The sequence below is a fragment of the Bidens hawaiensis genome, unplaced genomic scaffold (genome assembly GCF_021521415.1).
Source record: "Bidens hawaiensis isolate Kalapana, Puna unplaced genomic scaffold, B.hawaiensis_p1.1 tig00023229_1, whole genome shotgun sequence".
NCBI classification, from domain to species: domain Eukaryota; kingdom Viridiplantae; phylum Streptophyta; class Magnoliopsida; order Asterales; family Asteraceae; genus Bidens; species Bidens hawaiensis.
This window is the reverse complement of record NW_027493645.1, coordinates 742-62,881: the sequence shown is the minus strand read 5'-3', so window position 1 is coordinate 62,881 and position 62,140 is coordinate 742. Positions and strand designations below refer to the sequence as shown.

At 43.0% G+C, this 62,140-nt stretch overlaps 4 protein-coding genes across 4 annotated transcripts; 2 read left to right on the top strand and 2 right to left on the bottom strand.

Moving 5' to 3' along the window:
* Positions 1 to 25,292: 25,292 nt before the first annotated feature.
* On the top strand, positions 25,293 to 30,920 carry LOC143567172 (putative ADP-ribosylation factor GTPase-activating protein AGD14). The gene is made up of 12 exons (XM_077053647.1): positions 25,293 to 25,576; positions 26,661 to 26,722; positions 26,852 to 26,939; positions 27,012 to 27,073; positions 27,157 to 27,253; positions 28,558 to 29,445; positions 29,531 to 29,653; positions 29,741 to 29,815; positions 29,927 to 30,013; positions 30,347 to 30,443; positions 30,513 to 30,558; positions 30,648 to 30,920. The coding sequence occupies exons 1-12, from the start codon at positions 25,478 to 25,480 to the stop codon at positions 30,700 to 30,702; spliced, it is 1,779 nt and encodes a 592-aa protein (XP_076909762.1). The 5' UTR covers positions 25,293 to 25,477; the 3' UTR covers positions 30,703 to 30,920.
* A 2,705-nt stretch (positions 30,921 to 33,625) lies between these two features.
* On the bottom strand, positions 33,626 to 36,199 carry LOC143567165 (RHOMBOID-like protein 2). Its single transcript, XM_077053643.1, has 6 exons — positions 35,776 to 36,199; positions 34,914 to 35,077; positions 34,535 to 34,698; positions 34,191 to 34,444; positions 33,995 to 34,121; positions 33,626 to 33,918 (listed from the first exon to the last, which is right to left on the bottom strand). The coding sequence occupies exons 1-6, from the start codon at positions 36,129 to 36,131 to the stop codon at positions 33,796 to 33,798; spliced, it is 1,188 nt and encodes a 395-aa protein (XP_076909758.1). The 5' UTR covers positions 36,132 to 36,199; the 3' UTR covers positions 33,626 to 33,795.
* A 2,277-nt stretch (positions 36,200 to 38,476) lies between these two features.
* On the bottom strand, positions 38,477 to 40,144 carry LOC143567164 (beta-glucuronosyltransferase GlcAT14A-like). Its single transcript, XM_077053642.1, has 4 exons — positions 39,658 to 40,144; positions 39,477 to 39,552; positions 39,282 to 39,397; positions 38,477 to 39,205 (listed from the first exon to the last, which is right to left on the bottom strand). The coding sequence occupies exons 1-4, from the start codon at positions 40,112 to 40,114 to the stop codon at positions 38,691 to 38,693; spliced, it is 1,164 nt and encodes a 387-aa protein (XP_076909757.1). The 5' UTR covers positions 40,115 to 40,144; the 3' UTR covers positions 38,477 to 38,690.
* Positions 40,145 to 42,576: 2,432 nt separating this feature from the next.
* On the top strand, positions 42,577 to 43,381 carry LOC143567175 (uncharacterized). The gene is made up of 2 exons (XM_077053651.1): positions 42,577 to 42,888; positions 42,998 to 43,381. The coding sequence occupies exons 1-2, from the start codon at positions 42,577 to 42,579 to the stop codon at positions 43,379 to 43,381; spliced, it is 696 nt and encodes a 231-aa protein (XP_076909766.1).
* The last annotated feature ends 18,759 nt before the right edge of the window (positions 43,382 to 62,140 follow it).

Here is a 62,140-nt window from a genome sequence, read left to right as displayed (position 1 = left end):
CAACCAATCTACCAAAACCCCCGACCCAGATCGTGCTTCAACTGCGGTGATCCCAGTCATTTCCGGAACGCATGCCCGAGGCTACAAGTTCAGATTACGCAAGCGAATCCGGTGAACCAGATTTCGAACCAAGTGATGCGTGGACGAGCTTTTAACATAACCGCGCACCAAGCGCAAGCGAATAATGACGTAGTTAATGGTACATTTTTGCTTAACGGATTTTATGCTTCTGTACTTTTTGATACTGGCGCCGATCGAAGTTTTATTTCTCGCACGTTTGAGCAGAAGCTTGCGCGACCGCGCAACGATTTAAAAGAAAATTTTTCAGTTGAATTGGCTAATGGTGAAACTGTTTTAATTAACTCCGTGATTAAGGATTGCACGCTTAACCTTAACGAAAACGATTTTCTGATCGACCTCATCCCCATGCCTCTTGGAAGCTTTGATGTTATTATTGGTATGGACTGGCTCTCGAAGAATCGCGCCGAAGTTATTTGCGCCAAGAAGTTGATTCGCATTCCTCGAGAAAATGGTGATCTTCATATCTACGGCGAGAAACCCTCCAGTGGTCTTAAGCTTATGACTTGCGCCGAAGCCCGAAGGCTCATGCGGAAAAGGTGTATTGCATTCTTAGCCCATGTGGTTAAACCTGCTGAAGAAAAGAAGCTTCGCGATATCCCTGTTGTGCGTGATTTCCCTGAAGTTTTTCCTGATGATCTTCCTGGTATCCCTCCCGCTCGTGAAGTCGAGTTCCGTATTGATCTTGTCCCTGGTGCTTCCCCCGTAGCTAAATCTCCTTACCGTCTTGCGCCCGCTGAGATGCAAGAATTGGCAAGCCAACTTCAAGAGTTGACCGCTAAGGGATTCATTCGCCCTAGCTCTTCGCCCTGGGGTGCTCCGGTGTTGTTCGTTAAAAAGAAAGATGGTACGTTTCGCATGTGTATCGATTACCGCGAGTTGAACAAACTCACCATTAAGAACCGGTATCCCTTACCGCGTATTGACGACCTCTTTGATCAACTCCAAGGTGCCTCTTGTTTCTCCAAGATTGATCTCCGCTCTGGCTATCACCAGTTGCGCATCCGCGATGAGGATGTTCCGAAGACTGCTTTTCGAACTCGTTATGGCCATTTTGAATTCTTGGTCATGTCCTTCGGTTTAACCAACGCACCCGCCGTTTTCATGGATCTAATGAATCGGGTGTGTAGGCCTTTCTTGGATAAATTCGTGATTGTGTTTATCGATGACGTTCTGATTTATTCTAAGACCAAGGCCGAGCATGAGCAACATCTTCGGTTGGTTTTGCAAAAGCTTAGAGCCGAGCAGCTCTTTGCCAAGCTCTCCAAGTGTGAATTCTGGTCGGATGAAGTACAGTTTCTTGGTCATGTTGTAAACAAGATGGGTATTCATGTCGACCCATCCAAGATTGAAGCAATCAAGAACTGGATTACGCCATCCACTCCTACCGAAATCCGTTCCTTCTTGGGCTTAGCTGGTTACTACCGGCGATTTATTTCGAACTTCTCAAAGATCGCATTGCCTTTAACAGCTCTAACGCACAAAGGTAAACCGTATATTTGGGGCTCGAAGCAAGAAGAAGCCTTTCTAACGCTCAAGCGTTTGTTGTGTGAAGCTCCTGTCCTTGCGTTACCTGAGGGTAATGATGATTTTGTCGTGTATTGCGATGCCTCCAACCAAGGTCTCGGTTGTGTACTTATGCAACGAGGCAAGGTTATCGCTTACGCGTCAAGGCAACTTAAAATTCATGAAAAGAATTATACAACTCACGACCTCGAACTAGGCGCAGTTGTTATTGCCTTGAAGATCTGGAGACACTACCTTTATGGCACTAAGTGTATCCTCCACACTGACCATAAAAGCCTTCAGCACATCTTTGATCAAAAGGAACTCAACATGATGCAACGCCGATGGAACGAACTCATCAGCGATTATGATTGTGAGATCCGGTATCATCCTGGTAAGGCTAATGTGGTAGCCGATGCGCTCAGCCGCAAACCCTGCCAGCTTAACTGTATCTTGCCGCGCACGCAGCTTCACTTTGCGCCGATTCAGAGCAATCTTGAATCACGCATTCGCGACGCGCAGCGCGCATCCATCAGTAATGATAACCTTCGCGCCGAGTTAGCGTGTGGCGCGGAAGCGCACTTTGTCCCTAATCTGAGTGGAATTCTCTTCTATCTCAATCGCATCTGGATTCCCTTTGATGAGAATCTTCGCGCTGATATCCTGAGTGAAGCGCATAAATCTCGGTATTCTATTCATCCCGGCGCTGATAAAATGTACAAAGATTTGCGCATCACTTATTGGTGGCCCGGTATGAAAAAGGATATTGCTGTGTTCGTAGCTAAATGCCTGACTTGTTCTAAGGTAAAAGCTGAACACCAACGCCCATCTGGTTTGCTCGAACAACCAGAAATTCCTACGTGGAAATGGGAAGGTATAGCGATGGACTTTATTACCAAGTTACCTTTGACAGCAAGCAAACATGATAGCATTTGGGTAATAGTGGATCGTTTGACTAAGTCTGCTCACTTTCTGCCCATTCGTGAAAACTACCGTGTTGAGCAACTCGCGCAGCTTTATGTCAAGGAAATTGTCTGCCGCCATGGTACTCCTTTAAGCATCATATCCGATCGCGATGGCCGTTTTATATCTCGCTTTTGGGAATCTCTCCAATCTGCGCTAGGAACTCGCTTGGACATGAGTACGGCATATCATCCTCAGACTGACGGTCAGTCTGAGCGAACTATTCAAACTCTTGAGGATATGCTCCGATCTAGTGTTCTTGATTTTGGAGGTAATTGGGATTCGCACCTGCCTTTGATCGAGTTCTCTTATAATAACAGCTATCATTCCAGTATTGGTATGGCCCCATTTGAAGCACTTTACGGTCGTAAGTGCCGCTCCCCGATTTGTTGGAGCGAAGTGGGTGAAGCTCAAATCACAGGACCCGAACTTGTTCAAGAGACAACCGATAAAATCGCCAAGATCCGTGATCATCTGCTGACTGCCAGAAGCCGACAGAAGAGTTACGCAGATCGCAGGCGAAAGCCTCTCGAATTTCAAGTTGGTGATCTTGTTCTCCTCAAAGTGTCGCCTTGGAAAGGTGTTGTCCGCTTTGGGAAGAAAGGTAAGCTTGCTCCTCGTTATGTTGGTCCATTCAAGATTCTCGCGCGTGTGGGAAAAGTTGCCTACAGACTTGACCTGCCGCCCGCGCTCAGTAAGGTGCATCCAACGTTTCATGTATCCAATCTCAAGAAGTGTTTAGCTGACGAGAACCTTCACATTCAACTTGATGAAGTTCAAGTTGATGAATCTATGCATTTCGTTGAGAAGCCTGTTGAGATTATGGATCGCGAGGTTAAGCAAACCAAGCGCAGTCGCATCCCTATCGTGAAAGTTCGCTGGGAGTCCAAGCGCGGAGCCGAGTTTACATGGGAAAGGGAAGATCAAATGAAGATCAAGTACCCGCACCTGTTCTCTGTGCAACCTACTTCGAGATAAATTTCGGGACGAAATTTCTTAAAGTAGGGGAGACTGTGACATCTGCCCCGATCCGACCCGACCCAGGTACCCGTTTCTCCGATCCGATCTCTTTCTTTTATGATTTAATATTTATTTATACTTATACTTTACTTTTAATAATAATAATATATTTTCCTCCCTTTTTCTTCTCTCTTTTCCTTCCCGCCGTCCCGTCCCTCTTCTTCTCTCTTTCCGCCTTCTTTTCCCTCTTGTTGCCATCCCGCCTCTTTCTCTCTCTTGTCGTTGTTCCGCCCTTAGGCCTTGAACCCCTAACTGTCCTTTGTTCCTTCCCGCCTAAGGTTGTCTGCGCAGCTCCACGCGCCAGACTCCTTACAAGGAAGCCTGCGCGAAGACCAGTGGTTCCTGCGATACGCGAGGCGAACTGTTCTCGCAGCGCGCTAAGAATTGTAGTTCTTCTCGCAGCGCGCTAAGAACGGAAGTTCTTCCCGCGACGCGCTAAGAATTGTAGTTCTTCTCGCAGCGCGCTAAGAATGGTAGTTCTTCCCGCGACGCGCTAAGGATTTTAGTTCTTCCCGCGGCGCGCTGTGGACTGTTCTCTGTCTGCCTTCGCCCTCGCGCGTGCGCTCGATGCCTTCTCGCGCTAAACCCTTTAAGTCTTCTGTTTAATCTAGCCGTTTACTTTTGTGATGTCTTATCTCCTGTGTTGTTGACCTGACCTATCTTGTGTCTGAAAAGCCACTTGTGGCACAGCATGCGCACCAACCCCATTGGTTGACAGAAAAAGTGACTGACATTATCTTTTGGAGATCTGCTTTTTCCATGCTTGACCTGTACCTTTATCTGACCCTCCCATGCCTGTTTACTGTTACCTGTCAGCTTTTCCTTTGCCTCCTGCAGCTGCCATATCTTTTGATATCTTTTGCTTTTGGAATCTTTTGCTTTTTGAAGATCTTTTCCCCCTTTTCTAGGGATTGTGTTCCCTAGGGTTTCCCTATAAATAATAATGCTATTTTCTTAACACTACACACACAAATACTTATTATCTTTCTCTTCCTTTGCTCTCTGCCGTTGATCCTCTACCGTCTCCTCTCTCTGCCTTCGTCCTCTCTCCTGTTCTGCCCTGCTTTTCCGGTAATATATACTATATATAATAATTTACTTATTAATTATGCTAACTTATAATCAAGACTTAAATCAAATCATTAAAACAACAATCTTATTTATAGGTTAACTTATGCTTGTTTAAAGTTGGTTCTTGCTTTATCTTACACCGCATCGTTTATCAAGTGAGTAATCTCGTACCTAATCCCTTTTTATTTTTAATGTTTTGGGGTGTTCATGTGTTCATACAAACTTAGAGTCTTAAACTTATTTATGAACTTTAGTCGCGCAGTATCCCATGTGTTGAGGACGTAGACTTGGCTGTTTATTTGTATGTGTGGATCATTAACCGTCTTGTCGGTCTATTCCGCAGTTCTCATGGTACCATTAGATGAACACGGGAGAACTATCGTTTATGATTTTCTCTTTTGTTTACACTTGCACAGTCTTTCTTGTTTGTGAGCTCAATTGTGAGCACTGGCAGTCTATGAGTATGAATCTTAGAGTTGGTCCCGATCGGGTTACACCCTTGTTGAAAACCAGACATACACATGTTGCGCGCAGATTTATTGTTATCTATGTATTGTATTAAACTTGATTTCTCACCAACACGCAAGTGTTTGACGTTTTATTTTAACACATGTTCAGGTTTGCTGTAGCTACATTTGGAGCTTGTGGACACGTAGGACGTTTTTACTTTTGGACCTAGATTAAAATGTATCAAGACAAGTTGTTGTTCGAATATTTTGCCTTATAATATATTGATTTATGTTATCTCGTGTTTACGTTGCGCGTGCGTGAATGAATATATTTATTAAATATTGACACCCAATAGTGTCACGAGTAATGAAACAATATGTGGCGCCCCGATGTATAATCCGCCTTTGGTCGGGGTGTTACAGTATGTTCCTTTAAATCACCGAATTCCTTAAAATGTAGATTATAAAGGTGATTGAAATGTAAAACAAGATCTAACAAATTTGTAAACAACTTAAACATCAACAGAACTAATTATATGTTAGAAATAAACATATCCAAACTTTATAATACTCACGTCATATGAGAAAAAGGATCCGGCCTCGAACTTCATTATTCCACGACGATTGCCACCATATATTGAAGGATCACCCGTCTCATGATTCCACGGTGAAAAAAAAAAAGAATTGTCTATGCAAGGAAAGTTAGAAATGTTGATAAGTTTATACTTGATTCTCGGCGGCGATTGGCTCCACGATTGCGTTGCCTAAAGTGTCTTCCCATGGCTGAAGACGAGATGAAATTTGGTACTTTTGACAATAGTATTTAATACTCATATAATCATGAAATGATTACACGTGTCATATGTTTTGGAGGCCTGCTTTAACAAGATATATTTATTTTAGTCTGCTCTATGGACTTATAAATAATATTCACTTTTAATGACCCAAAGACTCAAACAACACATTACATCTATGTCAAACATAATAAATAATCTACTTACTTATTTGTCTTGATAGTGGATCCATGTTGAAGAAACACTAAGTGACCCGGGGCAGATTATAGATAATCTGGGGGTTAAGTAATGTTTCCCACGAGGACGAGGTTCAGCAGAGAAGATTGTTCTTCAGATGACCTGCAAAACAGACACCGTAAGCTCGTCACTGAGAAGGGGGGGTTCCTCCTTGTGACCACCCTCCGGCGTGAGAATCAGACTAGATTGCTCTGAATATAAGTGTATATTAAGAGATTGCTAGATAAGATGAGATATCAGATGATGTCCTTACCATTCCAAGGTGTTGGAGTATTTATAGCCGAAGGTAGGTTTCCTAGAAGGTACAGCCGGCTGAATAGTATTCCTGTTCCACCAACAATGGACTACGCACAGGCCATGCTGGTTGGTGGATAGGCTACGGCCGACAGTAACAAGGTCGGCTGTACACTGTTCCTTTACTGTCGGCTACGCACTGTTCCACCAACTGTAGGCTGCGCACGTCCCATCGTAAGGGTTGGTGAGTAGGCAGCGGCTAATAGTGACAAACAGTACTAGAGGGTGCTCCTCCTCGTACTGTTGTCGGTGAGCTGTCACCCTGTGATTGGTTCACGGGCTGTTCTGGTCAAATCGTCTGTTCTGCCCATACCTTAGTGGGTATAGTACAAAAGATCTTCCGGAAGCATACGGACTGGCTCATTTAGGCGGGAGAATTCCCGCCTTGCTCATTCCTTCATGTGACTACTGAAGTAGCTAGTGCCTTGTGCGTGTAGCCTTGCTGTTAGTGCGGGTAGCCTTCCCTGATGGCTTGTATCCGCAACTGCGGGAACAGGCGGGGTACTTCACCATTGGGAGGCTTTCCCTGCGGGTACAGCTGGCGTACTGCGCGTAAGGTTCTTTGAGCATGGTGGGTCCTGCGGGAGCAGTTGGTCGTTGCGCAGACGTCCCTGTTCAAGGTGAGTCTTGCGGGTCCAACTGGGCTCTGCTGGGACCTACCTCTTCAAGTCCCCCCAGTCCAATGTTCTTCTCATGAATTATTAATAAGTGAGGTGAACTTTTGGACTTAGCAAGGGGTTTTGAAAAGGGTTTAGTTTTTAGGTTTTCCGTGGTGATTCTTCCCGCGGTTTTCCTGATGTCACGCAGAAATTCCCGACTTTTCTGCTTGATCTTTGGGTATGAAGCGGGTAGGTTTGTAACCTCATCGCAAGTCAGGAGCGTTGAGTCCCACTTGTGTGGATTCTCCATGGGGTTTTGGTAGTTTTCAACATACTGATCAACTATGCTAAAACCACCAATTCCATCTTGGAGTTTCAAACAATATAGTTCTCGACGTTCCCGTTACGCGGGGATGTTATTCCCGTTTCCGCAGGCATGGCCCAGAAGATCCTTCTTGGTTTGAATTCCCTGCAGAGTGCTAAGTATGTGAAGGGTTTTGCCTTGACACTGTACCCGCACTCGTCTTATGGTTACTTTACTTCCAAGGTATTCCTGGCGTCAATTCCCTGCGGGTGCTAAGTATGTGAAGGGTTTTACCTTGACACTGTACCCGCACCCGTCTTATGGTTACTTGGTTGCCAAGGTATTCCTGGCGTCAATTCCCTGCGGGTGCTAAGTATGTGAAGGGTTTTGCCTTGACACTGTACCCGCACCCGTCTTATGGTTACTTGGTTGCCAAGGTATTCCTGGCGTCAATTCCCTGCGGGTGCTAAGTATGTGAAGGGTTTTGCCTTGACACTGTACCCGCACCCGTCTTATGGTTACTTGGTTGCCAAGGTATTCCTGGCGTCAATTCCCTGCGGGTGCTAAGTATGTGAAGGGTTTTGCCTTGACACTATACCCGCACCCGTCTTATGGTTACTTGGTTGCCAAGGTAAGGGGTATTTTCCCGCTTACTTTTGAATCTTTTTGAATTTTGAAATTCGAAGAGTTGGTGAAAGGATAAGAACAGTCCAAACCTCTGAAACGTCGTGCGAAGGTTTCTTCTGACTGTGTCAGGACGTGCAGGAAGTTATGGTAACGTGACAGTACCTGGTCATTCCAGTCGCTCTTTCAGGCGCGTGGGCCCGTTTTTTCGGGCGCGTGGCCGCGAAATTAATGGTATGCGTCCTTTCAACAGCTGTTGCCAGCTTGCTTTTGCCACGTGTCATAGTTTCATTGCACCTTCGATTTCTCTCTCCTCCGCATTAAATTCATCGCATTAATTGCGATTAGTATATAAAGGGGGAGAGGATTCTTTGTAATTCACACTTTCACTTTTCTCTTCATCTTCAGAACGATTTCCGGTGAATACTCAACTTTTCAGTCGAGCCTTTTCTCGAAATCGTTTTCTTTCATCTGCAAGATGTCGTCTCGTGATCTCGAGTCTACAGCCGACGACAAGAGTACTGCTGGCGAGTGCCAGTGTGCTTTGCCTGTCGATCTGTACCAGTACGTCGTCAGGAAGTTCATGCTCGAGTCTCTCGAGCCTGAGTTTCCTGAACCCTATCAGACAGTGTACGATGCCCCCAGAGGCAAGATCGGGGTATATGTTGCATTCTTTGTTTATGGGAATCTTAGGTTCCCATTGACAAAGTTTGTTTACCGTGTCCTGGAGAGGCACGGTGTGCACCTGACCGAGGTGCACCCGATGGCGATTGCCAAGATTCGGCACTTCGAGTGGGTGTGCCGGATTCTGGGCATTGAGCCCTATGTTGACCGCCTGATGACCTTCTACACTTGGAGGTGCATCCAGGGGTGGTATACATTGATAACCCGGATTAAGGGTTTGAAGATCTGCGCAACCGAGCGCAGTCTCCGCTCGTGGAAGCGGGAGTTCTTCTACATATCCGCTCGCGCCATCCCTCTTGCCATGAAATTCAAGAACGGGCAAGCACTTCCCAGCCTTCACGCCTCCAACTACGAGGAGGCGGAATGGTTTTCGAAGATATCCCGAGTCCAATCTCCGGTTTACCGGTTTGCGGAGTCCGGGATGGTGATGCTGGGGATGAGCCGGGTGTGGAAGGAGGCGGATGCGCGAAAGATTCCGATCGTCCTCGAATACGGTTCGAACTCTGTTCCTTACGGTATGCTTTGTTTCTTTTTGTTGATTCTGAATTTCTTCTAACTTTTTTCCTGTTTATTTCAGAGGGGAATGACTTGCAGTCGCTCCTGAACCCGCGGGAGGCTGACGGTCCCGCTCGGATGGGTACTCGCGCTCTAGACGAGAACGAGTTGCCCATCCTAGAACAAACGGCGGATCGGTTCGTGGAGGTCTACCCGCTAGGCCATGAGATCCTGAGCGCCAGGCGGCCAGGTAAGGCGCTATTCAACCCTCGACCCCTCAATGTTGAAACCTCTGCTGGAATTCCTCTAATCGTATGTTCTGATGAGGAATCCGCAGATGGTCCTCCGTTGGTGCGGAAGAAGAAGGCTGCCGGCGGGAAGGGGAAGGAGAAGGTGGCCTCCACTGCCGATCCTGTGCCTCGGTCTGATTCAGAGACCGAGAGCGAAGAGGTGGCAGGGAATCCCGGTGGTGATAAGACCACCGCTCCGGAGGCTGCGACTGTCACCTCCGGAGAGCCCAAGAAGACGACGGTGAGCGGCGCAAAGAGGCCGGCTCCATCGGGTTCGTCCCCGCCTCTCCGTACCTTTAGGCTCAAGAAAACCCGTAAGTACAAACTTCCTTTATCTTTTTCATAGCTTAATATCATTAACACTTATCTTCTTTACGCAGGCGTGGATGTTGACGCATTCCAGGGTGGAGCGCAGAGGAGTACCTCTCCGCCAATGACGGTAGGCTTGGTCAGCCTACCTGAGGCGACGACCCAGGCGCCTACGCCTGCTTCCGCTGGTTCAGTTGCTCACTCCTTTGAGCCGACTGTTCCAGCTGTGATGACGTCACCGCCGGCTGTGAGTGCTATTTTTACAGCATCTTTCACCGAGCCGGCGGTTACTATTGCTGCGGATTCCGCAGCGGCGACCGCGGCGGCCGCTACCATGCCTCCTCCGTCATCGGCAACGACGGCCGATCCTTCAGGTATGCATGGGGCGTATCGCCAAACTCTGCCACCTTCCCATCTGCCTGACCTCTTGGATGGATTTCCCTTGGGTTCAGGTGATGGGTTCGGCGGCTATCGGCCTGTTATTGACCCTACAGGTGCGTAGGGTTCTTTTGGCCTATTTTATATTTTTCAATCATCTTTTTCTAACTGCTCTTTGTTTTTTGCAGTGTCGGATTCCAATGAAGTGTATGTTCCACGATGGAACATTCGCCGAGGAACAACCCTTCGCACACCTGTGGAGTGCGTGGAGTGGGCTCGTCACGCTGCTCCCAGTGGTGCGTTGGGGGAAGCCATGGCTAGCTACCAGGAGGGTAGGCTAAGCAATGAGCTTCGGGTTCTCCTGGCCCGGATGCAGCCGCGCGTCGAGCTGCTTTGTCGTGAAAACGACAAGTTAAAAGCAGCTCGCCTTCAGGAAGTAGCTCAGGCGCGGGCTGTCCGGGAGAAGAATAGGAGGCTTTCCGCCATGGCGGCGGAGAAGGAGAAGGCGTTCAAGGCCCTTGAAGTTGAGGTTCAGGCCCGTCTCGAGGCTCGCTCCAAGGCTGTCCAAGCTGTTAATGAACAGCTTCGGCTGGCTAAGGAGACTGCTAGGAATGCGACTGAAAGGGCCACCAAGGCTGAAGCTGTTGCTGAGCCTCTACGCCTGGAGAATGAAGAGCTTAAAGCCAAATTAGAGGCTCTCCAGCAGGCTCATGATGCCTTGGCGATGGAGGACGCTAAGAAGCTTCAAGAAATCCTGGACCAGAGGGGGGTGCTTGACCATACTGAGCGTAAGCTAAAGGGCGTCGAAGAGGCTGCGGCTAAAGATGTGTTGCTTGCCAACCTCAACAAGAGTGAAGCCGAACGCGCCCGTAACGAAGCTCAAGCTGCCCTCCAAGAAGCTCTGGTTGCCAAGGAATGGCTTCTTCGAGAAGCGTTGTCTCAGGTATGTTTAGCTTCATGTCTTCACGCTTTTCTTTGTAAATAGAAAAGGTTCTGATACTTGTATTTTTTCTTTGTAGGTTGTGCATCGGGTCTTCTCAGAGACGTGTTATGACGATGCTATGAGCGCAGCCCTCAACGCTTCTCATGAGGATGGGGAAAAGGCCGGCTTCCTGCTTGGTCTAGGGTTCGTTGAGAAAGGCATCCCGCCTTCCAACTTCCCTTTGTATGATGTGGATACTGAAGCTATTTACGACCAAGCAGTGAACCAGTATGCCGCCTTCCCGCATCCGGTGGTGGAGAAGGTGAACGAAGTCGCTGCTGCTGATGATGGGCTAGCTATTCTTAAAGCCTTCCTTGAACCACCACGCTCTACTGATGGAGCGGGTCCAAGTGGAAGTGGTCCTGAAGCTTGATTCTGAAGATCCCTTTCCACCATTAGCGTAGATTTTTGCTTTTGTATAGCTATCTTTGTAATATTTGAATTTGATGAAATAAAGATTGTGTTTGTTCTTTGCCTTGTTTATTTTACGCATGTTTTGATCTAACTTAGTAATTTCTTTAGTACTTAGATAAGTTAACTTTTTAACGTGGCAAATTATAAGTTTGTTTCGCTTCCTCTTTCATGATTGTGCGGGTATGACCCTCACACTTAGTAGGATGGCTTAACTTTACTTATATCCGACCTGCGTGGAAGTTTTCCTCATCTTTTCCTTTGAAATTTTCTAAGTGTTCAGAATAAGTTAACCTTTGAACGTGGTAGATGATAGGTTGAAGTTTTGCTTCCTTGTTCGTGATTGTGCGGGTAAGACCGTCACTTGCACTTATAAGGATGGCTAAACTTTACTTACATCTGACCTGCGTGTAAGGTTTTCCTTAAAACTTGAGATTTCTAGCGTTGTGTTTATGCGGGTTTTGCCGCCTTCCACACGTAACGACTTACTTCTTCCCCCATTTATGCGGTGAATACCGGCACATTAGTGTGGGAAGTTCATAAGTATAAAGGTAAGGCTATCAACACATTGTGAGGAGAATCATTTCCATTAGAAGTGGCTCTAGGCCTTTTCTTTACAAGTTTGGAATTGATCTACATATAACATTTGCGTAATTGAGCTCCATTCCATGTTCTTGGGATGGGAGTGCCATCGAGCCTTTCGAGCCGGTATGCGCCCTTTCCCAGGACTTCTTTGATGATGTATGGCCCTTCCCAGACCGGGGCCAACTTTCCTGGGCGTTCTTGGTTCGAAGCCTCGTTGTTACGCAGTATGTAGTCTCCTACTTTGAAGTTGCAGAGTTTTACCCGCGTGTTGTAGTACTTTTGCATTTGTCGCTTGTAGTTCTCTTCACGCACTGCGGCTAAGTCTCTGCGTTCCTCGGTTAGCATAAGGTCCAACCGTCTTTCCGCATCATTGTCTTCTGGCTGAATCAAGACCCTTGGTGAGGGTAAACCAATTTCGACCGGGACCATGGCTTCAGTGCCATAAGTGAGGCTGAACGGGGTTTCTCCCGTACTGGCCTTTTTCAGCGTTCTGTTTGCCCAAAGGACGTGCAGAAGCTCGTCCACCCAGCCGGATCTGTGTTCCAAGAGTCTTTTCTTTATGCCTTCGACGATGCTCTTATTTGCTCTTTCCACCTCACCATTACCTTGCGGGTGTGCCACTGAGGTAAAGGTGTGGGTGATTTGAAGTTCTTTCAGCCACTGTTGTAGCTTCTTGTCAGCAAAGTTGGTGCCGTTATCGCTCACCAAATTATGTGGAAGTCCAAAACGACAAATAATAAATTCCCAAATAAACTTTTTGATATGTTTCGCGGTTGTTTGGGCTAAGGGTTTTGCTTCTATCCACTTGGTGAAGTAGTCGATGGCTACCACTAGGAACTGAACATTTCCTGCTGCTGTAGGAAATGGGCCTGTCACATCGATGACCCACTTCTGAAATGGCCATGAAGAGGTGACTGGAACAAGTTCATTCTTTGGGCGGTGCGTGTTGGGTGCGTAAAGCTGGCAAGACCTGCATTTTCTGATGTATGCCAGCGCATCCGTATGCATCCCCGGCCAAAAGTATCCCGCGTTGTTTAGCTTAGCTACAACAGCGCGGGGACCTGCGTGTACTCCACAGATGCCTTCGTGTACTTCCCTTAGGAGGTAGTCAGCATCTTGGTTGTCCACGCATCTTAAGAGTGGGCCAAGAAAGTTACGTATGTAAAGGATGTCATCGATGAGTTGATAATTCAGTGCTTTACAGCGTAGTTTTCTTGCCTGTGTTTTTGACTCTGGTAGTGTACCTGCCGCAAGGTATTTTATTATTGGTGTCATCCACGTTTCCGTGCCGGTTTGGATGACACAAATTTCCTTGTGCGGGACCGAAGGTGTCTCGAGGAGTTCAATGCGGATATCCTTTCATAAGTGGGTGAAGGCTAATGATGCAAGCTTGCTTAACGCATCCGCAGATTTGTTTTCACTTCGCTTGACGTGTATGACTTTGCAGTCGTTGAAATCGCGCATAAGGGATTTTGGTTGTGCGAGGTACAGGGCCATTGTGTCGTTCACGGCCGTGTACGTCCCGTTGATTTGATTGGCTACTAACATGGAATCCACGTGGGCTTCCAAGTTTTTCACTCCCATCTTACGCGCAATTCTCAGCCCAGCCAAGAATGCCTCATACTCGGCTTCGTTATTCGTACTTGGAAAATCCAGTCGAATAGCGTAAGTGTATTCTTGGCCTGCTGGGTTGGTTAGTTTCAGCCCTGCGCCTGAACCCTCGTTACTGGCTGCTCCATCAGTGTAGAGTCGCCAGACATCATTGATGTCTTGTGCTGGAGAGGGTTGAGCCTCTTCCTAGCACTCTTTTTCCCGCGATGCAGGCACTTCTGCAATAAAGTCGGCCAGAACCTGGCCTTTTATGGCTGGTCTTGGCTTATACTTTATCGCGTATTCCCCCAACTCAATTGCCCATTTGGCTAGGCGTCCCGATAGCTCGGGTTTGCCTAGAACGTTTGCAAGTTTGAAGTTGGAGAGAATGGTGATTGGGTGACCCTGGAAATATCGTCTTAACCTGCGTGAAGCGTGAATAAGTGCTAAGACTAATTTTTCGAGGGTAGAGTACCGGGTTTCTACGTCTGTTAGGATACGGCTGACATAATAGATTGGCATCTGGATGCCTTTTCGCTCTACTAGCAGGACTGCCCCGGTTGCTCTATCTGTTGCGGAAAGGTATAGGATTAACTCCTCTCCCGCTTTTGGTGCTGTGAGCGTTGGGAGTTCGATCAAGCGTGACCGAATCTCCTGAAAAGCTGCTTCCGCTTCTGGTGTCCAGCGGAAGTGCGTTTTCTTTAAACAGTTTCTCAACGTTGACACGAAGGGAAACGACTTATCCGCGTGGTTTGCCAAAAAGCGATTAAGTGCCACTAGTCTTCCATTCAGTGTCTGAGCCTGTTTGATGATAGTAGGTGATTCCATTTTGATAATGGCTTCGACCTTCTCAGGGTTCGCTCTGAAGCCATCTTTAGTGACGATGACCCTCAAGAACTTCCCTTCTTCCATTCCAAAGGCACACTTGCTCGGGTTGAGCTTCATTTTATCTTCCTGAGCGTGTTGAAAGTCTCTTCGATGTCTTTCAACATCGCTTCTGGGTCAGGGCTTTTGATGACCAAGTCATCCATGTAGACTTCCAAGTTCCTCCCAATTTGGGCATGAAACTGGTTGTCCATCAGGCGTTGGTATGTGGACCCGGCATTCTTAAGTCCGAATGGCATCATTTGGTAACAAAATGTGCCATCGGGCGTCCGAAAAGCGGTTTTGTCCTGATCATCAACGGCCATGTGGATTTGATGGTACCCCTTATACGCGTCCAGGAAGCATTTAAGGCGGAACGGTGCCAACGAGTCCACCTTAAGATCAATTTCGGGTAACGGATAACAATCTTTGGGGCATGCTTTGTTCAAGTCTTTGAAATCTATGCACATGCGCCATTGTTTGTTATTCTTCGGTACCATAACGGGATTTGCAACCCAAGTTTGATATCTACTAACGCGTACGATGCCTGCGTCAAGGAGTTCCTTGACTTGGGTTCTACACGCGTTAGTTTGTTCTGGCCCCATTACTCTGCGCTTTTGTACGATCGGCGTAACAGCCGGATCGCATTTGAGCTTATGCTCTGCCTTACTTCGGGGTACACCAGTCATGTCAGCTGGTGTCCACGCGAAGATGTCAGCGTTTTTTTTGTAATAAGCGCTTGAGTAAGGTGCGTGTGGGATCAACAATTGTTGGGCCAATGGAGACGGCCTGGTCAGGGTACTTGCCGTTGAAGGCCCATCTTTCTGGTTCGGTGATGGTTGGTTTAGCCATCTTTGGTTTGGGTTTAGATGAGACAGATGCGATGCATACCTGGGGAATGCCGGTGATCATCGCTACACCCTCAGCTGTTGGCCATCCCATCATGCCGTGGACTGAGGATACCACGGCGTTGAATCTTGCCATCCCGTCTCTCCCGAAGAGAATGTCGTATGTGTGGTGTGGCTTCCTCATCACGACAAAGTCCACATCTTCTGTGCGGGAGTGTTTCCCATCCGTAAGAGTGACGGGGAAAGATAGGATACCCAGGGGGTGTTTGTGCTGCCATCAAACCCTTCCATCGAGGCGCAGATCGTTTCCAGGCGTTCCTTGTCTTCGTCATCTAGCTTGTCGAAGAACTGCCTGTACATCACCGTTGACGAGGCGCCGTTGTCAGCAAGAGTGCGAGAAGTGATGTAGTGCCCCAGCTGGCTTTTGATGACGATAGGGCCTTCTTTGCTGGGTCCTCCTGGCACTCGCGGGAAGCGCATCTCAGCTTCCTTCCACGCACATGGTTCTGTCGTTCGCCTTTTTCTTCCTCTGATCTTACCATGAACCATGTTGATGCTGATGTCAACGGGCTTTCGTCCGTTGCCTCGGTACCAGTTGTCGTTCCTTCCTCCCTTCTTGATTGATGCCACCAGGTGTGCCAGTCTTCCATCCTTGACGAATGCTTCAACAATATCCTTCAAGGATGTACACTCTTCCGTACTATGACCTTTTGTCCCGTGGAAGTCACAGGATTTACTCTGATCCGCATTAGGTCGCTGCCGGATCATTGGAGCTTTTGGCCATGGTAGCTTTTCAGTGGCAAATATCTCCGTGACGCTTTTGGTGAGTGGCGTCCACCGGTGCTTTTGGCTTGAAGGGTGTGTGATTTCTTCCGCCAACAAGAGGGTGAGAGCTGGATGAGGTGTCAAAGTTTACCCTTGACTGCCAGATACCTAGCTTCCTCTTTTTGTTCTGCCGGGCGATCCGAACATTGTTCTCTCTTGTCCTCTGCGTGTAGAGGTGTGTACTCTGGGGAAGATCCCTTCCCAGTTGCTTCTCCGTCTCGGCAAAGCGCTTTGCCGCCGTCATGATGGCATCCCATGTTGATGGCATGCCATCCTTACCCGTCAATGTGCGGATAAGCTCTGGGTATTCGGCGCCTTGGATGAAAGCGGCGCGAACAAGATCTTCACTTATGTTGCCGAGACTTAGCTTTTTGGAGTTGAAGCGGGTGATGAAGTCTAGTAAAGATTCATCCTCCTCTCTAACGCAGTTGAGGATCGTCCACTGTTCTTCAGTATATTTCCTCTGCTGGCTGAAGTGCTGGCTGAACTTGTTCTGAAAGTCCGCCCAATCATAAATGTGGTGGACCGGTAAACGATCGAACCATGCCCTGGCCGCTCCAACCAGAGTCATCTGGAACATATAACACCACGTGGGTTCCGTCCAGTTACTGACGGTTGCCCCCGCAATGAATCTGTTCAAGTGGTCGTCTGGGTCGGATAGACCATCATAAGTGCCGATATTGGACATTTGTTTGGCACTTCTCGGGGCGATTGCTTCCGCAATGTCCCTTGCGAATTTAGACTTTCCTGCATTTGCAGCAGTTGGTCTAAAGGTTTTGGAGAAGTCACGCGGGTTTCTCTCCGCATTTGTTGGTTTGAAGGCTTCCCCAAAATTCCTTGGCTGGAAGTCCGTTTCCTTACGCTTCCCTTTTGCCTTATGGCGAGGGTTTGCGTCGGTATCGGATTCTTCCCGCTCATCGTCTGAGTACTCGCACTCACTGTTCATATTGAGATGTTGGCGAGTACTGCCAAATTCGTCAGCCTGTTGAATTGAACGCAAGCGTTCATCCAACTCAGCCTGGAACTCTTTCTGACGTGCTTCGGCCCACGCCTTAACTTGATCTAGTGTTTGGCGAGGGACCCTCGTTCGTTTCTCCAACTGGGCATCAGTGAACCCCAGTGGAATATTTACTGCACTTGCCCCGGCTTGGGTAGCCGGGGTAGTGTTCGTAAGATTTGTATAACCGCCGGTGTTCCCAGTTACTGGGGTTGTGGTCACCGGGGTTTCTTGGTCACTTACTGGCTTTGGGACCGGAGTAACGTTAACCATTTCTTCAGAAACTTTGAAAAAACTAAGAATTAGTTCTAGCTTTTATGCACGGATGGCGCCAATGAAGAAACACTAAGTGACCCGGGGCAGATTATAGATAATCTGGGGGTTAAGTAATGTTTCCCACGAGGACGAGGTTCAGCAGAGAAGATTGTTCTTCAGATGACCTGCAAAACAGACACCGTAAGCTCGTCACTGAGAAGGGGGGGGGTTCCTCCTTGTGACCACCCTCCGGCGTGAGAATCAGACTAGATTGCTCTGAATATAAGTGTATATTAAGAGATTGCTAGATAAGATGAGATATCAGATGATGTCCTTACCATTCCAAGGTGTTGGAGTATTTATAGCCGAAGGTAGGTTTCCTAGAAGGTACAGCCGGCTGAATAGTATTCCTGTTCCACCAACAGTGGACTACGCACAGGCCATGCTGGTTGGTGGATAGGCTACGGCCGACAGTAACAAGGTCGGCTGTACATTGTTCCTTTACTGTCGGCTACGCACTGTTCCACCAACTGTAGGCTGCGCACGTCCCATCGTAAGGGTTGGTGAGTAGGCAGCGGCTAATAGTGACAAACAGTACTAGAGGGTGCTCCTCCTCGTACTGGTGTGGGTGAGCTGTCACCCTGTGATTGGTTCACGGGCTGTTCTGGTCAAATCGTCTGTTCTGCCCATACCTTAGTGGGTATAGTACAAAAGATCTTCCAGAAGCATACGGACTGGCTCATTTCCCGCCTTGCTCATTCCTTCATGTGACTACTGAAGTAGCTAGTGCCTTGTGCGTGTAGCCTTGCTGTTAGTGCGGGTAGCCTTCCCTGATGGCTTGTATCCGCAACTGCGGGAACAGGCGGGGTACTTCACCATTGGGAGGCTTTCCCTGCGGGTACAGCTGGCGTACTGCGCGTAAGGTTCTTTGAGCATGGTGGGTCCTGCGGGAGCAGTTGGTCGTTGCGCAGACGTCCCTGTTCAAAGTGAGTCTTGCGGGTCCAACTGGGCTCTGCTGGGACCTACCTCTTCACATGTACATTATAATTTTATGACACCTTTATGTTTAATAAATAATCTACTTAAGTAGTTAATCATATAATTGATAAAAAATTATATATATATATATATATATATATATATGTATATTTTCTTTTAAATATAACATATAAGAAGGTAACGGTTTATCCCATTAAATAACTATATTACGTCATTTGTAGGCTAGTTGTTGTGAAGGAGCTTTAAACCTCAAGTTAAAACGTCGCGTCACGTTAAAGCCCAACCCCTTTAACATCGTGTTGCGATTTAAACTCTCGTTACCACATGTGGGTCCTCACAACTCTAAAGCAAAGGGACTTGGAACCAATGTTTCTACATGTGATTGCATATGAATCGCGTTGGTGTGTACCAAAACGCCCATCGGGTATTCTTATTTGAGCGTAGCAAGTAGATTTATGGACTTTAATTGGATTTGACAAGAAGTTGAAACCTTTCAATAATCTTGTATATCTTTTAAGTATGATTTTGGACCTTCTACCCATTGGGTGATCTAGCCTATGCATTGCCATTTTGTTTATCATTAAATCTATTTTAGTTTATGAATCTAACTTAAGCTATTTCGTTTCAATGGTTCTCGATTGATGTAAAACACATGCTTATATTTCTTTGGTTTTTTTCTTTCGGTTACTATACCGAGTGTCGATAACGTAATGAACGTAGCAAATCGATACCGACGGTTACTATACCGAGTGTCGATAACGTAATGAACGTAGCAAATCGATACCGACCGAATGAATTCCCGACACATCGCGCGTGGGAGTTTGACTAGTTATACGAGTTAGTACTTTTACTTCATTATACATAAACACTTTGTATGGCATCTAGATAGTCAAAGATAATGCATTGGTGGGTATAAATTTTCAATGTGAACATCCAATACATTTTTAACTTTATCATTTGTTACTGATTGAAGAACTGCAGTTTTCCTTAGTCTCTTGCTCGCCAGCCACTTCATTTTTCACTGCGGTAATCTGTAACATAAAATAAATAAATAGATAAAATGCAATGTAATGATATAACCATCATAAGAAAGTGTTCTTTATTTTCGCTTTCTACTTTTCATTATAAATTTTACCAAGATTTTACAGTTATATCTCGTGTCCTAGCCAAATCAGCGAAAACTTTAGTTCATGATATTATTTTAATGAAATCTCGCCTAATCAGCGGCGGGCGAGGCCGGCGATGGCGAATGGTGGTGGTCGTAGTGGTGAGCAGTGGGCAGTGATTGTGGTGGTGGGACTTGGGAGGGTGTCGACGGTGGTGGGAGGGTGGTGGAGGTGATGTAGGGTGAAAGAGAAAACGAAATGAAAAAAACGGGGTGCGGATGAAATGAATTTGAGATGTTTTAGAGAGAATTGAATGTATGAGTTTATAGATGTTTCATTATATTAACCAACCAAATATTATTGCTTTTTTCATTCTAACGTAATGGTCTCTGTCAGGCTATGTGCAGTGGAGGGGCTACAAAATAGAGCGTTTTGTGCCATGTAGTGTCCAGTCAACAAAAGATGGGTTTTTATTTAGGGTGTAATGGTGTTGTAGCCCCTATATATGTGTGTGTGTGTGCACGCGCGCGTATGTGTATGTAAGACACATTGAATATAATAATAATAATAATAATAATAATAATAATAATAAAACAAAAGAAAGAAAGGGTGAGAAGATATTGTCGCCACCCCCACAATTCGCCCAAAATTCACCCAGGGAAGCAGTGTTGTAGCCCCCTTGTCGCCCCAAAACCCTCAAATTTGTAGCCTACTACGGATGGCCTTACACTCCGCTTCTTATTTATATATAAATACCAAACACTACCTTATGTAATATGTATATGTGTAGTAGCATGCCTTTTTATTGTTTATAATTATTTATAAAGCCCCTTGTACTCATGTTAGATTGTCATTACCTGGTCAACTTTCAGTTCTGAATTTAAATGGAGTTTGCTTCATTGAAAAATTTATCTTTTGGGGATTTTTGTAAAAACTAAACCCTAGATAATAAATTTTCTATAATTTTGGTAACAATATAACAATTTTCATTTGATTCGTGTTCTTGCTAAAGAAAGCACCGTTAAAATCTTTCTTTTAAATCACCAAATTTTTTAAAATGCAAATTATAAAGGTGATTGAACTGTAATACAAGATCTAACCAAATTTGTAAACAACTTAAACATCAACGAAACTAATTCTATGTTAGAAATAAACATATCCAAATTTTATAATACTCACGTCATATGAGAAAAAGGATTCGCTTTCGAACTTCATCATTCCACAACGACCGCCACCGTATATTAAATGATCACCGGTCTTATGATTCCACGGTGAGAAAAAAGAATTGTCATACGCAAGGAATGTTAGAAATGTTGATACGTTTATACTTGCTTCTCGGCGGCGATTGACTCCACGATTGCGTTGCCTGAAGTGTCTTCCCATGGCTGAAGACGAGATGAAATTTGGTACTTTTTACAATAGTATTTAATACTCGTGTAATCATGAAATGATTACACGTGTCATATGTTTTGGATGCCTGCTTTAACAAGACATATCTATTTTAGTCTGCTCTATGGGCTTATAGATAATACTTACTTTTAATGGCCCAAAGCCCCAAACAACACATTACATCTATGTCAAACATAAGGTTTACACAGGGCCGTCTTTGAGGCATGGCAGGGTAGTCGACGGCCACAGGTCCGACACTCCGCTAGGCCCGAAATTTTAATTTTTTTTAAAAAATTATATGTATTTCTATCAAAAACATGTGTATAATCAATGTTTCAACACAATTACATAACCACTAGCTTGGTCTAACTGTAAAGGGGCATGACATCTAACTAAAAGGTTGTATGTTCTAGTCTTATTTGAGACAATTTTAAGCTTATTTTTATACAAAAGTTTTTTACACAACTTAAATCATATTTAAATAAACTCATTTATAATTAAATTATTTAAACCCAACAAAATGTTTCTTTTACTTAAGGCCCAAAAAAAAGTTCGCCTTTGGCCCAAAATTTTTTCGTCTTTTCGGAGCCGGCCCTGGGTTTACAACTTACTTATTTGTCTTGATAGTGGATCCATGTACATTATAAATTTATAACACCTTTATGTTTAAAAGATATAATCTACTTAAGTAGTCAATCATAAAATCGTTAAAAAAAGTTCTATATATATTTTTCTTTTAACTGTAACATATAAGAAGGTAACAGTTTATCCCATTAAATAACTATATTACGTCATTTTTAGGCTAATTGTTGTAAATGAGCTTTCAACCTAGGGTTAAAGCGTCACGTCACGTTAAAGCCCAACCCTGTAACATCGTGTTGTGATTTAAAGGCCCGTGATCACATTTGGGCCCCACCATGCGTTGAAGTCCCTTCTTTGTCACACGTTAATGTGTCAAAGCCCCTCCCTTGCCCCGACACGGTATGCCGAGCGTTTAAGCCACACCACATAAACTTTTGAAGCCCCTTTTGCAACCCACAACAACAAGCCTTACAGTTGTATACAACTTAAAATTCTTTGGTTTTTTTTCTTTTGATTGCTATACCGAGTATCGATAACGTAACCCACGAAGCAAATCGATGCTGAGCGAATGAATTCCCGATGCATCGCACTTGGGAGTTCGACTAGTTATACGAATTAGTACTTTTGCTTAATTATAAATAAACACTTTGTATGGCATCTATATAGTCAAAGATAATGCATTGGTGGTATAAATTTTCAATTTGAACATCCAATACATTTTTAACTTTATCATTTGTTACTGATTGAAGAACTGCAGTTTTCCTTCTTCTCTCGCTCGTCAGCCCTTTCTTTTTTCACTGCCCTAATCTGTAACATAACATAAATAAATAAAATACAATGTAATGATATAAGTATATAACCATCATAAGAAAGTGTTCTTTATTTTCTTTTTTCTACTTTTCATTATAAGTTTAACCAAGGTTTTACGGTTAACGAGACAAGACAGCGAAAAAACACCATAAAATCACACCACTTCTTTAGTTAATGATATTATTTTAATGAAATCTCGCCTAGTCAGCGGCGGCTGAGGTCGGCAGTGGCGGATGGTGGTGGCCGTAGTGGTGAGCGGTGGTCAGTGATTGTGGTGGTGGGACTTGGGAGGGTGTCGACGGTGGTGGTAGGGTGGTGGAAGTGACGTAGAGTGAAAGAGAAAACGAAATGAAAAAAAAAACGGGTGCGGATGAAATGAATTTGAGATATTTTAGAGAATTGAATGGATGAGTTTATAGATGTTTCATTATAAGTTATTAACCAACCAAACATTATTATTAGGGATGGCAGTCAAACCTGGACCCGACGGGAGTACCCGAAACCTGATATAATTGGGACGGGTATTACCCGTTCCATTAGAGTTTGGGATTAGTTTTGAAATTTTTTGCGGGTTTGGGATTTATAAAATGCCCAGTTACCCGGCCCGATTACCTGATAACATTGACCCATTTACCCGATTATATACCCGACATAATTTTTTGTATATATTTGTTATATATATAAATACATATGTTTAATATAGTAATATTAAAAGTAGTATTTTTGATTTTTTGTTAACAGGTGCGGTGGTGTTGTTCAACTAATTGACTTAAAGATACAAGATATAGTAACATTTGGCAGAATTGTATATATTTTGTTTAAATTAAATGTATCATAAAACTAGAACAATTACTATATCGTTTTAGTTGATTTGGATTATTTTACGGTGATCATTTTTTGTAATTGATTAGTTATATATATTGTCAAAACCCGACTGGTTTTATGTCGGGTGTGCCCGGCGGGTATTTTTAATTAACTAACGGGTACGCCCGAAACCCGCTGGTATGCCCGATACCCGATGGGTAATTACCCAATAAAAACCCGATGGGTTTGGAGCGGGTCTGGGACGGGTTTTATAATCAGGTTCGGGTCGGGGAATACCTAGACCCGTCCCAGACCCGACCCAGACCCAACCCATTGCCATCCCTAATTATTATTTTTTTCATTCTATTTTAATGGTCTATTTCACTCCGCTTCTTATTTATACATACCAAACACTATTTTATGTAATACGTATGTGGCATGCCTTTTTGTTGTTTATAATTATTTATGAAGCCCCTTTTAGTCTTTTTATCCCACTCATGTTAGAATGTCAATACATGGTCAAAACGTGGTCAACTTTCAGTTTTGACTTTAGATGGAGTTTGCTTCATTGAAAAATTTATCGTTTGGGGATTTTTGTAAAACTATATCCTAGATAAGAAATTATCTATAATTTTGGTAACAATATAAGAATTTTCATTTGATTCGTGTTCTTGCTAAAGAAAGCACCGTTAAAATCTTTTGTATATTCTTTTAAATAACCAAATTCTTTAAAATGCAGATTATAAAGGTGATTGAACTGTAAAACAAGATCTAACCAAATTTGTAAACAACTTAAACATCAATGGAACTAATTCTATGTTAGAAATAAACATATCCAAATTTTATAATACTCACGTCATATGAGAAAAAGGATCCGATTTCGAACTTCATCATTCCACAACGACCGCCACCGTATACTAAAGGATCACCGGTCTTATGATTCCACGGTGAGAAAAAAGAATTGTCATAAGCAAGGAATGTAAGAAATGTTGATACGTTTATACTTGCTTCTCGGTAGCGATTGACTCCACGATTGTGTTGCCTGAACTGTCTTCCCATGGCTGAAGACGTGATGAAACTTGGTACTTTTTACAATAGTATTTAATACTCGTGTAAATGTGTAATCATGAAATGATTACACGTGTCATATGTTTTGGAGGCCTGCTTTAACAAGACATATTTATTTTAGTATGCTCTATGGGCTTATAGATAATATTTACTTTTAATGGCCCAAAGCCTGAAACGACACATTACATCTATGTCAACCATAAGGTTAACAACTTACTTATTTGTCTTGATAGTGGATCCATGCACATTATAAATTTATAACACCTTTATGTTTAATAGATAATCTACTTAAGTAGTCAATCATAAAATCGTTAAAAAAATTCTATATATATTTTTCTTGTAACTGTAACATATAAGAAGGTAGCAATCTATCCCATTAAATAACTATATTACGTCATTTATAGGCTAATTGTTGTAAATGAGCTTTCAACCTCAGGTTAAAGCGTCACGTCACGCTAAAGCCCAACCCCTGTAACATCGTGTTGTGATTTAAATTCCCGTTACCACATTTGGGTCCCACCATGCGTTGAAGTCCCTTCTTTGTCACCCGTTAATGTGTCGAAGCCCCTCCCTTGCCCCAACACGATATGCCCAGCGTTCAAGCCACATCACATAAACTTTTGAAGCCCCTTTTGCAACCCACAAGAACGAGCCTTACCGTTGTATACAACTTAAAATGCTTTAGAATCAAACGAAACAACCAATATTTACAATATTAGGGTATAAATAAATAGTTTTAAACTTTTTGTAGATATTCATCCTTTTTGAATGTTATTATATCATCTTCAGTTTAACCCTTTATAATTTGTTACTTGGTAGTCTAATATGGTTACAAATGTTTGATGAAAAGTTGAGGGAGTAAAATGGTGTAACTGGATAATAATGGGGGGGGGGGGGGATAAAGTGGAAACTTAGAGTGGACAGACACTCAGACAGGGAGCATATGAGTTGTATAACGGCCCAAATTTGAATGGGTGGATAATAATAATAATAATAATAATAATAATAATAATAATAATAATAATAATAATAATAATAATAATAATAATAATAATAATAATAATAATAATAATAATAATAATAATAATAATTGACTGGCCTCAAAAGCCAAATTTGAAGCACTTAAATTAATCTAATCTTCTTGTCGTTGAGGTTGAGGTGTCGAATTGGCTGGCTGTAAAACCAACTTAGGGCTAATTGAATCGGTGTTTGAAAACCCTAGATTCAGCTCGCTCGTTCAATCTGAAATTAATCAATTGAATTGAAGATGCGCAGTAGCAGGAAGGTAGAGGAGCGAAATGAAAAGATAATTAGGGGATTGATGAAGCTTCCTCCCAATCGAAGATGCATCAATTGCAACAGCCTCGTATGTATTTATTTCTATCACTTATTCAACTTTATATTATTACTTAATTGTACCTGTTTCCTGTTTGTACTTGTTAGTTTACACTCACCTTCATATGTATCTATCACTGAATCTATATATGTATCTGTAGAATTCATACCATATGCACATCCATAGCATTATTATTCATCAATTTGAAATTACTGTATTTTAAGGGTCTAGACGATCCGTGAGCTCGTGTAGCCTCTACCTCTGCTCGTGAGTAGTTTTTCGAGTTCTATTTCTAAACCTTGAGGTCAGCTCCTGAGTAGTTTTTCAAGTTCTGCCTCGGCTCGACTCGTTTATTAGCCATTAATTATTTTACTAATATCTTTACCTGTTTTTTGTATATATTTTAACTGTAATTTTTTATATAGAACGTAATACATATTATTTACATTTTATCATACTTTTTGTATATAATAATAATTATTATAAATATATATATATATATATATATATATATATATATATATTTAATATGTTAAATAAAACATTAGATAAATAATAGGTTCGCTTAGGCTCGCAAGCTGGCTCAAGCACGATGAGTGAAGCTTGGGCTCGTTTATTAAACAAACTTATTTATTTTTAAGCTCAAGCTCATTTAACTCGGATCGATTCAAGTTTTTAATGAGCCGATCTCAAGTGGCTCACAAGCGGCTCAGTCCGTTTATACCCTACTGTATTTCGAGACTCAAATGTACAGATCTATCATAGAAATATTGCATACAGATCATCATGTTGGGAGGAAACAAAGAATATAAAACTTGGATTTCAATATTTAATTCTATGTAAAATTGACAATGATTCTTACTATTCTCTTGATGTTTACTGATTGGCATTTTTTAATTTGGATTTTTCAATGTTGTTATGATATGGATGGCATGGAGCACAATTTGTTTATATATTCCATCTGTTATAATCAACTGTAACCTTCATTCAGTTTTTTATGTATACTTTTAAGAGTTAACAGTGATAATTCTTGATTAGTTTAACTTGGTTAAACAGTTTCTTTTGATACTCACTGTTCTTTGACTGTATTTTGTTTCGAATATTTGATTCCCAGGGACCCCAATACGTGTGCACGAATTTTTGGACGTTCGTTTGCATGACATGTAGCGGGATACAGTGAGTTTCTCTAATCACTTAAAGTTCTTTATTCTAAGTTATTTTGCACATGAATGTTGGGTAAAAAATGGATGTATAATTTTGTCACTGTATAACATCATAACTAAGTTGTATAAATGCAATTTGCAGCCGTGAGTTTACTCACCGTGTTAAGTCCGTATCAATGTCTAAGTTTACTTCCCAAGAAGTTGAAGCCCTTCAAGAAGGTGGTAATCAGGTACCCCTACCTCCTAGTATCTTTTGCGGTTACAAATTTGTTTATTATCTCTTAATATATTTACTTCTCCAGCGTGCAAGAGAAATATTTTTTAGAGATTGGGACCCACGGGAACAGAGACTTCCAGATAACAGGTGATACACTTTTAAAGTTTGCATTTATTTTTTGAATTGTAAGTATTACATATGGATATTCTTATGCATGTTATCTATTACAGCAATGTGGACAAAGTTCGGGATTTCATAAAGAGAGTATACGTGGATAAGAAATTTTTTGCTTCAAAAACGTCTGGAAAACCTCCTAGAGATATACTGGTAGTGTACCTGCTTATTAATTTATATATAAATTTTCAAAGGGATAATATGTGCATAGGCCACCTAACTCCCAAGTAGTCAAAAGTTATCACTAAAGCCCCACCCAAATAGTAAAACAACTTTAGAGGCTACTTTTTCGTTTAGGTTGAACTTCATATATACCCTAGAAACTTCTGAAATATCATATAGGTACCCAATCTAAAATGAAAATATCATATCTACCCCTAGAAACTAATTAAAATATCATAGTTATCCTTTTCGTTAAAAACAGGCTAGGATATTACCGTTATATTTCTTAAAACCTTTCATATTTATCCATTTTAATCATAAAAGTTCATATGTATTAACTTAAAAGTTTCATAAAATCAGGGTAGAATGGTCATGTATTTCAGTTCAGCCTTTTATTTATGCTGATATTTGCAGAGAAAGAACTTGCTGGAATTTTGTAAAATGTCGAAATGCTCCTAAGTAAATTTTTTAGCACTTTTAGAGTTGTAAAATTACAAAGACGGCCATTAATCTATTAAATGCAGGGCCACTTTTGTCATTTTAACAACTTTAAACATCTTGACCGTAAAACTAATGTCATTAAATTTAAATTTTAGCACTTTTAGAGTTGTAAAATAACCAAAATACCCATGAATCTTCTAAATTCAGTGGCACTTTTGTCATTTTAACAATCTAAGCTTGACACACCTTTAAAAACAATGGAATCGTCATAAACGAAACCATATTGATACTTGGAGTGCTTTGAACATGTTTTAATAGTTAGTAACCTTAATGAAAAGCTTCAAAAACTTAGGGGGTGCTTGGTATTGCTCTTAGAAAGTGCTTATTAGCTTATTGGCTTTTTAAGTTGTTTGGTTATCTAAGAAGTGCTTTCATTTTTGCTTTTTGGTATGGGTTAAAAAGCTGTTTTTGAGAAGCCAAATATCTTGGCCTTTTGTTTTGCTTTTGGCTTTTAGAATATCAAATTACAAAATATACCCACCTTTCACTTTGCATTCATTATTCACCAACCTGCTTTTTGTCCTTCTTTGTCATTTTACCTAAATAGGTTAAGCCAAACACTTTTTAAAAACCAGCTTATTGGCTTGTTGACTTTTCGCACCACAAAAGCTAATCCAAAAACTTTTTTTGAAAAAGCTAGAAGTTAATAAGCACTAAAAAACACTTTTGGAGTTAAATAAGCAATCCCAAACACACTATTAATAAGTCTACGCATATATTATCCATTTTTTAAAATATGTATTTATTTGCAATTTGGTAAACTAACTTATTAAATTTGGCAATCATTATAACAGAATCATAGAAACCATGAGGATGAAACAAGACGGGCTAGTTCATATCATTCTTACTCTCAAAGTCCACCATATGATTATCAATATGAAGAACGCCGGTACGGGAAACAAGCACCTGCACTCACTAAAAAACCTGGATCCGACAGAGGCATGTTGCGGTTTCTTAGTACAAGTCGATTAAGTGATCATGTGCAGGAAGACACGTTTGCGAATGAGGTGGTTAATGCTAGGGCTTCAGATTATTCAGTGACTAATGGAGGTGATTTACTGAGATCCAATTCACAGTCACCTCCCCCTTTGTCACACTCATCAGGATCCGGAAAATTTGATGGCTTGGACCTTTTCAGTGCTCCAAATCCACCTCAATCCGCCACATCAGTGCCTGAAAAGTTTGGTGGTCTGGATCTTTTTAGTGCACCAGATGCACCTCAATCCGCCACATCAGCACCCGAAAAGTTTGGTGGTCTGGATCTTTTTAGTGCACCAGATGTGCCTCAATCTGCCACATCTGCGGTTTCTACTCAACCTGGAAAGTTTGATGGTTTGGATCTTTTTAGTGCACCAAATCCACCTCAGCCTGCCACATCAGCACCTTCTGAACCTGGAAAGTTTGATGGTTTGGACCTATTTGAGTTATCGGATGCATCTTCAGCTTCTGCAGCACCAACTTTGAGTGTGGATCAGGAGTTCAAAGCTTTTGGGCCTAATTTTGATTTATTTACCGTTATGCCACAGAAGCAGTCATTTGAAAGTTTAAGTGATAAATCAACGGATGTGATTACTCAGAAGAATGATGGGTGGGCATCCTTTGACATGCCTTGGCATGCACAGCCTAGTCAGCAAGATATTAGTGTCCCAGTAACTATACAGAATAATAATAATCATGCTCAGGTATCTTATATAGTTATTGTTGCAATACATATTTGTTTACTCAAACATAATAAGAGATTTGTTTAATTCTAAATTTCGTTAACAGTCATGGAGTTCGTTTGAAAACTCTACCACACCCTTTAAAAGCGTTTATACAAAGAGTAGTGAGCAAGTTCCTGTACAAGGCCCTTTAGTTGCTGATCCATATTTAGCATGGGGAATATCCGAGGTGTTGATTTAGATAGGAATAACAGTTACATTGTTTATAATGTAAATGCAAGTAGCTCTTTTTTTAATTTGTTGTATGAATTTACAGAATTTGAAGATGAAAGAAGTTGATTTTGATACTAGCTCTACTCTTTTTGTTAGCACAACTGAAGTCCCGATCCTGGTATAGTATATCTCTTTTACTTATTCTCCTTATTTTGATTTGTTCATGTTTATTAGTTGTCTGAATTGATGCTTTCTCATTAATATTAATTTTTTTTATGTATATATTCAGGATGGAGCACAACTGCATGGCCCTAATGCAAAATCTCACAATCCATTTGATTTTCCTAGTGACACTGATCTAGAATCTAGCAACATGGTAAATTCTGTGTGTACAGCTATGGGGCAAACTCGTATATACCCAACCAAAAAGTTTAGTTTCAAGTATACACACTTTTATATTTACTCATTTGATTAAATTTGGTTTGATAACTTGACCATTATGCCCTTCTCTTTTTCTTTGCACCCTAAACTCTTATATATTATGCAAGGTTTAAAGGAAGGGTATAAGTGTCATGAATTTCAAACGGGTATCTTTGATATTATGTTAGTTAAATATGATCTTATACCAAGTTTTGAGGGGATATATGAAATTATCCGTATACTTTTTAGTTTAGTGCGTATGAATTGATATGTTGTATTTACACTGCAGTATTTTGACATGAGCTCTATGCAATCTGCTTTGCCAACACCTTGGTTTCCCGATAGTGCAGCTGCAGCAATACCATTTACTCCTGGTACATCACAAGGTAAGACTTCAACAAACAAATGTACTAATGTTGTGTCATTATTAATAATATTGTAATATGATTATGCAGAGGCCTTAGTATTCATGGCAGGGCAAGCACCAGGCATGCAGATTCCGTAAGCCCCCCTCATATGTACTTTTTTGTATATGCACGCACACATATAATTTAACACTGTTGCCGCATTGTTGTAATGTAATTTTTTAGGAATATTCAAGCTCAGGGTCCTGTAGCTTCAGTTGGTGGTAATCCGTTTGCATAGGACTGGAAATTGTTTTGTGGATACCGAAGGGTCTAACATGACTGTGAAATTATTAGTGTCTGTATTCCATGTAAAATAAGCTCTGTGGTTTGAAGTTTTAGGTACTTTAGTGGTTCGCTGGAGCTATAAATGATGATAAAGTATGCTCATGGTTTCTTAAAGTTGTTAGCATATTATGTTATTTATATGGATATCTAACGTGGCTTTCTTGTACTTTTGACCCACCATTTGATTGACTCAATACACTGGGATTTAAATTTCTGCTGGCAGGCTGGTGTATGAAAACCATATCCCTTTACAAAAAGATAGAATTCTTGGTGAGTCAAATGAGTTGACTCGATGTGCTTTACTTCAATGGGTTGGTCTTTGGCTCAAACGAGACTGCGAACACGATCTTGTTTTGGTTTTTGAAAGTTTAGAAAGTTCATTTATGACTAATTAAGGACCAAGTCTGAGCCTCCATATCAAGCCTCGAACGACCTCCCCGATTTTTAAGTTATGATCGGTGATCTAGAATTTAGATGTTTTATAACATGATATGTTCTATTTAGAAAATGGTTAAAACTAACTATTCCTAATATGAAATGTAATCATTTGTTATCGGATTAGAAGATAACACGCCTTTGCATTTCTTCACCTATGAAAAAACATATGATAGACGTATAGTACAACGAAGGATTGGCTGCCATTGTGTTTAATTGTCACCAAAGTTGAAAGAAAACGCTGAATAGTCATTTTGGTATATTTATATGATAATGTTCATGCCATATATTCTTTTACCTCTAGTATTAAAATATATGAAATGCTTTCTTGTAACAATAACACTGTAATAACCTTGGAATGTGCAAACATGACTTAATTTATAAGTTATACTTTTGTATTGAGTAATACCAAAATAGCCCTTTCACCCAATGACAAAAGTCTTTGATCAAAATTTTAACAAAAATGTTTCTCGACTACAAAACTGATACATCATCACTTTTGCACCACGCTAACAATTTGTCAAATTTCTGTGACCTTGTGCTACGTCGGCCCAATCCTTACAGAGCTTTTTCCGAGCAAATTTAGTCATGCGCTATTTGGGAAATCCTAATCTATGTGCATTGCGAAAATGGAATCATACCATCAAGAGCACATAATCAAGTGTATACTGACATTTGACAAGTCCAAACGTATTAGACTTAGATACAAACATGTCATCAAGTCAATAAATTATGGGTAAACCTGAGCTTACAAATTCTTTAATTTAAAAAAAACTACGAAAAAAATGATTAAAAATAAGGAAAATGCCATAAAAGCCTAACATACTTTCGGCTTTTGCTTACAAAAATCACTCCACTTTTTTTTACACATTAAAGTCCCTTAACTTGGTATTTTTAAACATAATTGTGATCATGACCTACAATAGCAGGTTCCTTGTAATAAATTCATTATATATAATAAGAAAATAATAGATATTTATTATATATAATGAATAAATTAACTTAGAAGACATTACTGGTTTGAAATCATCATCATGTCTCCAACATACACCGCACAAAACCATCATCGCCACTGTATCTCCGGCCACCTAATTACCGGCAACTCAACGTCGTCCAAAATCATGGACCCTAAAACCTATATTTCTCCATTAATTCATGCTTCCCTCACTTTTTCCATCCAAAGAAAGCAAGCTAAAAAAAATACCCAAAATCAAGGACGCTAAACCCTAATGCGTCTCAACTTCCGCCTCAAAACAATCACAATAACCCCAAAATCCAACTAATTACAGCCCTCTTATTATTCTTTACAACATCGCTACAATTCCCATATTCAATCGGGCCTTAAATTACAACCGAAACCTTCCGCCGGTTTATTTTATTAGTGGAATGCACTTGTCGATCCTAGTGGGTCAATTTGTATGATGCATAGCTTATTTTCTTAGTGGAATGCAACCTAGTATGATGGTTTGTTGAATGTAAGGTTGAATTTGTTGTTCTGTGATTGTGTTTTAGGTAGGAGACGATGAAGATTTAATTTATTTATTACGTATATATTATTTATAATAAATATCTGTCTATTTTTTTCTTTATTATTTATAATGCATTTATTACATGAAACCTGCTATTGTAGGTCATGATCACAATTATGTTTAAAAATACCAAGTTAAGGGACTTTAATGTGTAAAAAAAGATGGAGGGACTCTTGTAAGCAAAAACCAAAAATATGTTGGTTTTTTATGACATTTTCTCTTAAAAATACTACAAAAGGTAAGGACTCAAACCCTAACATAAGACTATCACATTCACAACCTCATCGAATACTACAAAAGGTACGACTCAAACCCTAACATAAGACCATCACATTCACAACCTCATCGATTCGGTACGATACCTGTATTTCAAGCATAATTCGGGAAATACAGGTACTGGTATGTATAGAAACCGAAAACTCAAAACTTGGTACCGATTCGGTACCGGCGGTACCAAATCGGTACCGAATTCAGTACCTGTACCGAAAACGTTCATCCCTTGCTTTATACCTAATATTGTAATTTTAAACCAATAGGATGGTGAAAGTTTCGCCACCTATTGGTTTAAAATTACAATATTCACTTTTACTTATGAATAAACGAGATTTTACTAGGTAAGTTTGTTTGTTACTTGCGCATACTGTATTTTGAAAACGACTGAGGGATCCAAATTGCTTGTTGTTGCTTGCGCATAGTATATTTTGAAAACGACCGAGGGATCCAAATCGTTTATGGACCGTTTAGTTATGAAACAGCAGGTCTATAGTAACATAATATATTTAAATTCTTACAACTCTTAGCCAAATAATAATAATAATAATAATAATAATAACATTGTCAAACTAGAAAACCAAACGAAATCATTTATATAAGATGCTGCAAAAAGGAGAAAGAATTTTTGTTTTTTAAATATTAACCTGCAAAATATAAATCCAACCATTAATATAAATTCATATACTCCTGAAGCTGATGTACCACAACCCTCAAAATGTTTCAACCTTGAACCAAAAAAGAAAATCATATCATACACAGATGTACTGTTGTAAACATATGAGGGAACTATACCACCAGTCCACTACCAATCATCCACAAAGCTCATGACAAAGATCTCGTAACTGAGACATCTTCAGGTTGTCCAGCGAGTAGGTCACATTTTTACCACTGTTGGAGCATGTAACCGTATACAGATCATCATCTTGCTCATACTGCCGCGCCACAATATCATCCATTAATTACATGTTAATAAAAACAAATATAAACACGCCGAGTTTGGTGACTCACCATGCAAGCAACAGGCTTTGTGTCACACTTCCACCTTGAAGTAGGCACACAGCTCATGTAATGACACCACGAACAGTGATCGTTTAAGTTCACTCCACGCAGAAGCAAAACAAGCCCATTAATCAACCTTTAAAAACGGACCAAATATGTAAAATATAAAGGAAAAAAAATGTAAAATAACTACATATTTTCTTACCCAGCGACCACAAGGATGAGCGAAAGGATCCAAAGGGCAAGTTGATACGTCTTATATTTGGGCGTATTAGCTCTAGCCCGAGAAGGCGCAAATCTTTGTTTAACCCAATCAATTTGAGGGCGCATTAAGAACACAAACCCAAGAAGAAACCCCGAAAAAATACCTCCAAGATGTGAAAAATTATCGACGTGTGGAAGAATACCAACCGCCAGATTAATAACTATAATGATCACAAGGGTCACTAGTGTTGCTATCTAAACATAAATGTAACGACAAACCGTTAGAAAACACATTTTCCAAACATACCCGTTGAGAAACGATTGCATTGGATAAATCAATAATACCTTGTTAGCATATATGGTCCAATTAGTTAAAAGTTCTGAAAGCATGCCACCCAACAACCCGAAAACGGCACCAGAAGCACCAACGGATATGCCGCCCTGAAGGAAAAGTGCAGATAATAGACTGCCACCAAACCCTGATATTACATAAAGCAATCCAATGCGTACTGCAAACGAGTAATGAGCAAGAAAATTAAGTCAATATGCAAAATAAATACAGAAAATCAATCAAACATGTATCCATATATTATCTTACTTTTATCCTATTCTATATACTTCACTTATATACAATGAACGCCATAACAAACGTGCGATAATAACATATAACATTTAAGCAGTGATAATAACAAAATAACTTGAACATTGTAATCAATCTACTTACTGAACCCAAACTCTTGCTCGAGCCGAATGCCAATAACCAACAGACTCAACATATTAGCCAACAAATGAAAAACCCCACCGTGCAACCAGATGCACGTAATCAACCGCCAACCCTGGTGATCATCCACCACTTTACTCACATCCAAAGCCCCCATCTTCTCTAACCTAAAAAAACATACACAAATCCAAATTTAAGCTTTCCAGTACAAACAAAAAAACCATATCACAAACCAAACTAAAACTCGTTTCAATCACGCCTACATATAAAATTAGCATTAACAAATATATTTTCATTATCAAGAATCCACAGCTAAAGATGGCAATGAAACCCGAACCCGGTGGTAAAACCCGAAACCCAAAACATTATGAGACAGGTTTGGGATAACTTCTGAAATTCTTAGCGGGTTTGGGATAACTTTTGAAAATGTTCGCGGGTTTGGTATAACTTTTGAAAATGTTCGCGGGTTTGGGATAACTTTTGAAATTCTTCGCGGGTTTGGGATAACTTTTGAAATTCTTTGCGGGTTTGGGATAACTTTTGAAAATTTTCACTGGATTAGGATAACTTTTAAAATTCTTCGCGGGTTTGGGATAACTTTTGAAATTCTTTGTGGGTTTGGGATAACTTTTGAATTTTTTGCGGGTTTGAGATGGATATGGGTTTTGTAAAATGCCCGATTACCCGATAACATAGACCCATTTACCGGATAACATAAACACATTTACCCGATTAAGCCAACATCAAGTATACCTTAAAATTCCATAACTAATATTAACAATGTATGTGAATTACTGTGTACGATAAACCCTAATTTCTGAATATAATAATAACAAAGTAACAAACAATGAATTAAGAGAATTACGTGTCCGCAGAAGGCCCGAGAAGAGGGTTTTCCTTAAACGGCTTGAAAGAAAACCTGCCGAAGAAGCTACCGGCAATGCAAGAATCGGAGTTTTTGGGGCAATCATTAACATACATAATGATTATAAACAACACAGTGTCCGCTATCACGATCCCAGGTATCAGCCACGGGACCCACCTCTTAAATTGATTAATTTGCCGGAACGGAGAAGCAGTTGGCATTTGTCTTTGATTTTGATTTCCGGCTGCCGGTGATGAGTCGAGTTCGAGTGGATGAATGATGTTACCACCACCTCCACGTCTAGAGTTGTTGGAGTTAACTTTGATTTGGATATCTGGCGGACTGGCTTCGGACATGTTGCCTGGATAGAGCAATGTCCGGCGAATATATGGAGAGAGGTGATTGATGATGGGGTTATGGGTTTTGTAATTAATATGATGATGATGATGATGATGATGATGATGATGTAAGTAAAGCGGTGCATTTATATTTTATAATAGACATCCTCTAAATATCTGGGTTACTTTTTTTGTAGCCCTTGTTATTCGTTTTTCTGCGTTGATTGCAAGTAACATTGGTGTTTGTTATGCGTGTTGCCAGGATGTTTATGATATTATTTAGGTCAGATAAGGAATAAGGTTGATAGATTAGTATCCATATGACTCCGTAGGATATGTAAAGCGGTGACTCGGTGAACGGGATCTTCTGTTAGTTTTGTCTTAAAGATAATGAGATTTCACTTTGTGACGTGAATATGACGTGAAAGAGTATTCAATGGTCTTTTGGAGGGAACAAATGAAACCGAGTACGAGATGTCCAATCGTCTGTTTCCTATGTATGTAATCGGCTCATTTGCCTACGATATTGTATTTAATGTGTCGTAGGTAAAGTTGCGTTACATTAAATGCTTGTATCTCACCAGAATTTGTCGTTAGTTTAGCTATAAGGTTGTGTTGTGTGGCTTATGCAATTCACGGGTCGTGATTCTGAACATGTTGATCCGAAGTTTAGACACAAGAGTGCTAATTCTAAATTTTTAGTTGGCTCCCATCTATACAAGCTTGTTGATCCAACCTCGGATAAACTGCTATGTTTTGTATGGATTACCTCTTATATAACGTATGAACACGGATTGTGTTGATTCTTATAAAATTATTTATTAAGCATGATTCGTTTTATTAATGGCAATGATCTTTTGTAAGCATGTTTACATTTTAGGGTGGATAGAGTCATCCTGTGACAGGGATTCCTGTCACCACCCCTCCCCCGATTCGATACCTAAACGAGTGGGACGATGTTTCCACTCCATCCCAAACCAAAATTCAACTTTCATCCCCATAATCCTTCCCGCTCTTCTTTGTTCCTCCTCCAAATCAGCGAGTAGTCCCCGATAATCCTTCCCGCTATTCGTTACCACATGAGGTAGGGAGGTGTTCCCGTTCATACCGATCGGTACCCGGCTTCCATGTTTCCGCGCACTCACACCAATCTTACAACCAAAATGGTTTTATGAACTTTTAGGTCGTGCATAAATTATTTATTACCTTTCTGTTTTAGTTTCTATGTGCTTTTATAGTTTTCTCGTGTTTTGCTTGCTTAGACGTAACTATTATAGTTTTATTGTGTTTTACTTGCTTAGATATTGCCTTTTAGTTTGCGCATCAATTATATGTTACTGATTTCATACACTTTTATTTTGAGTATTTGTTGTTTCTTTGTTATTATGACTTTCTTAAATACACTATATTAACTGTTTTATCTAGTTTAATATACTTAAAAAAACTTTAATGGAGACGGGTGTCTCTATGGTATTAGTATTTAAACTAAACTTATAACTATTATTAAGTCTAGAGGTATAAGTGTGATTAGTGTTAAATATATGTTTAGGGTCAATGTGTCATGTTGTAATTATGTAAGGGGTTAGAATGCCAATATGTATACCGGTTATTTGCAATTGCCGTATCCTTTAGAGTGCTCAAGTTAATAGTATATAAAAACCTTAGTGCAGACATTCATTGTAATCGATAATTGTAATTCAGTATATTATTATAATTAGGTATTTCAAGTTTGTGAGGAAGGGCTAGCCCTCGTCTCATTCTACCCAGACCCTAACATATGAGTGAGATTTTACTTGATATGTTTGTTTATATTTCACAACAAATGTTTTTATGAGATTATGTAAATTGATTTTGGTATTTAAAATCATCATGCAGTTGCCAAACACCAATTTTGTATGTGTTCAACTTCCTTTCAAAAGAAAGCCTAAACGATTTAAAGGGTGCCTAGTTAGGACGTATATTATGTAATAAAATGTGGGGCGTGTTAATTAATGTATGGAAACATTGAGGGGGTAAAAATGTAACAATGAACAAAAACAAAAACGTTACACAAATAAACCTTGTCACCAACTCAGGCAAATCCACACCCTTTTTTGGTCAAATCACAAGCAGGTGGGATATAGCTTAACCAACCACTTTATTTAATTGCAACTTATCACAAACAACAAACAACGACGGCCTACTACACTAGTAAATAACGATAACATAAATCACATCTTCTATATACATTCAACAGTAATGACACATTCATCAATTGACCGGGTTCGAGGTTATTCAGGTTCGAGTTTTTTTAGGTATTCTCTAATTAAAGTTAGGGTGGTTTCGGGTACGGTTAAAAAAACACGCCTTTAAAACTATACACATGAAAAGTTATTGCCATCTTCTTGAAATATAACATAATAAAGGGTACACTGAATTCAATCTAAACTGTTACATTATTCATGAATATATCATCCTAAACCATCAACCACCAAAAAATAACAAATATTCCACCCCAAGTACTAATACTAAAACCCGAAACCTCGTATAAATCACGTCACTCGCGACTTATTTATATTCATATCATCGTACACAAAATCATTTACATTGTCGTTTACTGAAATTCGGATTAGACGTCAACTTCATTAGCAAAGTTCTCAACCTCCTGCCACCCGCCCCGGGCCTCAAAACACCAAACCCGTCATTATTCAAACCCGAGCACGTTTCATGCTTAACACCACCCGAACACCACCCTCCATGACTGAAACGGTTAGCCCGTCTCTTCAATAGCTCACGGTCAATTCTATCAAGAACTGCATTATTATGCTTGAACTTTCTTGCGAACGGACGACTGCTAAGAACCATTTTCCTATAGTCACGCGGTCCAAGCAACCTTGGATGCTGTTTAGGTGGCGTGTCCCATGTAATGTAGTGAAGATCATGGTTGACTGTTGTGTTTTTGTAGTCTTTTGAGTTGCATATAACCGTTTGAAAGTATCCTTCAGGCGACGACACGAAATTTGTATAGTAAAGTAGGAGTGTTCGCGGTAAATTTTCCCAACCGACTATACAATATTCCGCAAATGATCTTGATAATATAGTCCACGCCGATCCTATATTATTACCATCACCATCACTATTACCATTACCCTTAATAATATAACTAGAAACCGAACATGAAAATATAACCTGTATATAACTTGAAAGCAGTGGGAAGTGTCCTTTGCTTGATCGCAAACCATATCTCTGATTTGTTTGAACTGTAAAGCCCCGGGTCGATCATTATCGGTTTCCCTCTCTTGTTGCTTAACACATCAACGCAGACGTTTAATACCGAAATCAATAACAACAGAATAACAACAATGGATTCGAAAACATACTTACAATTTCCAACCTAACCGGCTCGTATGCTGTACGAAATTAAGGTGTTTCGGCATCCCAGAGAAGGCCGATATCAGATCTAAAAACATAAATCACAAATCAAATTCAACAACCAATTGCGTAACAATTATTATAAGGTATATAAACAAGATCTAAAAACTAATAAAAAAACCACTCACCGTACCATCTTGAGTGACCAAAGGATAATCAGAAGCGCTAAGATTAATAAACCAATCCCAATCCAAACCGATCCGCAGCAGCATCGACATGGCGTGCAGCGTATTGGCAAGCATAGTGGGGCCTCTATACGTCACACGGTTAGGGTTTCCCACAATGAAGACATGTTGAAACACACGGTTACTGCTAACGAATCTAGCAAGTTCGTTATGCTCGTGTTGAGTGGCTTCGAGTTCTAAGTGGATCAAGTAGAGGTTAGCCGGATGGTAGAGTGCGAGAATGGTGCGTTTGAGTTTGCTAATATCGCCTTTGGAAGCAGAGATCAGGTAGGCGAATGAGACCGGGTAGTAGGGTTTGGTGGTGTTGATGGAAAATAAGGGGTTGAATGTGGTGGTAGAGATGTAGAGGAGTGTGAAGAGGAGTGAGGTTAAAGTGAAGGTGATTAAGATGAACTTCAAACCCATTGAAGATTTGATGGATGGGTGTGAAGATGAGCGTGTGTTTGTGGTTAATGTTAATGTTTGGGTTGCTTTGGCTGGAAGTCACTCTGTGATTTTGATTTGCAGGTATTCTAAATCTGATTTTGATTAGTGTTTTACTTTCTTGATTTGAATAAGACTGGGTTGTTGTTGTAATGATATATATATATATATATATTAATTTGCAACTATCTTTGACAAAATTGTTTTGCTATGATTAATGGCGGGCCAAGATATGACAGTATGGATATTTTGCTACTGGTATGTGTGTTGGGAGTTTGGTTTGTCTTTGTTTGGCACAAGGTTATACTTCGAAACTTAATTCAATGATTAACTTGGTTGCTTCGACTTTGATATGTGTGAAGGTATGTGGATACTATCAATATTGCTTGAATATTGAGATCGGTTTATGGCTATGATGATGGTTCGGTTTTTGGTGTAGCAACGTACCGTCATACCGACCAGAGCCGCCTCGGGTTAACAATTTTATTTTGTACATTCTAAGCGTTTAATTTTTAATTGTGTCATCAGATTCGTTTATGGCCATGATGATGATTTGCACTTTGGCGTGTCGTGGCAACTTATGTTGCAACCGGTGCGTCGTTTTTTATTTTTCTTTAATTAGTTCTGAAAATTGATGACGATTAAAAACGACACCATCGATTACGAATTAGTTGCCTTGCGTTTCCGAAAGAATGAGAATGAGAACTACTGTTATGACTGGATTAAAGAGTCATGAGTTTGGCGTGTTTAATCGGGTTCGGGTATGTCAGATTTTGTTTAATTGAGTTGAGGTAGTTTAGGTGTTGTGTACCCATGTTTCGTGAGACTTCGGGTTAGACTCATAATTGGTTCTTTTAAGTGTCTCTCATGATGGTCAACATTTGAAGCTGATATGGTTTGGATGAATTTAAAAAATTAATTTTATATTTCTTTATGCTATTATGATGGTTTGAAACCGATCAAAGCATATCAAATGCTCCTAAACCAAGTAGTCAAACACTATATAATCACTGCAGAAACTTGAAGCTACATGGAACAGTTTTGTGTAATTTCCCTTATTATTGTTTTGTGCTAAATGTTTCCCATTTCTTTAATTATAATTTGTTTATATCTTTTGAAACAATCTATAGTTGAACACTAAAGCTTTGGGAAGTTGTAAAATGCCCTAGGCCCTAGCATTAATTGAAGTTACTTTAATGGTTATAAAAGGATGTGATGACATACATAGAGGTGTCATACACATTTTGATCCTCATTTGTTTGACAAAAAAATGTTCACAAGCGTGTATGTTTTACTGTCATATTTGACATGATAAGATGTTGATGGATTAAGTTTATCTCTGTTTTGGAAATGTATAATGATATATATATATATAGGTTGCTGATTTTGGCAATTTAGGAAAAGCTAGCTTTGCAGCTGCAAAGCAAAATCATGGTAGACGACTAGAAGTCTTAGGTGTATTTGAAACACCACCAACAATTTCTCAAAACTTGGTTTATCATTTTTCAAAAGCCATGATCAAAATCAAGAATATTCAATGGACTCGATCACCAATATCTAAGCTTCAACCATGTTTCACAACCCCCTGCAACGCGGGGGGTCGAAATCCTAGTTGTTTTTAATTTATGTGTTAATTTAATTGTCATTAATTAACTATGTACAAGAGCAAATGAAGACAAAAGGCGAACAATACAATCATGATTTTTATGGCGTTTTGGTGCTTTTGAAAGACAATTTTTTATAATAAACTGGTCTCGATTAACCGAATCAAAAAAATCATTAAAAGGTTTGCATTTCTTTGGGTTAGGTATTAGGGAAAAATAGTTTGGTTAAATTAGAGTATGTATGATCTTGTCTAGTGATATGGTGTTCTTGTAAATGTAAGGTTGTGAATTCAAGTTCTTATAAAGTCAAGTTTTGTTGTTCAACTATATGTTATACTGTTATAGCAAAGAATCTACCAAATAACATATATTTTAACTTCAAAACACATAAATAAATAGTTTATTGCTAAAAAAGTTTCAAAAACTGTTTTAAAACATCTACCAAACGTCAAATAAAGAAAATAGCGTATTGTTGGACGTTAAAGGTTGAAAGCTAAAACCTCCAAGTCTCCAACAATGGTTTTATAGTTGGACATGATTTTTCTTTCCCTTGTGCTAATATTTTAGCCAATAATTAGAATGTGTTAGAATTTAAGTTTTAATATATATATCTTTATCCTAGTTTATTTTTTTTTATCATTATTTGAATTAGGATACAATTCCTTTATTTTATTATTGTATATATAGAGATATAATCTCTTCTATAATGAAAAAAAAAAACACAGAGAATAGTTCTGTTCTTTAAAGCCGTTGATTTTGTCATGGCATCAGAGCGATTTACGATCACATTATAAACCTACCCAACTTCTAAGCCTAATCACAACTTCCTCTAGTTGTATCATGGCTGGAGACAAACCAGAATCCAGCAAAACCGATAATAATCCCGATCCCAACTCACCGCTCTATATTCACCCCTCAGATTACCCAAAACAACTACACGTAGACGAAACCCTTAATGACCACAACTACAGCGATTGGTCGCAGGAGATGATGAACTTCCTATTCGCCAAAAACAAGGTGGGATTCGTCGACGGAACCCTCAAGAAACCCGAAAAAACCGCAACCGACTACATGCCTTGGATGCGTTGTGACGCTATGATAAAAGGATGGCTCACAACAGCCATGGAAAAAAGAAATACGGAGCAGCGTCAAGTTTGCCGGAACCGCATTTGAAATCTGGTCCGATCTTCTCGAAAGATTTGGTAAAGAAAGTGCCCCTAGGGCTTATGAACTGAAGCATGCTTTAACAACAACACAACAGTTTGGAGCCTCCGTTTCAGCCTACTACACAAAACTCCGAAGCTTGTGGGACGAAATCGAGTCTGTCATGCCCATGCCACGATGCACGTGTGACGGGTGCAACTGTGATATCGGGAAGAAGCTCAATGAAGCAAAGGAGAAAGAGAGACTATATGAATTTCTTATGGGTCTAGATAACGAATTTGGTGTCATTAAGACCCAAATTTTGGCTACCAAACCGATCCCGACGTTAAGCAACGCCTATCACCTCGTGGCTGAGGATGAAAGGCAACGGGCTATCTCTCTCGAAAAGAAACCAGTGACAGAGGCAGCGGCTTTCAAGGCTGTTTATCCACAACGACGGGAAAGCAAAATTAACAGCCTAGACAAGACGGTTACCAAATAGAAGGCTGCGACCAAGGAAAAGAGAACTGATGTTGTCGATCACTGCACGTTTTGCGGGAAGGACGGACACAACAAAGAGGGTTGTTTCAAACGAATTGGCTACCCCGAGTGGTTAAACAGCCTTGAAAGGAAGGGGTAATTGCACACTTAAAGGAGGTTCTGAAGTCAAGGACATACTATTTGTTCCTGATTTTAATTGTAATCTTTTATCCGTTGGGCCATTGGCCAACGATCTGAATTTTGTTGTCTCATTTTTTCCTGATTTTTGTGTAATACATAACCTACACACGAGGAGCTTGATTGGTGCGGGTATTATATCGGATGGGGATGATTAAAGATGAAAGAAAGGCAATGGCGATCACTAATAACACTTGGCATAAGAGGTTGGGTCATGCTTCCGCTGAGAAACTCAATGAGATTAGTTTTCTTAAAAACGTTAATTTTAATAAGATGTGTGATTCTTGTTCTAAAGCCAAACATACAAGATCTACTTTTCCAGATAGTATTACAAAAACCCTTGAATGTTTTGATTTATTACATTGTGATATTTGGGGTAGATATCGTTCACCCTCCTTTACTGGGGCACGATATTTTTTAACAATCGTTGATGATTATAGTAGGGCGGTATGGTTGTTTCTTTTAAAATCTAAACATGAAGCTAGTGGGCACCTAAGAGATTTTCATAAGATGATAAAAACACAATTTGGCAAAGGTATTAAAAGAATTAGATGCGACAATGGTGGAGAGTTTACATCTAATGAAATGTTGAATTTTTACAAAGAAAATGGCATTTTGATCGAGACCACTTGCCCACACACCCCTCAACAGAACGGTGTCGTTGAAAGAAAACACCGACACCTTCTAGAAACGGCGCGAGCACTAAGATTTGAAGCAAACATTCCCAAAAGATTTTGGGGCGAGTGTGTTTTGACGGCCACATACATCATCAATAGGTTACCTTCAATGGTAATTGGGAATAAAACCCCTTTTGAACTTCTTTACAACCGAAAACCGGACTATGATTTTATGAAGGTTTTTGGTTGCCTTGCATATTATAGGAACACAAACACTGGCGGTGATAAATTTGAAATGAGAGGAAAACCCGGAGTCTTCTTAGAATATCCACCGGGGACGGAAGGGTATAAAATCTACGACCTTGAAAAGAAAAAAATAATTGTGTCCAGAGACACAAAATTTCATGAAGATAACTTTCTGTTTAAGCATGTTATTACAGATTGCCAACATGATGACATCTTGGAATTAGAGTTTTCTTCAATAAATAATGTGAAAAATATTGATCATGGGCTAGTTGAAAACGAGGAAGTTTTAGAAAACCAATAACTAGAGCTTAATAAAACTCAAAGCTCATTGAATGAGCCTAATGAGTTGCCTGACACAAATAAGGGTCCACTTAGTGAATCATGTGAAATAGATCAGCCACTAATGGAGCCTAGTTCGGAAACTACCAACACAGCCCAAGACCCACACGATGAATTAGTTTCATAACAAAACTTGGGCCATGAAACAAGTATAATCCAACAGTTTGATAATGGACAAGAAAGGATTAAGAGACAAAGAATTCAATCAACACGTCTCAGAGACTTCCATGTCAAGCTTCCCCCATCCGTTGATCCCAATCGTCCCGTTACCAATCAAAGTTCCTCCACGGTATACCCTCTCTCTAATTTTGTTTCTTACAATAATTTTTCTACCTCTCATAAGGTTTTCTTGGTGGCCATCGAATCAAATGATGAGCCGAAAAGCTTTAGCCAAGCAATGCAGGATGAAAGATGGAAGACTGCCATGCAGAAAGAAATTCAAGCCCTTGAACAAAATGGGACGTGGACCCTTGAAAATCTACCAGAAGGAAAACGTGCTATAGATTCAAAGTGGGTTTATAAGGTAAAGTACAAGCCTAATGGGGAAGTTGAGCGCTATAAGGCTCGTCTTGTTGCAAAGGGCTTCACACAACAAGAAGGAATCGATTACCATGACACTTTCGCCCCTGTGGCAAAATTGGTCATTGTTAGAACACTTCTAGCCGTGGCGACGAAGAAAAATTGGCAAATTCACCAACTCGATGTGAACAATGCATTTCTTCATGGGGATTTAGATGAAGACGTTTACATGAAAATACCACAAGGGTTTTCTAAAGAAGGAGAGACCAAGGTGTGTAAGTTAAGAAAGTCTCTTTACGGGCTTAAACAAGCTTCAAGAAATTGGTACAAAAAGTTTACTTTGTCACTTCTTGAACTCGGCTTTAAGCAATGCAAAGCAGATTACTCTCTTTTCATTCATAAACAGGGAAGTAGTTTTGTGGCAGCATTAATATACGTTGATGAAGAAACACTAACCGGACCCCGGACAGATTACTGGTAACCTGGGGGTTAGATAGATGTTTCCCACGAGGGGTTAGACCCTTGGAAGATGGTTCTTCTGATAACCTGCAAAACAGACACCGTGAGCTCGTCACTGAGAAGGGGGGGGGGGGTTCCTCCTTGTGACCACCCTCCGGCGTGAGAATCAGACTAGATTGCTCTTTAAATATAAAAGTATATTAAGAGATTGCTAGAGCAGATATCAGGTATAATATGATGATAATGTGATAAGATATGATGGTCATACCATTTGTGGTATTTATAGCCGAAGGTAGGTTTCCAAGGAGGTGTGGCCGGCTGCAACAGTGTTCCTGTTCCACCAACAGTGGCTTACGCACGTGCCCTGCTGGTAGTTGGTGGGTAGGCAGCGGCTGATAGTGACCAGGTCTGCTGTGTACTATTCCTTTTCCACCAACTGGCGGCTACGCACGTGGTATGGCAGTAGTTGGTGAGTAGGCAGCGGCCAATAGTGACACAGTACAGGAGCATGCTGCTCGCCATACTGTTGTCAATAAGCTGTCGTATCTTTAGTCAGATCTTTTTCCCATACCTCGTCAGGTACAGTACAGAAGATCTTCCCGTATCGTACGGACTGGCTTATTTGGGCGGGAGTATTCCCCCTCCCGCCCTTGTGCGGGATTGTTCCCGGCTTCGCTCATTCCTTCAGGTGACACTGAGTGATTGAGAGCTAAGTGCTTTGTGCGTGTAGCCTTGCTGCGCGGGTGGCCTTCCCTGATGGCTTGTATCCGAGGCTGCAGGGACAGGCGGAGTCCTTCACCATCGAGAGGCATTTCCTGCGGGACCAGCTTGCGTACTGCGCGTAAGGACGTCACATCTCTGAGCATGGTTGGTCCTGCGGATCCAGTTGGTTTCTGCGCAGACGTCCCTCTTCAAGGTGAGTCTTGCGGGTCCAACTGGGCTCTGCTGGGACCTACCTCTTCAAGTCCCCCCAGTCCAATGTTCTTCTCATGAGTGTTTAATAAAGTGAGGTGAACTTTTGGACTTAAGCAGAGGGTTTTGAAAAGGGTTTTTCTAAGGTTTTCCATGGGGATTCTTCCCGCGGAAGTCCTTGTCACTTGCAGAAATGCCCGAGTTTCCTGCTTGGTCTTTGGGTATGATGCGGGTAGGCTGTAATCTCCTCGCACGTCAGGAGCGTTGAGTCCCACTTGTGTGGATTCTCCATGAGGTTTTGGTGGTTTTGAACATAGTGATCAATTATGTTAAGACCACCAATTCCATCCTGGAGCTTCGAACAACGTAGTTCTCGACGTTCCCGCTATGCGGGGATGTTATTTCCGTTTCCGCAAGCATTGCCCAGAAGATCCTTCTTGGTTTCAATTCCCAGCGGAGCGCTAGGTATGTGAAGGGTTTTGCCTTAACACTGTACCTGCGCTCGTCTTACGGTTATTTTACTTCCAAGGTATTCCTGGCGTCAATTCCCTGCGGGTGCTAGGTTTGTGAAGGGTTTTGCCTTTACACTGTACCCGCACCCGTCTTATAGTTACTTGGTTGCCGAGGTACTTGGCTTCAATTTCCTGCGGGTGCTAGGTATGTGAAGGGTTTTGCCTTAACACTGTACCCGCATCCGTCTTACGGTTACTTGTTCGCCAAGGTTTTCTTGGCTTCAATTCCCTGCGGGTGCTAGGTATGTGAAGGGTTTTGCCTTTACACTGTACCCGCATCCGTCTTACGGTTACTTGTTCGCCAAGGTTTTCTTGGCTTCAATTCCCTGCGGGTGCTAGGTATGTGAAGGGTTTTGCCTTTACACTGTACCCTCATCCGTCTTACGGTTACTTGTTCGCCAAGGTTTTCTTGGCTTCAATTCCCTGCGGGTGCTAGGTATGTGAAGGGTTTTGCCTTTACACTGTACCCGCAGCCGTCTTACGGTTACTTGTTTGCCAAGGTAAGGGGGGTATTTTCCCGCCTACTTTATGATCTGTTTGAATTTTGAATTTTGAAATTCGAAGAGTTGGTGAGGATAAGAACAGTCCAAACATCTGAAACGTCGTGCGACGGTTTCTTCTGACTGTGTCAGATCGTGCAGGAAGTTATGGTGACGTGACAGTACATGGTCATTCCAGACGCTTTTTCAGGCGCGTGGGCGTGATTTTTCGGGCGCGTGGCCGCGAAATTAATGGTACGCGTCCTGTCAACAGCTGTTGCCAGCCTGTTCTTCGCCACGTGTCATAGTTTCATTGCACCTTCAATTTCTCTCTCCTTCGCATTAAATTCACTGCATTAATTGCGATCACTATATAAAGGGGAAGAGGGTCATTTGTAATTCACATCTTCACTTCTTCTCTTTCATCTCTAAGGCGATTTCTGGTGAATACTCTCTTATTCAGTTGAGCATTCCTCCGAAATCGTTTCTTCTTCCTCTGCAATATGTCTTCACATGATACTGAAGCTGTAGTCGATGATAAGAGTACTGCTGGCGAGTGCCAGTGTGCTCTGCCCGGCGATCAGTACCGGTATGTTGTTAGGAAGTTCATGCTCGATCCTCTCGAGCCTGAGTTTCCTGAACCCCATCAGACCGTGTACGATGCCCCCAGTGGCAAGATCGGGGTATATGCTGCATTCTTTGTTTATGGGAACCTTAGGTTCCCATTGACAAAGTTTGTGTATCGTGTCCTGGAGAGGCACGGTGTGCATTTGACCGAGCTGCACCCAATGGCGATCGCGAAGATTCGCCACTTCGAGTGGGTGTGCCGGATATTGGGTGTTGAGCCCTATGTGGACCGCCTGATGACCTTCTATACTTGGAGGTGCATCCAGGGGTGGTACACCCTGACAACCCGGATCAAGGGTTTGAAGATTTGCGCGACCGAGCGCAGTCTCCGATCGTGGAAGCGGGAGTTCTTCTACATTTCTGCCCGCGCCGTCCCCATTGCCATGAAGTTTAAAAATGGCCAAGCCATTCCGAGCCACCACGCCACCAACTACCAGGAGGCGGAATGGTTTGCGAAGATATCCCGGGTCCAATCTCCGGTTTACCGGTTTGCGGAGTCCGGGATGGTGATGCTGGGGATGAGCCGGGTATGGAAGGAGGCGTCTCAGGTTCCCATCCTTCTCGAATACGGTTTGAACTCTACTCCTTATGGTATGTCTTGTCTTTCTTGCTGATATGAGTTTGTCTTCTAACTGTTTCTTTTCTTTCAGAGGGGAACAATTTGGAGTCGCTCATGTACCCGCGGGAAGCTGACGGTCCCGTGCGGGTGGGTACTCGTGCTCTTGACGAGAACGAGTTGCCCATCCTGGAGCAAACAGCGGATCGGTTTGTGGAGGTCTATCCGCTGGGCCACGAGATCCTGAGCCACCGGCGGCCAGGTAAGGCGTTATTCTCTCCTCCACCCCTCAGTGCTGTACCCGCTGCTGGAATTCCTGACATCCTGTCTTCTTCTGAGGAATCCGCAGATGGTCCTCCGTTAGTGCGGAAGAAGAGGGCTGCCGGCGGGAAAGGGAAGGAGAAGGCGGCCTCCACAGCCGATCCAGTGCTCCTATCTGACACTGAGTCAGATAGTGGAGAGGTGGCGGGGAACCCCGGTGGTGAGAAGACCACTGCTCCGGAGGCTACGACTGTTACCTTCGGAGACCCAATGGCGACGACGGTGACCGGCATCAAGAGACCGGCTCCATCGGGTTCGTCCCCGCCCGTCCGTACGTTCAAGCTCAAGAAAACCCGTAAGTACAACTCTTGGCTTTTATCTTCGTAGTTTAATCTTCCAAGTCTTTTAACACTTTTCTTCTTTACGCAGGTGTGGATGTTGGCGCATTCCAGGGTGAGGGGCCGAGTATTGCCTCTCCGCCAATGACGGTAGGCTTGGTCAGCCTACCTGAGGCGTCGACCCAGGCGTCTGCGCCTGCTTCCGCTGGTTCAGTTGCTCATTCTGAGCCGACTGTTCCAGCCGAGATGACGTCACCGCCGGCTGTGAGTGCGATTTTTACAGCATCCTTCACAGAGCCGGCGGTTACTTTTGCCGCGGATTCTGCGGCAGCGACTGCGGCGGCTGCCACCATGCCCCCGCCACCGGCACCGACGGCCGGCCCATCAGGTACGCATGGGAGTACTCGCCAATCTTTGCCACCTTCCCATCTGCCTGACCTTTTGGATGGGTTTCCTTTGGGTTCAGGTGATGGGTTCGGCGACTATCGGCCTGTTATAGACCCTACAGGTGCGTAGGGTTCCTTTGGCCCTTTTTCACTTTTATTTTTTATCATCTTTTCCTAACTGCTTTTTTTTTTTGCAGTGTCGGATTCCAATGAAGTGTATGTTCCGCGATGGAACATACGCCGAGGAACAACCCTTCGTACCCCTGTGGAGTGCGTGGAATCGGCTCGCCACGCTGCTCCCCATGGTGCGTTGGGGGAAGCCATGGCTAGCTACCAGGAGGGTAGGCTAACCAATGAGCTTCGGGTTCTCCAAGCCCGGATGCAGCCGCGCGTCGAGCTGCTTTGTCGTGAAAACGACAAGTTGAAAGCAGCTCGCGCCAAGGAAGTATCTCAAGCGCGGGCTCTTCGGGAGGAGAACCAAAAGTTGGCCGCAGCTGCTGCGGAGAAGGAGAAGGCCTTCAAGGCCCTCGAGGTTGAGGTTCAAGCGCGACTCGAGGCCCGCTCCAAGGCTGCCCAAGCTGTTAACGAACAGCTTCGGCTGGCTAAGGAGACTGCGAGGAACGCAACCGAGAGGGCCACCAAGGCTGAAGCCGTTGCTGAGCCTTTACGCGTGGAGAACGAGGAGCTCAAGGCCAAATTGGAGGCTCTCCAACGTGCTCATGATGCCTTGGCGATGGAGGATGCCAAGAAACTTCAAGAGATCCTGGACCAGAAGGGCGTGCTTGATCACACCGAGCGGAAGCTTAAGGGCGTCGAAGAGGCTGCCGCAAAGGAAGTGCTACTTGCCAACCTTAACAAAAGCGAAGCCGAACGCGCCTGTACCCAAGCTCAAGCCGCCCTCAAAGAAGCTCTGGTTGCCAAGGAATGGCTTCTTCGAGAAGCGTTGTCTCAGGTATGTCTATCTTCATGTCTTCACGCTTTTCTTTGTAAATAGGGTGCTGACACTTGTATATTTTCTTATGTAGGTTGTGCATCGGGTCTTCTCAGAGACATCCTACGACGATGCTATGAGCGCAGCCCTCAACGCTTCTCACGAGGATGGGGAACGGGTCGGCTTCCTGCTTGGTCTAGGGTTTGTTGAAAAAGGCATCCCGCCATCCAACTTCCCTTTGTACAATGTTGATACTGAAGCCATATATGACCAAGCAGTAAATCAATACGCCGCCTTCCCGCATCCAGTGGTGGAGAAGGTGAACCAAGTAGCTGCTGCTGATGATGGGTTAGCTATCCTTAAAGCCTTCCTCGAACCGCCCCGTTCTTCTGATGGAGCGGGTCCAAGTGGAGGCGGCCCTGAAGCTTGATCCTGAAGATCCCTTCCCATTGCTAGGATAGTCTTGTACAGATGTATTTATTTTCTTTTCGTAGGCGGGTAGTTACCCGGCCATTCTTGTAATAATTCGTTTGTGAAATATTAATCTTTTGCGTATAAGATTGTTATTTCCTTCTTTGGGTTTCTTGCTTTATAAACTTATGACTTGCATACTTAGTTTAAATTAGCAATTTTCCAAGTGTAGAATAAGTTAACCTGTTGAACGTGGTTGATAATGGGTTAAAGTTTTGCTTCCTCTTTCGTGATTGTGCGGGTAGTACCGTCACTTGCACTTAGTAGGATGGCAAAACTTTAACCTTCATCTGACCTGCGTGTAGGTTTTCCTCATCTTTTGAGGATAAGTTAACCTTTGAACGTGGTTGATAATAGGTGTGAAGTTTTGCTTCCTCTTTCGTGATTGTGCGGGTAGTACCGTCACTTGCACTTAGTAGGATGGCAAAACTTTAACCTTCATCTGACCTGCGTGTAGGTTTTCCTCATCTTTTGAGGATAAGTTAACCTTTGAACGTGGTTGATAATAGGTGTGAAGTTTTGCTTCCTCTTTCGTGATTGTGCGGGTAGTACCGTCACTTGCACTTAGTAGGATGGCAAAACTTTACCCTTATCTGACCTGCGTGAAGGTTTTCCTCATCTTTTGAGGATAAGTTAACCTTTGAACGTGGTTGATAATAGGTGTGAAGTTTTGCTTCCTCTTTCGTGATTGTGCGGGTAGTACCGTCACTTGCACTTAGTAGGATGGCAAAACTTTACCCTTATCTGACCTGCGTGAAGGTTTTCCTCATCTTTTGAGGATAAGTTAACCTTTGAACGTGGTTCACAATAGGTGTGAAGTTTTGCTTCCTCTTTCGTGATTGTGCGGGTAGTACCGTCACTTGTACTTAGTAGGATGGCAAAACTTTACCCTTATCTGACCTGCGTGAAGGTTTTTTCCTGTTATTGGGTTTGTGCGGGTAGGACCGCCTTCCCACGCAACGACTTCACGTAATGTGAATGCCGTTACCAGTGTTGCATAGTTTAACCGTTCGACGCGCCGTTATTGATAGGTTATTATTCAGTTTCCTCATTATGATTCGTGTGGATAGACCGGCACTTTCATTTTTGGGTGCTGAACTTCTCCTTCAACTGACCTGCGTGAAGGTTTTGTCCTGTTATTGGGTTTGTGCGGGTAGGACCGCCTTCCCACGCAACGACTTCACGTAATTATGCGGTGAAAGCCGGCATATTAGTGTTCAGAAAAGTAAAATCATCAGCTTCGATGTTCTAAAGAGAATCATTTCCATTAGAAGTGGCTCTTGGCCTTTTCTTTACAAATTGGAATTGATTTACATGCAAATTGTGTAAATGAGCTCCCTTCCATGTTGGGATGGGAGTGCCATCGAGCCGATACGCACCTGGTTCGGGATCTCGTTCTTTACGCAGCATGTAGTCTCGACATTGAAGCTGGAACTTTTATTCGTGTTTTCCCCAGCTGAGGTTCTACACGCACCCGCCTGCTCAGCCTTTATTGCGCCACGAGGTGCGCGAGCGTCCCATCTCTGACAAATGCTTCGACCATGTCTTTTACGTCTATGCATTCTTCAGTGTTGTGGCCTTTTGTCTTGTGAAAGTCACAGTATTTGCTCCGATCAGCATCATGACGATGTCGGATTATTGGAGGCTTTGGCCACGGGAGCTCTTCAGTAGCGAATATCTCAGTGACGCTCTTGGTGAGTGGCGTCCATCTGGAGTTCCGGTGCGGATGTACATTATCCCTTCCGCCCAATCGATGTTGCAAGCCGGATGAGGTGTCAAAGTTTACCCTTGACTGCCAAATGCCTAGCTTCCGCTTTTTATTTAATCGGGCGGTGAGGACGTTGTCTTCTCTCGTCTTCTGAGTGTAGAGGTTTGTGCTCTGGGGGAGATCTCTACCCAGTTGCTTCTCCGTTTCCGCATAGCGTTTTGCTGCTGTCATGATGGCATCCCATGTGGATGGCATGCCATCTTTACCCGTTAGGGTGCGGATGAGCTCTGGGTCATGCGCGCCCTGGATGAAGGCAGTGCGAACAAGATCTTCGCTGATATTGCCCAAACTTAGCTTCTTTGAGTTGAAGCGAGTGATGAAGTTTGGCAGAGATTCATCTTCTTCTCGTATGCATTTGAGGATTGTCCATTGCTCCTCGGTATACTTCCGTTGCTGGCTGAAGTGTTGGCTAAACTTCTGCTGGAAGTCTGCCCAGTCGTAGATGTGGTTGACCGGTAGACGATCAAACCAAGCTCTAGCAGCCCCAACAAGCGTCATTTGGAACATGTAGCACCACGTGGGTTCCGTCCAATTGCTGACGGTTGCCCCCGCTATGAACCTGTTCAAATGATCGTCTGGATCAGATATACCGTCATATGTGCCTATGTTAGGCATTTGTTTGGCACTCTTTGGGGCGATTGCTTCCGCAATGTCCCTTGCAAACTTGGACGTTCCTGCATTTGCAATGTTTGGTCTGAACGTTTTGGAGAAGTCTCGTGGACTTCCACCTGTGCTTTTTGGTTTGAAGGCTTGTCCAAAATGCCTTTTCGGTTGGGATTCCATTTCCTTACGCTTCCCTTTTGCCCTATGGAGAGGGTTCGCGTCGGAGTCGGATTCCTCCGAGTCATCCTCCCAGTATTCGAATTCGTTGGCCTGTTGTACGGAACGCAAGCGTTCGTTCAACTCGGCCTGGAATTCCTTTTGTCGTGCCTCCGCCCATGCCTTGACTTCATCGAGAGTTTGGCGGGGGAGTCTTCGTTTCTCAACCTGGGTATCAGTGGATCCCAGTAGGCGATTATTTACTTCACTTTCCCCAGCATGAGTAACTGGGGTAGTGTTCGTAAAATTTACTTCACTTGCCCCGGCTTGGGTAACCGGGGTAGTGTTTGTAAAAACTGTGTTACCGGTATTCCCCCCAGTAGCTGGGGTTGTGGTTACCGGAATTTCTCTAACCATCTTTGTAGAAGTTTGAAAAAACTGGAGAAAAAATGAAGTTCTAGCTTTATGCACGGATGGCGCCAATGAAAAAACACTAACCGGACCCCGGACAGATTACTGGTAACCTGGGGGTTAGATAGATGTTTCCCACGAGGGGTTAGACCCTTGGAAGATGGTTCTTCTGATAACCTGCAAAACAGACACCGTGAGCTCGTCACTGAGAAGGGGGGGGTTCCTCCTTGTGACCACCCTCCGGCGTGAGAATCAGACTAGATTGCTCTTTAAATATAAAAGTATATTAAGAGATTGCTAGAGCAGATATCAGGTATAATATGATGATAATGTGATAAGATATGATGGTCATACCATTTGTGGTATTTATAGCCGAAGGTAGGTTTCCAAGGAGGTGTGGCCGGCTGCAACAGTGTTCCTGTTCCACCAACAGTGGCTTACGCACGTGCCCTGCTGGTAGTTGGTGGGTAGGCAGCGGCTGATAGTGACCAGGCCTGCTGTGTACTATTCCTTTTCCACCAACTGGCGGCTACGCACGTGGTATGGCAGTAGTTGGTGAGTAGGCAGCGGCCAATAGTGACACAGTACAGGAGCATGCTGCTCGCCATACTGTTGTCAATAAGCTGTCGTATCTTTAGTCAGATCTTTTTCCCATACCTCGTCAGGTACAGTACAGAAGATCTTCCCGTATCGTACGGACTGGCTTATTTGGGCGGGAGTATTCCCCCTCCCGCCCTTGTGCGGGATTGTTCCCGGCTTCGCTCATTCCTTCAGGTGACACTGAGTGATTGAGAGCTAAGTGCTTTGTGCGTGTAGCCTTGCTGCGCGGGTGGCCTTCCCTGATGGCTTGTATCCGAGGCTGCGGGGACAGGCGGAGTCCTTCACCATCGAGAGGCATTTCCTGCGGGACCAGCTTGCGTACTGCGCGTAAGGACGTCACGTCTCTGAGCATGGTTGGTCCTGCGGATCCAGTTGGTTTCTGCGCAGACGTCCCTCTTCAAGGTGAGTCTTGCGGGTCCAACTGGGCTCTGCTGGGACCTACCTCTTCAAGTCCCCCCAGTCCAATGTTCTTCTCATGAGTGTTTAATAAAGTGAGGTGAACTTTTGGACTTAAGCAGAGGGTTTTGAAAAGGGTTTTTCTAAGGTTTTCCATGGGGATTCTTCCCGCGGAAGTCCTTGTCACTTGCAGAAATGCCCGAGTTTCCTGCTTGGTCTTTGGGTATGATGCGGGTAGGCTGTAATCTCCTCGCACGTCAGGAGCGTTGAGTCCCACTTGTGTGGATTCTCCATGAGGTTTTGGTGGTTTTGAACATAGTGATCAATTATGTTAAGACCACCAATTCCATCCTGGAGCTTCGAACAACGTAGTTCTCGACGTTCCCGCTATGCGGGGATGTTATTTCCGTTTCCGCAAGCATTGCCCAGAAGATCCTTCTTGGTTTCAATTCCCAGCGGAGCGCTAGGTATGTGAAGGGTTTTGCCTTAACACTGTACCTGCGCTCGTCTTACGGTTATTTTACTTCCAAGGTATTCCTGGCGTCAATTCCCTGCGGGTGCTAGGTTTGTGAAGGGTTTTGCCTTTACACTGTACCTGCACCCGTCTTATAGTTACTTGGTTGCCGAGGTACTTGGCTTCAATTCCCTGCGGGTGCTAGGTATGTGAAGGGTTTTGCCTTAACACTGTACCCGCATCCGTCTTACGGTTACTTGTTCGCCAAGGTTTTCTTGGCTTCAATTCCCTGCGGGTGCTAGGTATGTGAAGGGTTTTGCCTTTACACTGTACCCGCATCCGTCTTACGGTTACTTGTTCGCCAAGGTTTTCTTGGCTTCAATTCCCTGCGGGTGCTAGGTATGTGAAGGGTTTTGCCTTTACACTGTACCCTCATCCGTCTTACGGTTACTTGTTCGCCAAGGTTTTCTTGGCTTCAATTCCCTGCGGGTGCTAGGTATGTGAAGGGTTTTGCCTTTACACTGTACCCGCAGCCGTCTTACGGTTACTTGTTTGCCAAGGTAAGGGGGGTATTTTCCCGCCTACTTTATGATCTGTTTGAATTTTGAATTTTGAAATTCGAAGAGTTGGTGAGGATAAGAACAGTCCAAACATCTGAAACGTCGTGCGACGGTTTCTTCTGACTGTGTCAGATCGTGCAGGAAGTTATGGTGACGTGACAGTACATGGTCATTCCAGACGCTTTTTCAGGCGCGTGGGCGTGATTTTTCGGGCGCGTGGCCGCGAAATTAATGGTACGCGTCCTGTCAACAGCTGTTGCCAGCCTGTTCTTCGCCACGTGTCATAGTTTCATTGCACCTTCAATTTCTCTCTCCTTCGCATTAAATTCACCGCATTAATTGCGATCACTATATAAAGGGGAAGAGGGTCATTTGTAATTCACATCTTCACTTCTTCTCTTTCATCTCTAAGGCGATTTCTGGTGAATACTCTCTTATTCAGTTGAGCATTCCTCCGAAATCGTTTCTTCTTCCTCTGCAATATGTCTTCACATGATACTGAAGCTGTAGTCGATGATAAGAGTACTGCTGGCGAGTGCCAGTGTGCTCTGCCCGGCGATCAGTACCGGTATGTTGTTAGGAAGTTCATGCTCGATCCTCTCGAGCCTGAGTTTCCTGAACCCCATCAGACCGTGTACGATGCCCCCAGTGGCAAGATCGGGGTATATGCTGCATTCTTTGTTTATGGGAACCTTAGGTTCCCATTGACAAAGTTTGTGTATCGTGTCCTGGAGAGGCACGGTGTGCATTTGACCGAGCTGCACCCAATGGCGATCGCGAAGATTCGCCACTTCGAGTGGGTGTGCCGGATATTGGGTGTTGAGCCCTATGTGGACCGCCTGATGACCTTCTATACTTGGAGGTGCATCCAGGGGTGGTACACCCTGACAACCCGGATCAAGGGTTTGAAGATTTGCGCGACCGAGCGCAGTCTCCGATCGTGGAAGCGGGAGTTCTTCTACATTTCTGCCCGCACCGTCCCCATTGCCATGAAATTTAAAAATGGCCAAGCCATTCCGAGCCACCACGCCACCAACTACCAGGAGGCGGAATGGTTTGCGAAGATATCCCGGGTCCAATCTCCGGTTTACCGGTTTGCGGAGTCCGGGATGGTGATGCTGGGGATGAGCCGGGTATGGAAGGAGGCGTCTCAGGTTCCCATCCTTCTCGAATACGGTTTGAACTCTACTCCTTATGGTATGTCTTGTCTTTCTTGCTGATATGAGTTTGTCTTCTAACTGTTTCTTTTCTTTCAGAGGGGAACAATTTGGAGTCGCTCCTGTACCCGCGGGAAGCTGACGGTCCCGTGCGGGTGGGTACTCGTGCTCTTGACGAGAACGAGTTGCCCATCCTGGAGCAAACAGCGGATCGGTTTGTGGAGGTCTATCCGCTGGGCCACGAGATCCTGAGCCACCGGCGGCCAGGTAAGGCGTTATTCTCTCCTCCACCCCTCAGTGCTGTACCCGCTGCTGGAATTCCTGACATCCTGTCTTCTTCTGAGGAATCCGCAGATGGTCCTCCGTTAGTGCGGAAGAAGAGGGCTGCCGGCGGGAAAGGGAAGGAGAAGGCGGCCTCCACAGCCGATCCAGTGCTCCTATCTGACACTGAGTCAGATAGTGGAGAGGTGGCGGGGAACCCCGGTGGTGAGAAGACCACTGCTCCGGAGGCTACGACTGTTACCTTCGGAGACCCAATGGCGACGACGGTGACCGGCATCAAGAGACCGGCTCCATCAGGTTCGTCCCCGCCCGTCCGTACGTTCAAGCTCAAGAAAACCCGTAAGTACAACTCTTGGCTTTTATCTTCGTAGTTTAATCTTCCAAGTCTTTTAACACTTTTCTTCTTTACGCAGGTGTGGATGTTGGCGCATTCCAGGGTGAGGGGCCGAGTATTGCCTCTCCGCCAATGACGGTAGGCTTGGTCAGCCTACCTGAGGCGTCGACCCAGGCGTCTGCGCCTGCTTCCGCTGGTTCAGTTGCTCATTCTGAGCCGACTGTTCCAGCCGAGATGACGTCACCGCCGGCTGTGAGTGCGATTTTTACAGCATCCTTCACAGAGCCGGCGGTTACTTTTGCCGCGGATTCTGCGGCAGCGACTGCGGCGGCTGCCACCATGCCCCCCGCCACCGGCACCGACGGCCGGCCCATCAGGTACGCATGGGAGTACTCGCCAATCTTTGCCACCTTCCCATCTGCCTGACCTTTTGGATGGGTTTCCTTTGGGTTCAGGTGATGGGTTCGGCGGCTATCGGCCTGTTATAGACCCTACAGGTGCGTAGGGTTCCTTTGGCCCTTTTTTCACTTTTATTTTTTATCATCTTTTCCTAACTGCTTTTTTTTTTTGCAGTGTCGGATTCCAATGAAGTGTATGTTCCGCGATGGAACATACGCCGAGGAACAACCCTTCGTACCCCTGTGGAGTGCGTGGAATGGGCTCGCCACGCTGCTCCCCATGGTGCGTTGGGGGAAGCCATGGCTAGCTACCAGTAGGGTAGGCTAACCAATGAGCTTCGGGTTCTCCAAGCCCGGATGCAGCCGCGCGTCGAGCTGCTTTGTCGTGAAAACGACAAGTTGAAAGCAGCTCGCGCCAAGGAAGTATCTCAAGCGCGGGCTCTTCGGGAGGAGAACCAAAAGTTGGCCGCAGCTGCTGCGGAGAAGGAGAAGGCCTTCAAGGCCCTCGAGGTTGAGGTTCAAGCGCGACTCGAGGCCCGCTCCAAGGCTGCCCAAGCTGTTAACGAACAGCTTCGGCTGGCTAAGGAGACTGCGAGGAACGCAACCGAGAGGGCCACCAAGGCTGAAGCCGTTGCTGAGCCTTTACGCGTGGAGAACGAGGAGCTCAAGGCCAAATTGGAGGCTCTCCAACGTGCTCATGATGCCTTGGCGATGGAGGATGCCAAGAAACTTCAAGAGATCCTGGACCAGAAGGGCGTGCTTGATCACACCGAGCGGAAGCTTAAGGGCGTCGAAGAGGCTGCCGCAAAGGAAGTGCTACTTGCCAACCTTAACAAAAGCGAAGCCGAACGCGCCTGTACCCAAGCTCAAGCCGCCCTCAAAGAAGCTCTGGTTGCCAAGGAATGGCTTCTTCGAGAAGCGTTGTCTCAGGTATGTCTATCTTCATGTCTTCACGCTTTTCTTTGTAAATAGGGTGCTGACACTTGTATATTTTCTTATGTAGGTTGTGCATCGGGTCTTCTCAGAGACATCCTACGACGATGCTATGAGCGCAGCCCTCAACGCTTCTCACGAGGATGGGGAACGGGTCGGCTTCCTGCTTGGTCTAGGGTTTGTTGAAAAAGGCATCCCGCCATCCAACTTCCTTTGTACAATGTTGATACTGAAGCCATATATGACCAAGCAGTAAATCAATACGCCGCCTTCCCGCATCCAGCGGTGGAGAAGGTGAACCAAGTAGCTGCTGCTGATGATGGGTTAGCTATCCTTAAAGCCTTCCTCGAACCGCCCCGTTCTTCTGATGGAGCGGGTCCAAGTGGAGGCGGCCCTGAAGCTTGATCCTGAAGATCCCTTCCCATTGCTAGGATAGTCTTGTACAGATGTATTTATTTTCTTTTCGTAGGCGGGTAGTTACCCGGCCATTCTTGTAATAATTCGTTTGTGAAATATTAATCTTTTGCGTATAAGATTGTTATTTCCTTCTTTGGGTTTCTTGCTTTATAAACTTATGACTTGCATACTTAGTTTAAATTAGCAATTTTCCAAGTGTAGAATAAGTTAACCTGTTGAACGTGGTTGATAATGGGTTAAAGTTTTGCTTCCTCTTTCGTGATTGTGCGGGCAGTACCGTCACTTGCACTTAGTAGGATGGCAAAACTTTAACCTTCATCTGACCTGCGTGTAGGTTTTCCTCATCTTTTGAGGATAAGTTAACCTTTGAACGTGGTTGATAATAGGTGTGAAGTTTTGCTTCCTCTTTCGTGATTGTGCGGGTAGTACCCGTCACTTGCACTTAGTAGGATGGCAAAACTTTAACCTTCATCTGACCTGCGTGTAGGTTTTCCTCATCTTTTGAGGATAAGTTAACCTTTGAACGTGGTTGATAATAGGTGTGAAGTTTTGCTTCCTCTTTCGTGATTGTGCGGGTAGTACCGTCACTTGCACTTAGTAGGATGGCAAAACTTTAACCTTCATCTGACCTGCGTGTAGGTTTTCCTCATCTTTTGAGGATAAGTTAACCTTTGAACGTGGTTGATAATAGGTGTGAAGTTTTGCTTCCTCTTTCGTGATTGTGCGGGTAGTACCGTCACTTGCACTTAGTAGGATGGCAAAACTTTACCCTTATCTGACCTGCGTGAAGGTTTTCCTCATCTTTTGAGGATAAGTTAACCTTTGAACGTGGTTGATAATAGGTGTGAAGTTTTGCTTCCTCTTTCGTGATTGTGCGGGTAGTACCGTCACTTGCACTTAGTAGGATGGCAAAACTTTACCCTTATCTGACCTGCGTGAAGGTTTTCCTCATCTTTTGAGGATAAGTTAACCTTTGAACGTGGTTGATAATAGGTGTGAAGTTTTGCTTCCTCTTTCGTGATTGTGCGGGTAGTACCGTCACTTGTACTTAGTAGGATGGCAAAACTTTACCCTTATCTGACCTGCGTGAAGGTTTTTTCCTGTTATTGGGTTTGTGCGGGTAGGACCGCCTTCCCACGCAACGACTTCACGTAATGTGAATGCCGTTACTAGTGTTGCATAGTTTAACCGTTCGACGCGCGGTTATTGATAGGTTATTATTCAGTTTCCTCATTATGATTCGTGCGGATAGACCGGCACTTTCATTTTTGGGTGCTGAACTTCTCTTTCAACTGACCTGCGTGAAGGTTTTGTCCTGTTATTGGGTTTGTGCGGGTAGGACCGCCTTCCCACGCAACGACTTCACGTAATTATGCGGTGAAAGCCGGCATATTAGTGTTCAGAAAAGTAAAATCATCAGCTTCGATGTTCTAAAGAGAATCATTTCCATTAGAAGTGGCTCTTGGCCTTTTCTTTACAAATTGGAATTGATTTACATGCAAATTGTGTAAATGAGCTCCCTTCCATGTTGGGATGGGAGTGCCATCGAGCCGATACGCACCTGGTTCGGGATCTCGTTCTTTACGCAGCATGTAGTCTCGACATTGAAGCTGGAACTTTTATTCGTGTTTTCCCCAGCTGAGGTTCTACACGCACCCGCCTGCTCAGCCTTTATTGCGCCACGAGGTGCGCGAGCGTCCCATCTCTGACAAATGCTTCGACCATGTCTTTTACGTCTATGCATTCTTCAGTGTTGTGGCCTTTTGTCTTGTGAAAGTCACAGTATTTGCTCCGATCAGCATCATGACGATGTCGGATTATTGGAGGCTTTGGCCACGGGAGCTCTTCAGTAGCGAATATCTCAGTGACGCTCTTGGTGAGTGGCGTCCATCTGGAGTTCCGGTGCGGATGTACATTATCCCTTCCGCCCAATCGATGTTGCAAGCCGGATGAGGTGTCAAAGTTTACCCTTGACTGCCAAATGCCTAGCTTCCGCTTTTTATTTAATCGGGCGGTGAGGACGTTGTCTTCTCTCGTCTTCTGAGTGTAGAGGTTTGTGCTCTGGGGGAGATCTCTACCCAGTTGCTTCTCCGTTTCCGCATAGCGTTTTGCTGCTGTCATGATGGCATCCCATGTGGATGGCATGCCATCTTTACCCGTTAGGGTGCGGATGAGCTCTGGGTCATGCGCGCCCTGGATGAAGGCAGTGCGAACAAGATCTTCGCTGATATTGCCCAAACTTAGCTTCTTTGAGTTGAAGCGAGTGATGAAGTTTGGCAGAGATTCATCTTCTTCTCGTATGCATTTGAGGATTGTCCATTGCTCCTCGGTATACTTCCGTTGCTGGCTGAAGTGTTGGCTAAACTTCTGCTGGAAGTCTGCCCAGTCGTAGATGTGGTTGACCGGTAGACGATCAAACCAAGCTCTAGCAGCCCCAACAAGCGTCATTTGGAACATGTAA

Coding starts and splice junctions, on each gene's coding strand:
- LOC143567175 (XM_077053651.1), top strand. CDS start 42,577: ATGGCTGGAGACAAACCAGAATCCAGCAAAACCGATAATAATCCCGAT. Junction 42,889..42,997: donor GAAATACGGAGCAGCGTCAA/GTTTGCCGGAAC, acceptor ACAACACAACAG/TTTGGAGCCTCCGTTTCAGC.
- LOC143567165 (XM_077053643.1), bottom strand. CDS start 36,131: ATGTCCGAAGCCAGTCCGCCAGATATCCAAATCAAAGTTAACTCCAAC. Junction 35,078..35,775: donor CTCGGGCCTTCTGCGGACAC/GTAATTCTCTTA, acceptor ATGTTTTTTTAG/GTTAGAGAAGATGGGGGCTT. Junction 34,122..34,190: donor CTCATCCTTGTGGTCGCTGG/GTAAGAAAATAT, acceptor CCGTTTTTAAAG/GTTGATTAATGGGCTTGTTT.
- LOC143567164 (XM_077053642.1), bottom strand. CDS start 40,114: ATGGGTTTGAAGTTCATCTTAATCACCTTCACTTTAACCTCACTCCTC. Junction 39,553..39,657: donor TCCTTTGGTCACTCAAGATG/GTACGGTGAGTG, acceptor TTATGTTTTTAG/ATCTGATATCGGCCTTCTCT. Junction 39,398..39,476: donor AGCCGGTTAGGTTGGAAATT/GTAAGTATGTTT, acceptor TGATGTGTTAAG/CAACAAGAGAGGGAAACCGA.
- LOC143567172 (XM_077053647.1), top strand. CDS start 25,478: ATGCGCAGTAGCAGGAAGGTAGAGGAGCGAAATGAAAAGATAATTAGG. Junction 27,074..27,156: donor CAGAGACTTCCAGATAACAG/GTGATACACTTT, acceptor TATCTATTACAG/CAATGTGGACAAAGTTCGGG. Junction 30,444..30,512: donor TACTCCTGGTACATCACAAG/GTAAGACTTCAA, acceptor ATGATTATGCAG/AGGCCTTAGTATTCATGGCA.